We start from the raw sequence: 67,247 nt of genomic DNA on the forward strand, positions 1-67,247 counted from the left end.
CTGGAATCTGACTTTTCCCTCTGTTAGTACAATGTCTGATGAGGGCTGGCTTGCCTGAAGTTTTAATATTTGAGGTAAAGGGAACTTAAAGCAGATTCTGGCTTGTTATGGATTTTCTCAGACAGTGGAGAGATTCAAACCCTAGCCAATACCTGCCAGTCTAAGAACTGAGACAGAGCCACGTAAAAGGATCTGGCCTGCTGTAACTTTAAATATAACTCATGCAGCTTTTTTCTATGACACATCACAATACTCTTTTTTCAAAAATCTTTAAACATTTTATTAACTTTGAAGAAGGAATAAGAACAGCTCCTTCAGAAACTAGAGACACACAAGCATTGATCTATTCATAGAGCTTCTTCTACACAGATGAAGAAGTTTACATCAAATGAACAAAAAATAGTACAGAAGACATAAATACAGAGAGACTGAGAAAAATCTGTCTCTAAAAATCAGGTCAGATGGACTCAAAGACCTCACTGAATGTAGGATAATCACTGGAAAGCCACGTAAAGCTTTCTGCTGGAGCATAAAGGAGCATAAGTCCATGTAGTCAAGAAAACACTCTTTTTCATCCTGATCTTAAATGCTTGCCTCCAGCCTGGGTCCACAGAAAGGTCCTGATCATTTGAACTGGTTGTCAATCAAGGTTCCCTTCATTTTTGCTTTCTTGGCTTCTAGTTCAGCCTGGAAAGGAAGAAAAGTTTATATCCGGATACATGACATTAAATTCTGATTTTCCTGCCTTATTCTAACTTCCCCAACGCTATCCCCTCATGCTCATTTAGTATACAAACTAGAACCGTGTATCTAAAATCATGATGGACTTCTCTGGAGGTCCAGTGGCTAAAACTCCACACTCCCAATGCAGAGGGCCTGGGTTCGGTCCCTGATCAGGGAAAAAACTAGATCCCACATGGCACAACTAAGACTCAGTGCAGCCACATAAATTTTTTTTTAATAAAAAAAATTGTGATGAATAGCAACTGTTTTCCAACCTTTCTGATGTTATGATACACATAGACAATGATAACATCTGTATGGTAAAACGGGGTAAACACACAGGGCTGTGGTCAAAGGCAATCAGTATAAGGATTACACAGCTCCAGGATCCCTGAAGAGCTGGGGGAATCAATATTATGACATACCAGTACCCTGTTCTTAGCAGAACAGGAGGAATAACGCTGTTCTGCTGCTGCTAAGTCGCTTCAGTCGTGTCCGACTCTGTGCGACCCCATAGATGGCAGCCCACCAGGCTCCCCCGTCCCTGGGATTCTCCAGGCAAGAACACTGGAGTGGGTTGCCATTTCCTTCTCCAATGCATGAAGTGAAAAGTGAAAGTGAAGTTGCTCAGTCGTGTCCGACTCTTAGCGACCCCATGGACTGCAGCCTATCAGGCTCCTCCGCCCATGGGATTTTCCAGGCAAGAGTACTGGAGTCGGGTACCATTGCCTTCTCCAAACCCTGTTCTAGAACAGTGCTACTTAAAAGTTACGCAGTCCATGAACTGTTTGTTATCAGTCCACAAAGATACAAACAAAAATTGACAGTAAGCATTTAGAAGCTTTTATAGCAATTTGACTTCCCAAGTAGTGCTACTGGTAAAGAATCTGCCTGCCAATGCCGGAGATCCTTGGGTCATGAAGATCCCCTGGAGGACGGCATGGCAACCTACTCCAGTATTGCTGCCTGGAGAATCTCATGGACAGAGGAGCCTGGCAGGCTAAAGTCCATAAGGTCACAAAAAGAGTCAGACACGACTGAAGTGAATTAGCATGTACACCCGCATAGCAATCTGACAGAATAATAAAATAATTTCATAAAAAGAACTAAGGCAAATTCCTTTTTATGACATTTTATAAATTACCAAACTGCTCTTGACAAATTTTTTAAAAAGAAGATGCACTGGCCCTTTACTTCAGAAAATCAGATAAGCATGGCTCTCTCTAGATCACTATGGCAAGGTCAAATGGCTCTCAAGACCCACTACCTGTGTCACCAAAAATATCCTCTACAGAGGATGTCTTATTTTAAAGAAACATCATACGTAAATTATTATCAGCAAAACAGAAATGTAGGCTCCATCACACAAGGACAGGCGTGCTCAACAAAGAGCCCAGACAGTGGTGGTGGGAGCAGTGCTTTAAGCAGCAGTGAAAAGTCCCAATCCTGGCCCCCCAGTGCAGCCTCACTATACACCTCCCATCCTGGGGGCATGCCCATGCACCCTGATCTTGGACTCCTGACTTTGGACCACAAGTAGCAGATTAAATGATCATTCTGGTTGGGGCTGGCTAACCAGAACTATTATTGGGGGTTGGGATCCTGCTCAATATCACAGAGCAGGGTATGTACGGATAGCCACACCCAGGGTTAGACACCTGGCAGCCAGCTACACCATATCCCCGAAAGACTTCCTAAAGGGTTCCCCCGCCCACCCGAGGGTCTTTCAGATGGAGGAACTGGAACAGTTCAGGCCAGTGCCTGCCCCCTCTGACCCCACACCACTCACCAGCTCCTGCAGGCGTCTCTTGCTCATGCCTTTGCGCTCCAGCTGCTTTTCAATCACCTTGGCATTCTGCGCATACGAGTCAGCAACTTCTCTCTGAGGGAAGAATGAAGCATCCTCAGGCCAGCAGTCTCACCCAAGAGGAGTAACAGAGACCTCTGGAGAAGTTTATACTCCTTGGGTTATGAAATCACTACTGAAGTGGCCGAATTCGGCTCCCGTTCCACTCTTCAGCTTTTCAGTAATCTGGGGGAGTCAGGTTTCAGCTGAAACCATATTTAAATAACAGAGAGCATCTCTGTGTAAACATCGTTATACTGAGTTACCATAAAGGGAATTGCTTCTCCTGCTAAGGACAGATGCCCACGCTGTCAGAGCTGGACTGAAAGGGACCGGAAATCCTTGAGCCTGGTAGTTTTTCAACTGAAGAGGGAGGCACCTCCTAAGGCCTCTCAAAAAACAGTATGAAAAAAATGACTGATTTAGTCCAACTCCCTGCGCCTCATCCTACAGATGTTCCTGAAACAGATTTCCCTGGAATCCAGGGAAACAGGAACTAGCCGCTGTCACAGTGTTCCTTAGTAGCTAGAGCGAGGTCTACGAGGGAAGTTTCTAGCTTTTCTGCTATTCAATGGTCTAGTTTTAGAGTACCCCTTCATCCCCTTCCATCCAATTCCCCTGAGGGCAAAAGCACTTACAGCCTCAATCTCTTCTTCTTCTTCATCAATAGTAGACACAGTCACAGAGCTGAACTTGCCCATGTCTTTAGTCCGCTTGGTCATCATCACCTGGAGGTGCAGGAAGAGGAACCAGTCTAGTTCATCTCTCTGAGCAGTGTGTGCTTGAGTGTGTATGAGTGTGAGTGTGCAAGTGCCCAAGCCTTGGTGTTGGGGGCAGGGGAGGGATTGTTGGGGGAATATCCACCTCTTTGGGACAGGCTGGCCTATCTAAAAGTGCCCATCTTTTAATCTGCACTATCGTTTTCTAATATTTGACATCAAGGGTTTTCAAAATATATTTAAAGATTAACTTTCTGCATTCCATCTCTAATTGCTCACACTGGAAAAAGAAGAAATTTCAAAGGAAGTACATGTGAATAAAAGCCATACAATTTTCAACTTTACTCATAAAGCAGACAGTAGGAAAGAAAAAAGAACACATGATAGATGTTAAAGTTTTGTAACATCTGCTTATACAAAAATGGCATCCTCTTAATAAAGAGAGCATACACAAGGGGCACGCCGTCATGCACCATAATCTAAAGTTTTAGGACTACATCTGTAGCTCCATTAACCCACCTGTCTCCTTCAGCGATAATTACCTTCTTAGGAGGCTCTTGTTTCTGAGTGTATATGTTTGTTTTCCCAAAACCCTGGCCAAACTTGACCACTGCTCCATCCACAATGAAGGTCACAGGAGCATTCTTGGGCTGGGACTGGTAGAAGAGCGGCAGCCCACACCTACAAATAACAGAGTGAATCTCAGGCAGGCCTCAGGATCCAAACCCCCAAAACACTGCTTCGTAAAGTAGGCTCAGACTCTGCAACTATGTGTGTTTGTGGCATCAACTTATGATCAGCTCTTCCCGATGTTTCCCAAAAAACTACTTGATAAGAATCACAGAGGGCGCTTGTTACAACTGCCAATCAGATTCCAAGGTCCCGCCCCCATGAGATCCTGACTGAGCTACTCTGGGGGCTGAGGCCTGCAAATCTCTTTTAGCATCCCATGCAGTTCTGATCATTAGACAAGTATGGCAAACGCTGGCTCCTGCTAGTGATTGCTTTCCAGTCAAAACTACTGCCATTCTTCCTAGAAGTCTGGGGAACTAGTGTGGGGTTCTGTCTTCTTCTATTATAGCAAGGTCAAGAAGCAGCAGAAAGGCTCCACTGTGGCTGGTCCACCAACTAAGTTCTGAGCAATCAGAACTAAGTTCACAGCATATTTTCTGCGGTTGGTCATTTCTACTCTACATTTTCAGCTAAATGAAGTAGACCCACACCCATAAGATATGATTAAATTCATCTAACAAATTTAATGTGGCTGTAAACTAAAACATCTTCTTAGCCAGTTCCCTGCTTTAATTCTCCTAGTCTGAGTTTTCTGAGAGCCAAGTTCAGTTCAGTTCAGTCGCTCAGTCGTGTCTGACTCTGCAACCCCATGAACCGCAGCATGCTAGGCCTCCCTATCCATCACCAACTCCCGGGAGTTCATTCAAACCCATGTCCATTGAGTCGGTGATCCAAGAGTGAATTGTAATTACATCAACAAGATTAAACTTGTTAAAGTTTAATATTCTCGCTACTAACAACCTAAAGCTGGAAATCATATATATCTTTAAATAATACTCTCTACAGTTCTTGGGGCTGTGGTCCTGTAATAGACTTTATAAATACGTTTGGATTAAATTACACTATGTTAGACTGAGCAACTCCATTCCAAGAGAAAATACATGTTCCCACAAGATTTATACTGGAATGTTCATAGCAGCTTTATTTGTAATAGCCAAAGCCATTAACAACTCAAATGACCTTCAATGGGTCAATGGTTAAATGAACTGTGGTACGATGGAAGACTACTCAGTGATAAAGAGGAACAAATTATCATTACACATAACTTGGATGAACCCCCAAAGCATCATGCTATGTGAAAGAAACCAGATCAAAGAGATACACATTGTATGTAGTAGAACACACACTGCAGAGTTTATGTCACATTTTAGAATAGGTAAAACCACAGCAGCAGAAGGTAGGCCAGTGCTGGCCAGGGGAAGGGGGACTGACTGCAAAGGAGCCCTGGAAATGTACTATGTCACAGGAGGGGTGATGTTACATGGCTGTATGCTTTTGTCAATACTCATCAAACTGTCCACTTAAGGCAAATTTTATTATGTATAAGTTACACCTCAATTAAAAAATAATTCTATGTTTCAAAACCCATTTTTTGTGGCCAGTTGGTCAGAGATGTAATTTGGCGAACCGCAGCTCTTCAAGAAGCCTATCTGCATAACTGAAGTCTGAAGGCAGGTTAAGACTATAACGATAAAGATATAACAGAGAATTGTCTCCCAATGATGCTTTTCCTAACACATCACTACCTCGACTTTCTTATGCTCAGGGAAACCCACACCGTTAACACTTACTTTGCACATTTCTTCCTGTACTGTCGTTCAATGCCTTCAGGTCTGCACAGAAAATGGAAGTTAAAAAAGATACGAACAAATCTCATAACCTACCAACCTCACTTGCTCATTTCTTCAAATGTTAAAATGGCTTTTCAAAAGCTTTCCTTTCCTAGATCAGCTGTTGATTTACATATGTATTTATTTTAAAGCACTTCTTCCATCCACAGGCACCGTCCTGACAGAGAAGGCAGTGTGGTAGTAGTTATAGTCACAGAAGCAGTCGAGTTCACAGTAATAATAACACCAACAATAACAACAGTGGTAGTCACCTGTATAGCTTTTATTACGTACCAGGAGCTGTTCTAAAGTATACGTGTATTAAACTCTTTAATCCTTACAACCACCCCATGAGGTAGGTCATGATATCATTCCCATCCTACAGACAAGGGTGAAGAAGCACAAAGCAGTTACACAGTCTGCCAAGGTCACAGAGCTAGGAAGTAGAATAGGTTGAACTCAACCCCTGGGTTGAACTAAGGTGGTCAAGCTCAACAGCGCACACAACATTGCCTTAGATAATCAACTGGGAGGTAAAGACTCTTCCACTCATCCTGTTGCTTCATAGAAACCTGGGACTCATCTTTGTCTTCTCTTTCCCTCATCTCCCACAATCTACTTCATCCACAAATCCTGTGGATTTTAAATCCATAAAAGGTCTTGAACCTACTCTTCTCCACCCTCCTGGCACCATCTCAGCCCAGTCCACTAGTATCTCTTCCCCAGATTATTGTCCCAGCTACCCCCCAGTCTCCTCCCCTCCTCTCCCTGTTTCAACTTTTTAAATAAGCAGTATGTGCAGATGGTATAGAAAAGAGTATAAAGTGAAAGGTAAATATCCTCTCATCTTCCACACACCCAGTTCCCTCCCCCAGCCCCAGAGGCAAATACTGTTACTGGTTTCCTCCCTTCCTCCCAGAGTTGATGACACAGCAAAGTTTTCTCTTCCTTTTTAGACAAATGTAGCCCACCTGTTCACTTACAGTGAAACAGCCTCTCTGTTCACTTAAAATTACATCTTGGTTAAAAAAATATGTGATCCTTCCCAATCAGTTGATAAAGAATTGCCTCATTGTTTATAAGGGCTCCATTCTATCTATTTGTATGAATGAACCAAAATGTCTTACCTGCTGGGTAAATCCTCCAAGTGTATCCACTTCAGATTCTGATAGGTAACAGCCAAATTACTCTGCACAGAAGCTGAACCACTGTATACCCCATCACCAACGTGAGACTTCCCATTTCCCTACAGTCTTACCAACACAGTATGTTATTAAAATATATGACAGCCAATCTGGCATGGGAAAAATTAGATCTCAAAATTTGCATTTCTTTTTTTTAAAGAGTGAAGTTAAGCATCTTTTCATATATTTAATAGACATTTGTATTTTCTTTTTTTGATGAACAGTCAATTTTTGGCCTACTGAGTTGTCATTTTATTCTATTCTTATTGTTTTGTGTTGTGTTTTGACCAAGCTGTGCAGCATGTGGTATTTTATTTTCCCACCAGGGATCAAACCTGCACCCCTACAGTGGAACCACGGAGTCTTAACCACTGGACCACCAGGGAAGTCCATCTCTTTATATTAAGGAAACTTGCAAATGTTAAGGGTTCTTGCAAATATTTCTTCTCCAGCTGGACATCTGTCTTTGACTTTTTCTCCCACGTGGAAATTTTAGATTTTTGTGTGATCAAATCAATCGTGTATATGATACTTAGTTAGGACTTCACCACTCTAAGTTCATATCTAAAATAAAAATTCTGAGCACTTATTCTAGAACCTGCTTCCATTACTATCTCATTCTTAATCGTTCTCCATAGAGAGTCAGGAGTGGCTTCCCAGGACAGCTAGAATAAAACACAAACTCCTCACCATGGCCTTCTAGGCACTGGCTGGGCAGAGAATCCGGCCCAGCCTCATCTCCTACCTTCCTCCCCGCTCACTGTGACCTCTCCACACCAGCCTTCCTCTGCTCTTGGAATAAACAAGTGCTTTCCTATCTCTGATCTTTCACACACACTCCTCTCTACCTGGAATGCACTTCTCACCTGTTACATTCTTATCTTTTTTGGTGTCAGTTCAAATATCACCTAGTTATTACAGCCTTCCCTGAACACCTTTTCGAAGAGGTTCTCATGTGATCCTGGATGAGCCCTTTGTTTCATTCGTATGACTTTCCATAATCATAATTACTTTATTTTTTTGTTGTCCCACTAGACTGTAAGGTCCATGAGATCAGAGATCAGCAGAGACCATGCCTGTCTGTCTCACACTCTATTCCCAGAACTGAGCACAGTACTGCAATAAATACTGACTAAATGAATTCTTAGAAGAATTTAAGTTTAGTGAGGAAAATTATAACCACAGAGGTAAGTTCTTAGATGGAGGAAAGTGAACAGGGTGACGGGAACACAGAGGTGGCAGCACCAAATCTGTCTGAGGCAGTTATGAAAGGCTTCTTGAGCAGTCAGCAGTCCTGATAGAAAAATGGGATTTCAAGCAGAGGGGCAACTCTGTGCAAAAGGCAAAACAGCAGAGCATATTCAGAGAATTACAAATAGTCTAGTGTTCTTAGGACCTAAAAAAAAATCAAGGGGGTACTACTGATAAGACATAAAAAAGATTTTAAGCTTATACTATGAATAACTATACACCAACAAACCAGATAATCTAGATGAAAAGGACAAATTCCAGGAATGATAGAATGACACAAACTACCAAAACTCACTGGAAAAATAAAATCTGACTAGACTATGACAAGTATAAGGAGATTGATTTAGTGATCAAAAAACTTCGCACAAAGAAAAGCCCAGGACCAGTGGCTTCACTGGGGAATTCCTCCAAAAGTTCAAAGAAGAATTAATACCAATGCTTCACAAACGTTTCGGAAGAGGAAGAAACACTTGCCAATTCATCCTGTGAGGCCAGTATTACCTGAACATCAGGCAAAACTATCACAAGAACAACAAAAACAACAAACTAGAGATGAACACTGCTTAAAATTATACAGACAAAATTCCTCAAAAAAAAAAAAAAAAAAAAAGCAAAAACCGAATCAAGCAGCATATAAACAATTACACCACATGGCCAAGCAGAATTTATCCCAGGAATGCAAGATTGGTGCAACATACCAAAAAACCAATCAATGTGATACACTATAATAACAGAATAAAAGAGAAAAAACACATAGATCATCTTAGATGCAAAAAAAGCATTTGACAAAATTCAAAGCCCCTTCGATATGTTAGAAACAGAAGGCAATCTCCTCTACCTTATAAAAGGCATCTATGAAAAATTCCTATCTACTAAGCCACATACATGAACATCATACTCACTGGTAAACAACAAACCTGTCCTCGAAGATCAGTTGACAATTCCAATTACAACAGCATCAAAAAGAATACAATACTTAGGAGTAAACTGAACAAAAGAAGTGCACAACCTGTGCACTGAAAACTACAAAACATCACTGAAAGAAATTAAAGAGCTAAGTAAATGGAATGACGTTCCATGTTCATGGACTAACAGTTGTCAAAATGGCAATACTTTCCAATGAACCTACAACTTCAACATAATCCCTAGCAAAATCCCAGTTGGCTTTTTTGGGGGGCAGAAATTGACAAACTGATCCTAAAATTCACCTGGAATTATAAAGAATCCAGAATAGCCAAAAAACAATCTTGAAGAAGAACACAGTTGGTAGACTCACACTTAATTTCAAAACTTCATACAAAGACACCGTAATCAAGACAGGGTGGTAGTGGATGTGGAAAGTGACAGGTTGCAGAGCACGTGATTAGGCAAACTGCCATATTTTCAGTAACCAGGGCTCCCACATTCAGCTGGCTTAAAAAGGAAGGGTACGATCAGACTGAAATTTCGCCCTGCTAGGAAGGGAGCATGCTCAAGTGGGCCCTTGGAAAGACTGTTCATGATTAGAGCAAGAACTACGTCAACCAAGGGGGAAGTCTACCATGCCTTGTTGGTAAATTATGAGAACTCTGGCCCAACAGAGGCACTTGGCCAGAGACCACTGGCCTGGGCAATATCGGGCACTAAAGGCTGGACCCAAAGCTGGCTCACTCCCAGGATCAGGCTGATTGGATTCCAGGGTTGCCACTGCAGTCTGGGGCCACCCAGTTTTCTGGCCTAGAGGTGAGGGCATCTGCCTTATAGTGCCACAGGAGCCTGTGGCTTAGTTGTGTTGTTAGATTACTATCTGTATTAACTAATACAATACATGTAATAAATATTTTGATAATCCTAAAGATAGTCAGTTAATAATTTTCAAAATCAGAAACCCAAATAAAGGTTAACAGAGAGAGGAAAAGTACAAGAGAACGAATTTGCTTTAGATAGAGCATGTTATGTATAAATCTTCCCCAGTGTTACCTGGGGGGGGCCTTCTTTTGTGAATTTCATATGTTTTGTAATCTGCACCCTCCATTTGTATTTTGTATATAACCATTTTTCTCTTCAACTGCATAATTCTAGCCTGATTTGGCACTGAATGTTGCCTAGCAATAGTTTCTAACTCTTTTCATCAGTGTGGGCTGATAACAGTTCGGTTTCTTAAATACACATAGCTAGATGTCAGCTGGTAGTTTTTTCTGGTTCAACACTAGAATATAAGCTCTGTAAGGGCAGGGTTCTTTGCTTGTTTACTGGATGTAGTGTATTCCCTATAGATAAAATCCAAACTTGTCTACTTTAGCATTTTATTCTGTCCCTACTCCAGGCTCCATGAACCCCTTCTGGTAAGGTAACCTGGGCTCTAGCCACAAGGGACTACTTAAATTTCCCAAGCACACTGTATTCGATGCTTTTAATGCTTCCATAGTCCTTCCGCCTGGAATGTTCCTCATCTACTTGATGAAGTCCTAGTTCAAGGCCAAACACAAATGTCACCACCTTTTGGTGTCTTTCCTGACCACCAGTCAGGCAAGATGACCTGCTCCTGTCTGTTTTCCCAGAGCCTTCTGTTCACACCAGTATTTTATCATATCACAATAGGTAGTCCATTCCCTTGTTGAGCCATAAGCTCTTTAATGGTAAGGACGGTGCCTTACTCATCTTTGCAGATCCAGTCATTAACGCAGTGTGCCCTGGTGTGCTCCAAGAGATTACAAGTTGAATAAACTCATTTTACTTGCAAAACCCCCAAATTACAGCTATCAAATGACAAGAGAATCACATTTCACCATTTCAGCAAAGCACAATAAAAACATGTGCACAATAAAACATGGCTGTATTAACATAAGTTGAGAACCACCACAAATGTCAAAGCATTGGGCCCCAAATACATGACCTGTTTGATACTAGATGGGGTATTTATACTTCTCAGAACTAGACCTCAACACAAGCAGAAAATCCTAGACAGAACATCAACGTCTTACCTCCGAAGATATATAGTCTCCTCGTCTTCGGTGTTACAAAACTTGTGGGCGTGTTTGGCACCATCAATCACACGGGACCGATCCCGGGGCCTCATGGGCAACTTCTCTAACTGACAGTCTAAAGGAATGAAGAAAGATTTGGTCACAAGAGTCACTGAAAAATACCCTGAGGCAATCAAAACTTTTCACGGAGGGGCCTTTGCACTGTAATTTTTACTAAAATTATCACATTTATTGAAGGCTATTATTAAATTTTCCAACAAAAAATGACTTGGTGTTAGGAGACCTGGATTTAGCTCCAGCTGTGTTACTGGTGATCTTCGGCAAACCACTTCCTCTTTGGGAGTCTTTCCCCTTATTTGATTATATTACCTCAAAAGTCCTTCCCAGCACTGCCTTTCAAGTTTTCTATGAGTCTTTCTGTTCCTGGTACATATGCTTAGGAAAGGAGGGGCTTGGACTAGAGAGGTAGAAATGGAGGTGTTAAGTAGTAGTCAGATTCTGGACAGCTTTTCAAGGAAGCACCTGAAGAATGTACTGATGGGCTGAACGCAGAAGTCAAGAAAGATTCTGAGATACTGGGTTAGGGTTAGGGTTTCAAGAAAGACGGACTGATCATCTCTGTAAAATGCTACTGAGAGGGGGATTTAAATGGGCATTGATAATTGAGCATTGAAACAGGTAACACGTTCGTTAGTAACTTTGACAAATAACGTTTACATGGTTAGGTGAAAAGGTGAGGGCGATGCAGAGACAGCCCACAGACGCAATTCTTTTTAGAAATTTTACTGTAAAAAAAAAAGCAAAGAAATGAGGTTATAGCTCGAGGAAAAAGTAGGCTCAATGGGGAGGAGTTCTTTTCGCTTGATAAAAGCTATTACAAAATCCTTGTACCGGGCAGAAAGGTCACAAAGTTTCTAGAGGCAGAGGGGGAGAACAGGGAGTGTATTTTTTCTAAAGGAGGAATTTCCTTTTGAAGGCGGTCTGCATACAGAATTACAAGATGAAGCACAATACAGAAAAGCTCCCTGGAGTGAGGCGGCGATGGGTACGGAGGATTTTAATGGAGGGGAAAATCTTCAAAGAGACGCGGCTCTCAGATCACAGCCAGGGGAAATCCGCCCTCGAGAACCCGAAGTTGAACTCCTTGCAGAATACTCACCCAGCACCAGGACCATCTGGCCGCACAAACAGTAGTAGACATGAAGGGGCTTCTCGCCGTCGTCATATTCTTCCCGGTCCCGAGTGTCAGAGCAGACGACGGACCGAGACACTACTTTAGGCATACTTCAGAGCGGCAGCCAGAAAACGCTAAGCCAAAATTAAGGGTCGCGCAAAAATGACGTCACACACGCGTCGCGGCTCTCTCCAACGGAAAGGTTGGTCACGTGTCAACGGTAGTCACGTGAACTTCCGGGCCATCCCATTAGTCTAAGATACACGGGGGGATCCCTGGTGTCTGCCAGAACCTCCTTTGCCTTGGCCTAAGTTCTGGGGGACTGCTTTACTTGGGACACTCTTAATCATTTAAATTATTCATTTATATTACTATACATATTACATATGTATATACATATATGTAACTAGAAATTAAAAAGGGCTATTTACACTTTATATGCATAATACAGATTTTAAATGTGCCTCTAAATGTGATTTGATTGGCCATCTAAAGGAGCTCAGTTTTGGGTGTTCATTGGAGGGGCTGATGTTGAAGCTGAGACTCCAATACTTTGGCCACCTGATGCAGAGAGCTGACTCATTTGAAAAGACCCTGATGCTGGGAAAGATTGAGGGCAGGAGGAGAAGGGGACGACAGAGGATGAGATGACTGGATGGCATCACCGACTCAATGGACATGGGTTTGGGTGGACTCCGGGAGTTGGTGCTGGACAGGGAGGCCTGGCATGCTGCGGTTCATGGGGTCACAAAGAGTTGGACACGACTGAGCAACTGAACTCAACTGACTGATTCAGGATGAGTACCTAACGAAGTCGAGGAATCTTAGAACTTGAGATCTAGTTCACGTAACATATACTTCGCCATTTCAAAGTGTATAATTCAGTGGGTTTTAGTATATTCACGAAGTTTTGCAACTATCACCACTACCTAATATTTTCATCATTCCCCAAAAGAAATACCTTAGCCGGCACTCTTTCCACCTCTTTCCCAGCCCCTGGCAACTACTAATCTAGCTTTCTGTCTCTCTAGATTTGCCTCTTCTGGAAATTTCTAATGAATGAAATCATACAATATGTGGCTATTGGTATCAGGTTTCTTTCAGTTTTGTTTCCAAAGGTCATCCATGTTGTACCATGAATCAATTAGTTAAAAAAAAAATCACTAAAAAGGAACCTCATTCCTTTTTATGACTGGATAATATTCTGTTGTATGGATATACCACATTGTGTATATTCATTCATCAGTTGGTGGACAATTGGGTTATTTCCACTTTTGTAATCTAATAAGTACAGCAGTGCTACTATGAACAGTGGTGAACAGGTTTTTGTAAGAACATATGTTGCTATACTTTTATGATTTGTGAGGGGATATGTTCTCTCAGATGTTTACTAAAGAGTGGAATTGCTAGGTTATATGATAACCTTACGTTTAACTTTTTGAGGAACTCCTAAGAATGTTACCCAAAGCAGGTTTATAATTTTACATTTACCACCAGCAGTGTATGTGGGGTTATGATTTCTTCATGTCCTCACCAATAATCTTTCTTTTTTATTATTATAGCCATCCTAGTGAGTGTGTGGTGGTATCTTATTGCCATTTTGATTTGCCTTTCTCTGATGGCTAATGATACTGAGCACCTTTGCATATACATTTTTTTTTACATTTAAATATCATATTGGGAGAAATGCCTACTCCAATCATTGCCCATTTTTAATTGGGTTATTTATTACTGTATTGTTGAATCATGAGACCTCATTATATATTTTTGGATACTGTATGCTAATCAGGTGATTTGCAAATAGAGACATCTGAATGATCCCGTTTGCCACAGGTTTAGGGAACATCTTCCCACCCTTCCTTCCTCAACCCAGAAACTCTCCCAGAATGCTCTTTGTGGAGGACCAGAACCTGGGGCCACCCAGAATAAGGACATTTAGACAGCTTACCTTGGATCATTTCAAATGATGACACCAAAATAGTGGATTTTTAACAGAGAACTTACTGAAGAAAGCAGGAGCTGGTGACCAGGAAATTGACAGAGTAGCTGGAGGAAGAGTAGTGTTCTAGATATACAAGATGTAAACCGATGGGAATTTAAAGCCATCTGCTAGCCTTCAAATGAACCTGAGTTAAAGCATAGAAGTATCAAGTCTTTAAGACTCACAGCATTTTCTCCTTAGGTCTTGGTGCAATGTCATCCCTATAAGTCTATGTTATTTAGTATTTCTTTATCTTCTACTGTGTGCAGGCAATGTGCTTAAAAATACATACTGGTTGCATAGTGATCAGTTATAAATAGTCTCCCTCCCTCATGTGGCTTAGTCTAGTTCAGGGATGGGCAAAGGGCTAGAGAGTAAATAATTTAGGCTTTGAAAGCCAACAGGCAAAATCAAGAACATTATGTAGGTATTTATATCACTAGAGAAAACAAATTTTCACAAATGTTTCATCAATGGAATTCAAAATATAATAATTGAGTATAATTTGTCATAATACAGATCTACTAGGGAGAGGAATGACATTCTTTTATGAAGAGGATAATATTTCACTTAATTAGCATTCAAAGTGAGTGTTTCCTATTATCAAAATCAGTTACACTTTTTTTTTTTTTGCCACATCTTGCAGCATGTGGGATCTCAGCTTCCAACCAGGGATGGACCTCATGCCCCCTGCAATGCAAGTGCAGAGTCCTAACTACTGGACCACTGGGGAATTCCCTTTTATTTTTTTAATACATTTTTAAAGGTTTATAAATTGTTTCAATTTGTCAAGATTGCTAAGAATCTCATTTTTAATCTGTAATAAAAACTTACAACTTGATATTTTCAAAAGAATCGACAAATTGCAAGCAACTGTTAATAAAGGTCTTAATAAAAAGTCAGCTACAGATATTTATCTGTTAATGCTTATCTGTAGTAATGAGATTTTATGTATTTCATCTTTGAGAAAAATCTTAACACAGATAAGTACTGCCATATACTAATATCAATCCACAAGCATCTGAGTTTTAATTGAGCATATTCATCTCTTGGGGCTTCCCTGGTGGCTCAGCGGTAAAGAATCCACCTGAAATGCAAGAGATGCAGGTTTGATCTCTGGATTGAGAAGATCCCCTGGAGAAGGAAATGTCAGCCCACTCCAGTATTCTTGCCTGGGAAATCCCATGGACAGAGGAGCTTGCTGGGCTACAGTCCTTGGGGTTGCAAAAGAGTCGAATGCAACTTAGCGACTAAACAACAATTGATCTCTTATATAGCATTTACAGAATTCTATCAGATTCTTCTCTTGACGTTTGTGTTTTAGCATATTGTTACATTGCAGAATGATCACTTCCAATTGATGTTTAAGTGGGAGTTCCTCAATCGCACAGTTAAACTGCTTTTGAAATACAGAAATTTCCTTTGCACTCACATCAAGGTCCATAAAACACCATGGGTTTTATGCTCAGAAAATATATCCACAGAAAATTCATGTGGGAATGCAAATCTAGTCTGTTTTAACTTTTAACAGCACAGGAAGTGATAAGTAACTAGACATTACTTGTGGTTTAAAAAGTGTCAGTTGTCATTGAAATGATTTCACTGCAGCATAAATGTCACATGTAAGAAGCATTTTTGCTTTGTAATTTTAGGTTAAATTTATTAAGTAACATTATTAAGTCTCCAGCAAAAGCTAATTCCATTCAGTATTCAATAATAGTGGTTGAGGGTGGTTCTTCTGGCTCAGAAAAATTTCCCAATTCCAGCCACAAGCTATAAAAATACAAAAACAAACAGATAAAACAACGACGACAAAAAACCCTTACAATCGCTAAGCTGTTGAACTGCTCTTGGTGGGTTAAGTTAGAATATTCAGCCTCTATATCTGACAAAAATTCATGAAACTGACAATATTTAGTCCATGAGAGTGAATGAAGTTCACTGTTGACACGAATGGTTGAGTAACACAAGATAGACTAAAATAGTTTCCTGTGAAGTACCTATTTTTCAGTAAGATAACAAATGACTATAGGATTTAAACAGCTTCCATTTTTGCAAGTTTTGTGCATTTGCACAACTAAGCCTTTTTCTCCTTCGTACATATTCGAAATGCATCTTAGCAGATTCTACTTCAGGTTGTATTGAACTAGTGCTTTCTTGACTTTTTGGAAAATATTCTCATCTGCAGTCATCTGCAAGGCTATCTGTATTCTTGGGCTTCCCTTGTGGCTCAGCTGGTAAACAATCTGCCTGCAATACTGGAGTCCTGGGTTCAATCCCCAGGTTGGGAAGATCCCTTGGAGAAGGGAAAGGCTACCCACTCCAGTATTCTGGCCTAGAGAATTCCATGGACTATATAGTCCATGAGGTCGCAAACAGTTGGACACAACGAGCGACTTTCACAGGCTATCCGTACAGGCCAATTCTTCCATCATTTTAAACTCAGCATTGACCCTCTGAGTAAACAACAATTGAGGAGTATTGTTAAGATCTGTCAACTTATCAAGAGCCAAGGGAAAACACTTGAAACCATTTGCCCTGTTTTTTAAAACTTACTATTGGTGTTGCTTCCAATGTCCTCAACCTCTGAGCCACTGTTCTTGCTGAAAGCCTAAAATAAACTTTCCCTGGACACATTTATTTGGCTTTTGCAATCAAACACAATTTAATTAACTCACCACCAGTAAGTAGATGGTTTTCTTTGCTTGGCTAACAATCGAACCACTCAGAAACTTACTTTGGCAGCAACCTCATTTTCATTTTTCACTTTTGTGAAGAACTCTGCTATGATAAGATATTCTATTTTAAACTTTCTAATTTGCCTAACCATTGCTTTCCTGTGAACTGGGAACATTGTGATGAGTACTTAGTTTGGTAATGTTGAGGTATATTGTATTCTTTTAGCCGTGCTATAGCATCACTGTGTAATAAACAGTGTTTTGACATCTATTATTGATAACCAAGTCATCTATACTCCACCATGCCTTGAAAGCACAACATTTGAAATCCATTTTCTTATTTTCTTGTTTTGACATGCTAGGCATGCAGTTGTAATTTTTTTTTAAATGCTGAAACATAGTGAAAGAAGTGGTTCCCAAAACACTGTTGCATTACAACCATGTCACTGTGATTTGTAGTGGACTGACCAACAGTGGAAAGTGGTGAGGGCACCACACACACTTTCTGTCACAGCTCCTCAACTCTTTCATTGCAGCACAAAAGCAACCATAGTGAAACTTTATTTATGGACATTGACATTTGAACTTCATATCATCTTTATGTGTCATGAAATATGATTAAATACTATCCTCTGTCCATGGGATTTTTCAGGCATTGCTAACACATGCATGCATGCTCAGTCGCTCAGTCATGTCTGACTTTTTGTGACCCCATGGACTTTAGCCCACCAGGCTCCTCTGTCCATGGGATTTTTCAGGCAAGAATACTGGAGTGGGCTGCCATTTCCTCCTGTAGAGGATCTTCCCAATTCAGGGATCGAACCTGTGTCTCCTGCATTGCAGGCAGATTCTTTACCCCTGAGCCATCAGGGAAGCCCACATCACTGACAAACTTGTCTTTAAATTGAAAAGGACTTCTAGTTTCTTGACTCCTGTTCTTGGGAGGGAAGAGGGGATGCTTGCCTGTGAAGAAGGTATTTCTTCAAGATATCAAGGTGGTAAGGAGGGTGGAAGGAAGGCTTGGCCGGCTCTGCTGTAGTTAGTACATTCCAGTCCCATAACCGTCTATGCTAGAGAACGATCTGTGTGCTGCTTGCTATGACAACCCTGCTTCTGATGAGGAATGTCGGGGCACAGTATTCCTGCAATGCAATTCCACTGTGCAGTCAGGCAATGCTCTCCCCATACCCTGGTGCCCTGGGGCTCCCAGAGAGTTGCTCCTTAGCTATACAGCAAAGGAGTTTGAGAAAACAGACAAGCCCATGACACACTCACATGCATCTCTAGCCTTCAATGAGTTTCAGACATTTATACCCAGTCCGTTATATCCAGAAACCTCCCAGAACTCACCTCCTGTCCAGTATACTATATACCATTTCTCAGTGGGATGTTTTCAGTACATCTCTCTCAGGCTCAAATACCTATAAAAGCTGCCTCGCAAGCCTGAATTCCTCATCCTCATATTTGAGGGCATTTAATCAACTTCTGTCATCCTCACTTTTCCAAGTCAGGGTCTTGTCAATCTGCATTAGCCTCTCTAATCTGCCCACTATCCCCAGATCCTGGTTAAGCTCCATGTCCACGTTTGTGCTGTTTAGGAACTACCTGTGTTCTTCCCTCCCTAGCCCTGCTTTCATCTTTTCTGAAGCAACATTGAAATAAACCCATTTCAGGAAGCTTGCTCTAACCCCACCAGATTGATGATTCCCCTGCTGTACAGATTCTTCAGCATCTGTGGAGTCACTTGTTTCTGCTCTGCAATTTGCTGCTGCTCTGGAGGCAGAATTCTAAGATGCCACCCCCTTCCTCAAGATTTCTGGTCACTTCTTTGAGCTATTCAGTCAAATAGTAATCTGAGTTCTGCTATCAGGCAATTTTGCAGATGTAATTAAGGTGCCAAATGAGATGATTTTAAGATCAGGAGACTACCTGGGGTGGGCTTAACCTAATCAGATAAGGCCTTAAAGTGAGCTGGGCTCTTCCTAAAGAAAGAGATTCAAATTGTGAGAGGAAAAGAAATACATTTTTAAAAAGTGTAACAGGGATTTGATGGGAGAGAAATTCTCTGCTGCTGGATCTGAAGATGGAGTAGGCCACATGGCAAGGAGTGTAGGTAACGTCTAGGAACTGAGACTGGTCCCTGGCTGGCAGCCAGTAAGGAAATGGGGCCTTCAGTCCTGCAACCACAGGAACTGAAGTTGGCTAACAGCTTGTGGCAATTTGTTAAACATCAATAGAAAACTAATGCACTTGCTTTCATAAATCTTGCTTTTGTTGATTCCGTATGTGTGTATTAGTAGACAGCAAGCTCCTAGATGAGAGGAAAAGGAAGTTTTTACATTTATTTTTGTATCCCCTTCCCACCACAGCCATAATGTGACGGTATATTAGGGAGATTTGCTTTAACTGATATATTAGAATTAATGGGATATATAAATCCTTGGCCATGAGAGTACCTCTTATAAAGCAGCAGCTAGAATCATTACCATTGTCAACTGCCTCCTGTCTCCTATTTTAGAAACAAATTCCTGCACATCTGATATCTTCTGGACATCTTCAGGTAGATGTCTCACTAGTCCCATGAACTCAGCGAGTCCCCACATTTTCTCTCCCCAAACTGCCCTTCCCCTCTTTTCCCTAATTTAGGTAATGGTACTTCAAACTCCCAGTTATCTTGGGGGTTAGAACTTGAGCCATTGTTTAGCTACACTGCACTTGGAGGCTTGTGGGGATCTTAATTCTGGGACCAGGGGTTGACCAGTGTCCCCTGCATTGGAAGCACAGAGCCCTAACCCATGAACCACCAGGGAAGTCCCCAGAACTTGAGCCTCCGTAGACTCCTTCCTCTCTCTTGTCCCCATGTTCTGTTGGCAAGTCCTGTCCGTTTTTATTGTCACTGCCTGGTTCACTACCTCTCACCTGGAATACTTCAAGAGTCTTCTAATTGCTGTCCTGGGACCCGTCTCCAATGAGTACAGCTCTGATCATGTTGCCTTTCTGCTCGAGCAACTTCCAAGGAAGCCATCAGCTTGGCATTCAAAACTCTCCCTGAGTGAACCTAAACCCACTTTTCTCATATTTCCAAAAAATTCTTAAATGAGTATTTTGCCTACCTTCTATGTTATTTGGAGTTGACCTTTTTAAAAAAACATTCTTTAAAACTGTTATTGCTTTTGCAGGTCCACATACTAACTGTGACTCTTCCCTGCAACCTACAGCTTTTTCACGTGCATCTTACCGTTCCTTTTACTTCAGACTCACTGCTCTTCCAATTCTCTGCAATCGGATATTCTCATACCCTTGGACTCTTCTGAACATATAGTAGCCACTTGGCTTGTTGAACTGTCAAGGGGAAATGTGGTTCCAGAGCCAAATTGTGAGTGCCCAAAGCTAAAGCCTCATTCTGCTTGCCTCCAGCTCTCATTCCCTCCCCCAGGACACACACCACCATTTCATTCTGCTTTGGGGGTGATCATCGGCCTAAATGTTGGGGCCCGCACATTCATCCCATAGAGAAGGGACCCTCGACCTCACCGTCGAGGTCGATTTACTCTTTGGATGTTTAGTGATTTTGACCAGTCACACAGATTCCTCCCCAGTTTCCCGTGTCCGTAGGAGGTGTACCCCCTAGATTTCCGGCTTTATGAGAACTGGTTTCGCCTTCATCCACTCTGTCCTCATTGAGATTGAGACTTCATCCTTCTCCCCCTCAGCCACTGTGCGCACTTTAATAAATGATCTGATCTCAAAAAAAAAAAAAAAAAAAAAGAAGGAAAAGGAAAAGCAGAAAAAAAGCTTCCCATGGTTCGTCTTAGAATTGGCAAGTGAAGGTGGACCGATTCCACCACCCGATCCTATTGAGTTCCCGGCAATTACATGAGGCCCGCAGCTTGCTTCTCACCCTCGCTCCCCCCGTCCCTCAGGGGTTTAGTGACCTAAGCAACTTCCCCCCCCACCCCTGTCCCGTCTTGGTACGGTCTGTCCGGCGTTTGGCGTTCCACCCCCGTCGTTTCCTTCCAGGTTGGTTCAGCCCAGGTCTACTCTGGGGTGGTGCTAAGCCGGCGCCAGATCGACCCTCGACTGAGGAGAGGCAGTGCGGTTCCTCTAGGCGCTTCTCCGTTGGTTCCTCAGGCTTCCTCAGCCTCCTCACCACCCGCGGGGACCCGAGAGCTCGGTGTATGCCCCACCCCTGACCCCGCTAGAGACATGTCTACCCCGGCTCGGCGGCGTCTCATGAGGGACTTCAAGAGGTAACCCGCCCGGGACTCTAGGGGCCGGGGGCTGCCGCCGGGGTACAGGGCGGGGCCGGCAGCGGGCCGGGCGGGCGGCGCGTTCAGGATAGCGGGAGGTTCCTGTGGTGTTTCCCTGTAGGTTACAGGAGGATCCTCCAGCCGGAGTCAGCGGGGCTCCGTCCGAGAACAACATCATGGTTTGGAACGCGGTCATTTTTGGGTGAGTCTGCGTTCCGGATGGTGGTGAGGGCCGGGGGACCCGTGTGCCCGTTGGGACTCCCCCCCCCCCCCCCGGTGCGGAGGCGGGGACTGAGAGGGACGGTTTGGGGCTCGTTGGGCCTAGGCGCCTCCCCGGAGCCTGTGCCTCGATTAGCTCGGTTCGCGCTGCCAGGGGAACCGTTTGGGGTTCGGAGGGGGGCGGGGCGGGGAGCGGTGGCGCTTCGGCCTGCCTGGGGTTTCTGAGCCCCAAAGCTCTATTGGTCGTGGCTTTGCAACCCGGGAAGCGGTGGTTTACCAGAGGTGGGGCGAACAGATGAACCGGGGAGAGAGGAGCCCCTGATGCGGGAACTGACTTGTTTCTCTCTGTGTTGTAGGCCTGAAGGGACCCCGTTTGAGGATGGTAAGAGAGTTTCTTTACCCACCTTTTGGGACCCTGATCTTCTGGGGAAAGGGTTTCCCAGTCAACCTGGAAGTGCCTCCTACTTAATAACCCGCTTCTCCCTAGCCTCTGCCTGCTAAAGATTTGAGAGGAGTCCAGTCTGTGGCAGGTTGTTTTGGCTATTGTCCGCTTGACTAGAACTGCTCCTTTTTTCCTGCTGCTTAAAAAAATCTGAGTAAGGCAGTCACTTTTTAAAAGGAGCATGACACCACTGATGTTAAGGGTTTGTGAGGTTTGGGTTGTGATCTTGCTAAATTCAGGACCACCACCCCCTCCATCAGGATACTGAGTTAGGATCAACCCAACCACTTGCTGATCAACTTGGAGACCCCAGGGACTGTCTGGTTCAGAATTCTGTCACAAGGGTGGGAACTGTGTTCAGCAGGTGCCTCATGTGTGGTGTTGGATGTTGAATGGATGCAGGAATCCCTTGCACACAACTGTCTGGTTTCTATAATCTGACATTGAGTGCTTTTCAGCCTCACTGCTTTAAGGTGGTCTTTAATGGCACCTTCAATAGCCAGTTCGTTGTTTCTTATTTTTAAATGAGTTTTCAGCATGTGCTTTTATCAAGACTTTATGATCAGTAATCTCAAGGCAGTTTCATAATTGAGGGGAGCCTTAATGTACTCTCTTACCAGTGTCCAACCTACTTCAAGATACTACACGTACTTATAGGTACATGATTTTTAGGTTTAGGTTTGACTTTTAAAAACACACTAAGTTGCTTTTTAAGGACTTTTTAAAGCTTCTTGTTTTGATATAATTATAGATTTGTGTGGAATTGTAATAAATAATAATACAGAGAGACCTTGTGTACCTTTCACCTGTTCCCCCCTCTCCCTTGGTAACATCTTGAATGACTATGCACAACCAGGAAATTGACATTGATATAGTTTTATCCGCACTCAAGTGTGTGTGTATGTGTATGTATAGTTAATTGTTTTTGAAAGCTTAATGCATTTAAAAAGATGATTAAAAGTATTTGAACTACTGATTGACATCTTTAATATTTGAGGTATTTTTAAACAGAAAAGGGTCTTTCTCTTATTTATTTTCTTCTCAATGCCTTATATTCCTTTGGTCATATAGCCTTTGAGAGAAATCTGTACACATATGCACACACATATGCATACACCTCCATTTGAAGGTGGCAACAAAAGCATTTCTACAAACTACTCAGTACAAGCAAAGTTGCCAAGTCAGATTGCCTTTGGATGTTACCAACCACAGCATGTTGTGAGGTAAATGAATACAAAGCAATTCTAGGATTCATCTCAAACACTCAGATTTCCCTAGCAGATTGTAAACAGTAATCTAGATGCTTTGTTTCTTCTCTGCGTTCACCTCCTGGGTAAATGTCACTGTTCTTCAGTGCTTTGATAAAAAGAAATGACAGCAAGGGAGTCTGATCCTGAAGGCATACTACTATGGTGCGTGAGGTAAATCATTTGAACTGATCCTGATCCATAGCAGAAGCTAGCTAGGCTTAGTTTTCCTCCATTAGATCGGTTGCTGGTTGTTCATATTTAAGCTTTATGTGCAGATTAGCTGTGTATTTGCTTTAGCTCCAGCAGCTTTATTTTCATTGGCTTCTTTTTTCCTCCTGATTTTATTCAGACTGCTTTATGCTGGGCACAACTTTATTAATAGTACATCGCTTTGCTAGGGGTTGGCAACTTAAATATTTCAAGGGTGCTTCTCTCGCTTTAAGTGGTATGAATTGGAAAAGTACTTATGGAATCCATTATCTACCTGGACCTTCCCCCTTGACATTACTGGTTCTATTTTTGATGATGTGTCTCTCCACCCTGACATTACTGAAAGGAATTACTCAGGCTGAATGACAGTACCCTTTTCTGATTCATTCTTTTGAGCAGTCTGCTATCCATGAATGCTTCCTCAGGTGTCTCAAACACTAACCAAGGTTACAAGAATTTTTTTGACCATTTAAAAATACCTCTTATTTATAGCTAGGAAATTTACTGGAAAGGCCCGATTAGGAACAAGTGGCATAGTTGATTTTGCTGTTGCTAATGTATGATATAAATCAACAGCTTCAGAACTACTTTTGCTAATTCCTTGTAACCATCTGGAGCAGATGTTTCCAGAACAGTTGCTGCTGCTATCACTTCAGTTGTGTCCGACTCTGTGTAACCCCATAGACGGCAGCCTACCAGGCTCCCCCGTCCCTGGGATTCTCCAGGCAGGAACACTAGAGTGGGTTGCCATTTCCTTCTCCAATGCATGAAAGTGAACACTGAAAGTGAACTCGCTCAGTCGTGTCCTACCCTCAGCGACCCCATGGACTGCAGCCTTCCAGGCTCCTCCGTCCATGGGATTTTCCAGGCAAGAGTACTGGAGTGGGGTGCCATTGCCTTCTCCGTCCAGAACAGCTAGGTCCTAGTTAAATAGCTAAACTTTTAAAAATAGGAACTCTTCAAGGTATTTTGATTTAACTTCACACACTTGAAGTAAAAGGGCTATGTTCCCAAGGGCTTACACTACCAAACAAAACATTGGGTGTAAATTCATCCTTATAAAATATCTTGGCATGTATGCTGAATATGAAGGTTAAGAAACAATATATTCTCCACCATGTCATCTGAAAATTGTTAATAGAAAAGGTAAGATACTAGTATTTGATTTTTACAGTGGATGTATTCTTAAGAATTTGGTGTCTTTTTTTAAATGAATCACTTAAAAGTCCACAAGGGGTGTTCTTAAGGTACATAAATCCTGTAATGAAGGTTGGTTATTATCTTAAAAGTCAGACTTTTTCAATCATCAAAAAAATTTAAGTATATGTGCTTTGCTTCCTCCTCAGGGGTCACAAACTGGTGGCTAAATGGCAAAAAACACCTACAGAGGTGCTTTCTTTGGCCAGTACAGTATTTTCAAAAGTTGAATTTGTGACTGTTTTTAGGCAGAACATACACTAACCAAATCACTCCCTATTGCTCTACACTAGCCTTTTAACACATTTATATAATTGTCCAGGTCTGTTGTGGCCTCCTCAGGAAGATAAAAAAATCAGTACAGATTGTGTACAACAATGGTGAGGCTTAAGTTTTCAATTATTTTAAAGCCTAGCCTCCTAAATATTCAGAGGATAAGCTTAGGCTCAATTGCATAACATTAATTCTAGGATTTTAAATATCCTTAATGTTCATTTTGGATCTCAGAAATTGCATAGAAAGTTGTACTGAAGAGGTTCTTATTGTTTAATGCAGCTAAAAGTATGAAGAAAGAAAGAAAGAAAAAGTAGCTCAGTCGTGTCTGACTCTTTGCAACCCCATGGACTGTAGCTCACCAGGCTCCTCCATCCATGGGATTCTCCAGGCAGGAATACTGGAGTGGGTTGCCATTTCCTTCTCCAGGGGGTCTTCCTGACCCAGAGATCAAACCTGGGTCTCCCACGTTGCAGGTAGACGCTTTAACCTCTGTGCCACCAGGGAAGCCCTAAAAGTATGAAACATCCCTTTAAATGTGTACTTTGAGTAAGATGTGGGTAGGTCCTACTAATTTATATTCATATTGAAATAAACAGGTGGTTTCACTTCTCAAGATATCAAGTAAGCTGTTCTAAAAGACTTGATTAACTTCTTGGGTAGCTAGGTAACCACCTTGTTGACCTTCTCAGCAAGCAGTAGGCAGAAAGCTCAAGTCAAGGGTTTTGCGAACCACCAGCGTACGTTCTCAAGCGTTTCACTGACAGTGTTTGATGTAGGTCAGAAAGAAAGTACTGTCTAGTATTTGAATTCATTAATTGTATTTTTCTTACTGATAATAGTTTGGATTTTGGGGTTTTGCCTACTTCAACTGGGTCTAGAGATGTGAAACTGTAGAATTATTGTAACTAAAGTATTTATGAAGCACTTGTTTTATATCACTGTTCATCTTTCTCTCTTTTAAACCTCTCAACAATGTTATGTAGTGGGTATTATTATTAACCCATGGGTTAATAATACAGATGAGGAACTTGAGGTATAGTCAAGTTAAACAGCTTCCCCCAAGGTTTCATAACGAGCAAGTCGCAAAGCAAGGCTTTGAACCCAGACCTGACTGCAAAGCTTCTGCTTTGCCCCACTATTTATAATTATGCTTGCCTTCTGTGTGGCTTTACGACCTTTAAGTACCATATTTAATTATCATTTTAATTTAAAGTACCTGGGAGCTCTGCATACTATTAAATCTGCCCAATTTTAGAGCAATTTCTTGATGATAAATCTCCAAGCTATAATTTAAGTGTATATCAACACTGAGCCAAATGTGTTTATACTTGAGATACATAAGGAAGCTCAAAGTTTTGAACTAACACTCATTCCCACTTTTTCTTGCATATTGTAATATTAGTAGAACTGAAAAAGAACGAACTATGCTTTCTCCCTCAAAAATAGGAAGAGTTATGACCAGCTGGTGATAAAGGTGAGGTGTGTTCTGATGGACTATAGCATGTTTATCCATTTCCAAATACTATAGTTTGTCCTTCGGAGAAGGCAATGGCACCCCACTCTAGTACTCCTGCCTGGAAAATCCCATGAATGGAGGAGCCTGGAAGGCTGTAGTCCATGGGGTCGCTGAGGGTCGGACACAACAGAGCGACTTCACTTTCACTTTTCACTTTCATGCATTGGAGAAGGAAATGGCAACCCCCTCCAGTGTTCTTGCCTGGAGAATCCCAGGGATGGGAGAGCCTGGTGGGCTGCCGTCTATGGGGTCACACAGAGTCGGACACGACTGAAGTGACTTAGCAGCAGCAGCAGCAGCATACTGTTCGTCCTTAGTTATAATTCATAGTAGCTTTAGATCTGACTTTAAATTTTAGGGAGTAAAAATAGTTTGAGGAGTAAGTCTCCGTATGTTGCATTTTACATTACTCTGAAACTTTGGGACGCATGTTCATACCAAGGGCATCTTTGTTAGCAAATTGTTTACTGTCGGTTTGCTGGTAGAAAACACACATTTTGGTATTGTTATATGTAACATCTAGGAGTAAAATGACTGTGATCTTTTTTCTTAAGTGGAAAGGTGGAATGGAAGCAAGGAAGAAATAAATTGCTAACTCTGAAGGAACCAGTAACACATTATAATCTTATCTGAAATGTGGTCTATTGTATTAGAATAAGTAATGTATTAAATGGACCAGAGTAATATAGTGGAACATGCATCACCTTACGCCAGATAGTAACTGATTCCTTAAGATTACTTGAAGAAATTTCAGTCAGGAAAAAACAGTTGCCCAGTTGTTTTCTTGGAATTTATTAAAACCAGTTAAAAATAACATCTTGAAGGAAATATCTCCCCAAATCACAACTTCCAACAATTCTTTTTTTTTTTTTTAGCTGTGCCTCATGGCATGTAGGATCTTAGTTCCCCAGCCAGGGAATGAACCCACATCCCCTGCTCCCCTGCAGTGGAAGCGTGGAGTCTTAACCACTGGACCACCAGGGAAGTCCCCCAACAATTCTTGAATTAGATCCAGCTTGTCCATTTCTTATAAGTTTCTAACCTAGTATGTTTTAGGGCCTCCCATGACCTTAGTTGACACATATTCAAGAAAAATAATTTGTTTCAATGGTAGCGTAAACAAACATCATTAGAAAGAAATTTACTGGAGACATGAATGCAATCTAATGTGATTTTTAAATTATTTCTGCCATTAATTCCCTCCATTAGTGTGAATTATTGAGTTGGTTTTATAGTTAAGTACCTTGTGAGTCATACTTAAGGGTTTTTAAGAGAGACTGTGAAGTTTTTTCTGGCTTACATTCAATTATGTTTTCATTATAGAGTTGCTATTACATGAAAAGGAGCCAGGGAACACTTTTATACTTATTCCCTGCTGTTTTAAAAATAATTTGATTGTTGATTTGTATTTCTAGCATTGGTTTTTGAACGTTTGTGCTCATTCTTTCTAGTCCATTTAAAAATCACTGGAGAGTTTAAGATTGCAGCTGATGAAAATTGGACTTTATTAAGGTCTTTCAGTCTTCTAAAGGAGGAAGGCCAAATTTTGGCTGTAGTTGCTTGTCATTTTAAGGATGTCTTCAAAATGTACAGGGGCTAAAGTTATCCTGCAGGCAGTAATTTTGAGTTTAAGATAGCTGTATTTAAGTTTGGGGGAGAATAACGGAAAAAAGAAAAATGAATCACCTTTGAGTGGTGGTTCTCACACTGTTCATTTTTAGGGCAGTTCCTAGAGCTGTACCTCTTACCTGGTCTCTTTCCTACTCTATATCTTTGCATTATATCATATAATACTTGAAAAACAAGTCATGTAGCATTAAAAACAAAGTACTACTGAACAAAATGATAAATGTTTTCTTAACCCTTGCTTTTCTAATTACAGGAACCTTTAAGCTTACAATAGAATTCACTGAGGAATATCCAAATAAGCCACCAACGGTTAGATTTGTCTCTAAGATGTTCCATCCAAATGGCAAGTATCACTTTTTAATAGAGTATTCTCAACTGCTGTACTGTTTATTTGGGGAAGTATTCCACATTTCCTATTTATTTGTCTGTAGTACCTGAGTATTTGTGTAGGCATCTTGCTGTTTTCTGAAAGCTGGTCTTGTTCATGGTGGCCTATTGCTGTCTTGGTTTAGGTCCTAGAAGGGACACTGCCTTTGTCTGGAATCTGAGAGCCTTCTGGTTTTGATGATTTTATAATTTACTTAATAAAAATAAAGGTGTCCTTGAGGTTTCCTTTTAATGTAAGGCCAGATTTGGGTAGTTTTGTGTTGTAATTATATTCACTAGCATTTAAAACAACCGTTTTCAGCTTTGAATGCATATCAGAATTAGCATGAAACATTTAAAAGCTATGGATGCCCTGGCCTCACTCCAGACCTGCTGAATATCAGATTCTGTGGTTGAGGTTCAGGTATACAGTATAGTACAAAAGTACCCAGAGAAGGCAATGGTTCCCCACTCCAGTACTCTTGCCTGGAAAATCCCCATGGACAGAGGAGCCTGGTAGGCTGCAGTCCATGGGGTCGCTAAGAGTCGGACATGACTGAGCGACTTCACTTTCACTTTTCACTTTCACGCATTGGAGAAGGAAATGGCAACCCACTCTAGTGTTCTTGCCTGGAGAATCCCAGGGATGGGGCAGCCTGGTGGGCTGCCGTCTATGGGGTCGCACAGAGTCGGACACGACTGAAGCGACTTAGCAGCAGCAGCAGCAGCAGCAAAGTACCACAGGTGATTCTAACTTAGTACTTCACTTTTTTTCCCTTCCTAGTAGCAAGCCTAGAACAACTTGCCTTTTATTCAGGTTAATATTCCAGGGCATCAGATATTTTTATCTTCATGCCAAAACGAAACTTTGTGAACTCTGAGCTGTCTTTTGTTTTTTCAGAGAAGAGGTAGTGTTTAGAAATTTGGTGGAATGAATTTCCCATAAGTCTGTGGATGACTAGGAACCCTGTTTAAAAAATGTGTGGTTTCCTGGATAACAGGACAGTCTTTTCAGAATAACAAGCATTAAGTATCTTCCAGTTTTACACAAATTATATTTGACATTCTCTGATCATCCCAGTTGTTTCACTAGTAGTGATTATGACACTTCTTTTAGAAATATAACTGAGAAGCAGCTTAGGAATCTTTTTAAACCTCAAAAGCAAAGTATTCTTGACTCTATTTGTCTTGACTATGATGTTAAAACCTTAATGGTTTTGTTATGTTTAACATAACCTACTTCTATGCTCTTAGTCTATGCAGATGGTAGCATATGTCTGGACATACTTCAGAACCGTTGGAGTCCAACCTATGATGTGTCTTCCATTTTAACATCCATACAGGTGAATTTTCCTTAATGTGACTATCCTTTGATACATTTATATTAGCAATTGTTTTTTGAAAGTCATAAGTTAAGTAAAAAGTAGGTCATTAAGACCTAAGCCACCAGAAAACATATTTGCCTAGCTATAGCAGACTAATGTAACTGAAGATTATTATGCTGAGAGCAAATTTAGCTGCTACCTAGGATAATTCAAGTGATTATATCTAGGCACTGAGGAACTGACTTGTTACAAATTGTCTCTATAGTCTCTACTGGATGAACCCAATCCCAATAGTCCAGCAAATAGCCAGGCTGCTCAGCTGTACCAGGAGAACAAGCGAGAGTATGAAAAACGTGTTTCTGCGATAGTAGAACAGAGCTGGCGTGACTGTTGACCTGGGTGGAAGAAAAGAAGCAGCAGTCATAAGGAAAATATGTATTGATGTGTTTGTCATCTTCTTGTTCTTCAGTGTCATTACATTTACTTTATTAAAAGCAAAATAGCTGTTGTGCCGTTTCCATCGTCTCTTGCCAAGCGTTTCCTATCCCTTCTACCCTCTCCTTAAACATCAGAGAACACCCTCTATGAGATCAAATGTACTGTACCTGGGTTACGTGCAAAAATTACTAATGCTTACTTTCCCTTCTCTTTTATTTCCAGTTTTAGGGCAGTTTTGTGTTACTCTACTTTACACTAAGCTTTTAAAATTGTTTTACAAGTGGTGCTTATGCATAGCTTGATGACCGGAATGTCATTTTTAACAAAATGATTGCTGAAGCCTTCACCCTGGCTGGTCCTTCCCTTGTGTTAGATTTAGAAGTGAAGTTTTGGAATATGGCATGTAGAAAACAGGGAAACAAATCCTTGTAAACATCCACTTTGAAAGAGCAGTGGAAGCTTAAAAGGCATACTAAGATTTAATCAATGTGAATTATTTTTTACTGTAGGAAGGAGAATGTTAAAGATTTGGCCAAAGGAGTGCCACAGTCATGTAACTCACACATTCTCTCCTTGCAAGATATTCACTGGACACACCCAAGCTAAGTTTTGGAATACTGCAGTCTTCTGGATTTTCACTTTCTAAAGAGGTGTGGGAGCAGAGGAATGGAAACAATCATTAGTTTTTAATTAAGCTAGGAAGGCTGGAGAAACTTTAATCTTTTTAAAGGAGCTGTTCTGCCCTATGTAAACAAATTTATAATCCCACATTGTTTTTCTTTTAATTAAACCAAGGAAGGGAACATATCTGTGGCAAACTATTTTCCACTCAAATCCTCAGTTAATGCTGCATGCTTTAGTTTCTCCTTCCCCTTTCAGTATTATAAGAACATTAAAATCAATGTTTGCAGTCTTTTCTTTGAATATTTATACTTTTAGACAGACAGTACCTTTAAGTAGCAGTGTGGGACAAGGCTTGTAAATGTTTGGTCTGATATTCCATTGACACCTTTTGTGCATTTATCACTCTTTTAAATCTAACTTTGCATAAGTAACCCATGTAAAAAATGTACATTTTTCAAAACTTGTAAATAAAAATAACCTTAAAATTTTGTAGTCAAAGTATAATTATGTTTTAGCTGAGTATGAATATAGATCCTGGGAGAGGGAAAAGAGAAGATATTGCTGGAGAGGACCTTTATTCTTTTCAGTCTTAAGTATTTTATGCTTTTTAAAACATTCTAACAGAATGTGAAACTATTCAAACAAAGCTATTTCAGCATATATTAAAGGCAGTTAAGGGAATGAAACTGTTAAGTGGGGAGAATTAACCTGGAGATTTACCTTCATCCTTAGAAACCAAGGTCTAACATTGATCCTGACATTCTACCTCTTAAAAAAAAGCCTTAGCTTAAAAAAAAATACTATAAAATGGTATTTTAAGTCTCGAGTAAAGTTTGGGAATACAGGTATCCTCAGTGTTAACCTTGTTTAAACAAAACTTTCTTCCGAGGAGCAACCTAGTTCATTTTATAGAGACAAGGACAATGACTCTGGAAATTCACTTAACTTGGTGGGAGGGGCGGTGATAAATGAAATTTAAGTCCTTCTGGTGTTATTTAAAGGAGCTTCAAAGTGAGGGAGCTCATCCTACACTGAACACACAAACTGGTTAGATTCACCTGGGAACAACATCCTTAGTAAGTTCATTTCTGCTTCTAAGTAGAATGACATTAAATCAGTCTTTATTTGGCAGATTAGTTTTACATAAATTTCTTAATCCTACTGTGGCTGGGTTGTTTTTCTTTTGGCTGTGCCACATGGCTTATGGGAGCTTAGATCTCTAACCAGGGACTGAACATGGGCCATGGCAGTGAAAGCGCCAAGTCTTAATCACTGGACCACCAGGGAATTCCTATGGTTGGGTATCTTGAATATTGACAGTTACTCATACTTGAAAAAATTAAGGTGAGATTGGGAATATGCACGTTTTATTATTTTTTTCTTTCGTATACCTCCTGAGAAACTATTCCCAGTATCTTTCATGGGATAATCCTTTTAAAATCTTACAACAGCGTCAACAAACTGACTTCCCCAAAGCATCATATCCATGGTCAAAGGCACCACAAATCATTCATTTCAAAGTTTAATGCAGATTTGCCTTTTTTCTTTACAGTTTTTTTTAAACAAACGCCACAGGCTAACAACACCATACACTAATTTATAACAATCATAAATTTAAAACATATGTGAGGTCACCTTTCAAATGGCAGATTGAACTTGAATCTTCAATTCTGCACCTGCTGGTATGGCAAAGGGGGTGTGATGAAAAACTAGAGTTGTAATTAAGAGTCCTTTATTTAGGACCCATCTCCAGCTTCAAGAGTTACTCATAGCACAGTGAATAATGTACTGTATACTATTTTTAAAAGAATCCCAACAGAATGCATGAAATTTCCATTTATTTTGTAATCAAAGGGGAGGGAAAAAAATCTAAAAAGTAGATCTGTGAGCCTTAATGCTATAAATATATATGTAACTGAAAGCAGAGTTAGTTCCTCAGTATAATTTATTCAAACAAAACTTAAAGCTGCTCATGTACCTGTGCAGGTTTTATATCAAGGTTACAGTACTGGGTTAAAATGACTGCTGTCTCATGTCTCAAAGGGAAAATATAAGAACCAACAAAAAGGGGACAAAATAGAACAGCAAAGTTGTCAGCAGCCCATTCTTGCCAACGCCATTTCTCAACATATTCTCAAGCAGAGTTAGATGACTTCACTCTAGTTCCACATCAATACCAAGGCTGATCCTAAGAAGTTAGGAAATCTGGACCCTCAAACTGAGAACCAAATATATACTTGGCCCCATTGTTTCAGAGCTTAACTAACTACATTAATATTCTATTCGTTTTAACTTACACAAATAAACCAGATTTATATAACATTACCCTACTCCTCTGGCCCCTGAATCATTTTGGGAAGAGGAGAGAAATGTAAAGAGAGAAAGGAGTTTTTACACTCAATCTCCAAAGCCACCCTTACCCAAGAGAGGTGAAGGTGGGCTTTTCTAGTACACTAATTGAACCATAGCTTCTCAAAGTTGGCATGAGACTAGTAGGTAAAAAACATAATCCTAAAAAGTCTATACACATTTTAGGTCAGTTCCCTTTGCCACTGTTAAAAGATTAAGGGCCAAAATAAAATGCACACCTCATTCCTCATCCTACTAACATTATGAAAGGCCAGACACTGTAGGGCAAAAGTTAGTGGAAAGCAAACATCATACACTGTGTTAATCACTGTAGGTGACTGAAAGCCATAGAGATCCGGGCATAAAAGAAAATCACCTTCTATGTTTTACATATTGATTTAAGTACAACGGACAGCTTCTTAATGCAAAATATACGTAAGAAGGGAAAGGAAGTTGTTCATTGTGGGCCAATGTCAAGTTTGGTGCTAAATGTTTTAAGACACTGTAAGCAACCTAACTGTTCTAAATATGAAGTCACTGGAGGTGTTTATCAATATTCACCTCTGAATATTAACACTTGATTTACCTGAGATACAAAAACAAAATCATGTAAAAGGAAACAGCCTAAGATTTGGCTGCAGCCAGCATGTTGGTCCCCAGGGAAAACATGATGGGTCGCTGACTGGCTGTTCCTATCTGCTAAGTCATCATGTTCATCCATATGTATTCTAGTGTTGAAATGTTTTGTGCAAACACCACTTCTCTTCTCCAAAGACTCAAAGTGTTGCTACCAGGCTGCTTCCCAGAAATGAGCACACCACCACGTTGATCAACTTTGGCTCCTTTTTATTCAGGAAGCATACGCTAATTCTTTTTATACATTTTTTTTTACATTCCAGAAATAAGCGAAAATAGCAGTTTTAAATATGTTACAAAGTTGGCTTTGGGGGCTAAATAAGCTTTTCGAGAGAGGACCAGCCAACTGACCTTTTCATCAAAGCACCAATGTATCTTCAGTCTTTTACCAAGCTCTACCATAGCTGTGGCCACCTTGGATGTGTTGTACATCCAAGCCACATGAAAGCTGTAATGGAGAGTTGCTGCGAGTCTCTCTGCAAGGCACCAAGAACAGACAGTTCCAGCTTCCTTTCTTCAGACTGAATCAAAATTTTGGAAACTTTTCAATTCATCTCTCAAGTAGTGCTCTCCCAGCGTGAAGACTAGAATTTGTTAAAACTCCTATCACAAGATACAGTAAATCACTTCCAATATTCTGGAAACCACATGGAAGAGTTATAAATAAATGGACACTAAAATTACTTTAAGAAAGTTTTACATCATTTAGTTGGTAAGGACATTTACACATACAGCACAATTTACTGTTAAACATTCTATAACTGGCTTCACATAAAGATGAAAATAGATAATACAAAATGATCTGACATTTTCAGTTAAGTTGGAATTAAGACTCTAGGCAACCCACTCCAGTACTCTTGCCTGGAGAATCTCATGGACAGAGGAGCCTGGTGGGCTGCAGTCCATGGGGTCGCAAAGAGTCAGACACGACTGAGCGACTTCACTTTCACTTTTCACTTTCGTGCACTGGAGAAGGAAATGGCAACCCACTCCAGCATTCTTGCCTGGAGAATCCCAGGGACGGAGGAGCCTGGTGGGCTGCCGTCTATAGGGTCTCACAGAGTCAGACATGACTGACGCGACTTAGCAGTTTTATTGTAGTCAACATCAATTTTACATATTGTTGCAGATTGCTGTGCTATGCCCTTTAAAATGGGAATTTCTTTCTTGGGGTGAAATTCCATTTGGATATGTGTTCTTGCTTTGTACAAACCACTAAAATCTGAGGGACACAGCAATATCAAAGACATAAACAGTAACTGCACAATATTATCTGCTGGATTAAGCTAATACAAGTGGACAGTATTCTTCAAGTTGCAATATCTAGTAAAGCACTATATGAAATGAACAAGGTGAAACATCGTAAGAATGAATATACTCTGCAACCAGTACATGTAGCATCACTTCTTTAATTCATAAATCTGCCTCAGGCATCTGCACAATAAATTAGCAAGATCTCAATTTGCTTGCGGCATCACCAGCTCATAATGCCCCACTTGGCCTTCCTGTTTGAGCTGGTCGAGTAAGTCCTCCTTTCGTCTTTTTCTTCCTACCACCAGGTACCTGTCGTGGCCCACCCCATGAGACTTACTCTTAAGACCATACTTCTGGGCGATCTGATGTATTTGCTTCCGCTCATCATTAGTCAGCTCTGTAGAGAAAGTTAAATCCGTGTGGCTCTCGGAGCGGGCATAGTTTCTGATGATCTGTTCAATATCTCTCTTGGCAATTTTATTTACCCTCTCTACATCAAGACCAAGCCCTTCCCGCTTATGCTGCTCTTTGACAGAGATTGGCTCCCGAATGCCCTCACCAGATTTACCTAAACCACCACCCGTCCAACCCATCTTTCTCAGCAGCTGATTTCCAATGTTATCTTCTTTGATTTGTTGTTTATAAGCCTCCTCTGCTGAGCGGCCCTGAATTTCATTTCTGGAAATCACATCTTCAATAGCTCCTTTCTTCAAGTTGTTAATGACAGTCGGTTGGGTCTTTTTGAGGGTTTTCACAGCTTCCCCCGCAGCTTCATATTTGACAGTTTTCTTCACTCCAACTGCTTCTGCAATTACTTCACTCTCGAGAATCACCTTGCATTTCCATCGGAGGCCTGTCATTCTTTCATAGACGTATTCAACTGTCATTCGGTTAAACTGAGCTGTGTCATTCAGCGTGCACACAGGATTGGAAGAATTCTCATAAACTACAAGATCCTTTATGTCTTTCTTCTTTCCAGATCCCCTGGGTGAAGAGCCTGTTTGGCACTGTGAACTTTTGACAGATGGATAAGTGGGCTGTGTTTTTTGAAGGATTTTCAAAGCCTCATCAGCAGCTGCATGTTTACTTGTTTTTTTGGTTCCATAACCTTCAGCTAAGCAGTGATCTTGCAAAAACACTCGACAACGCCATGTACGATTTGGCATCATCTCATATTTGTATTCAACAGACATTTTGTTGTATGAGGCAGAATTGTTAAGGATACCAATTGCATCATTTGCATTTTCTGTAAGGATAAAATTGGTCCAGTGTTTGGCGGAAGCATTAAAAATCGGCTGCCCAGAAGCATCTTTAGCCAGCACCACCAGCTCTTCTGGTGGTTTCAGAGCTGGAGGAAAGTCATATGAAGGCATGCCAATCTGACATACCACAAGGTCCTCTCCAATTGTGTGCTTGAATTTCCGTCGGATAACCCTAACTTCAATATGTTTCTGCAAGAGTTTTACAGCTAGCTCAGTAGCTCGATCCCTGGACCCATTCTTGCTGCCAGCATAGCCTGTAGTTAAGTAGATGTTCTGGCATCTAACTTCACAGGCATAACCATCTGTTAGAAGTTTTTTATTTTTGGGGATGTCAGCAGGAGGGATTTCTTTTAAAGGAGCGTATATATATTCAGGATTTGTCTTACATGCCTGAATACAACGAGTTAACATATAGGTGTAATTAATTTTATCAGATCCAGAGGTCATCTCTGGATTAGAAAGGTTCTTCCAGATAGTTGCTGTTAATTTTTCAATAAAATACTGCTTCTCAGCTACCACTGACTCAGGAAATGTCTGTGATGGTGAAGGCTCAGGAGGTGACTGAGAGTCTGCCTGCTGTGATGTGCTGCTGGGGGCAGGGTTCCCACTGTCAAAATACATGTTGGCTGTGACAGGCTTGTCTTTTGTGAAAATAAATCCTGATGAATCACAATACTGAGAGTTCCCATCTTGTATACTGAAAGAATCTTGAGTATAATCTTGGTAGATGTCTCTTGGCATGTTGGCAAAATGTGTTTGTTCATTTCTCTCTTTTGTTTGAGGGCCATAAGGATCTTCCTGTCTTTCATCTTTTGAACTACTAGCTACAAAATGTACAGGCTCAAAACGAGGTCTCACATGGAATTTGGAACCGGCTTGCTTTTTAGGAGGATTTTGACCTATAGAATGAGTGAAATTTACAATTCATTAAAAAGGGATATTTCAAAAGAACCAAGCAGGAAAACAGTACCAACCACTTTTTTTTTGCAAGCTGAACTGCTGGTAAAAGTTATGTCCCATCACAAAAACTTCAGGTCATTTAGGTGAAGGGACCCAAATATCAATGTAAGATTCCAACATAAGGAGAGATGCTCCCTGTCCTTCCACGTGTAAGGGAGGAGACTTGACAGAAAACATGCCATTGACTCAACTATGCAGGTCACCACCATGCACGACGGGTAGATGCTTCTGCATCTAATGAGTTAAAGCACAGGTGAAGTGTACTGAGTAAGAGGATGTTCCACTATGATCTCATACCACCTGTGCTGAAAAGCTCCCTTCTTAAGGACTGCAAATGGAACAGATGGCTCTAATGCAACAGAGATGATGACCAGAGGCGTTTACAAAGCCTCTCTTTTGTATCAGAAGTGACCGACTCTGTGATGATGCTTTACATAGTTGCGACTAAAAAAAAAATAAAAAATATTTGTCAAAAGATCCCAAAGATTTTCAAATTCAAAATTTTAGTTTGCTATATTTTATTTCTACAACAAACTTCAGCTGGAAACTAATGATTTATAGAGGACATCAAATTTAAAGCTATGGAAGAACTCTGCTGAGACTATACCAGACACTAGAGCTTTCTCCCTATAATACAGTTTAGTAGAAAATTGGTCTACCACAGACCCATTCAGGAGGATTTAGTTACTTAGATGCTTAAGGGAGGTTCCATGGCATGGAAGCATTATCCTTCAAGGACAGCATTATAGCATGAATTCAGTATTCTTAGCTTTCAGTTCTATTTAGCATCCTCAAAAAAAAAAAATGTACAAACTGAAAGTTAAAACTTTTACAGTGTGTAAGATCTGATGTTACCAATGTTATTTAAAATCATATACCACACTCATATCTTTAAAAAAGAAGCCACACTGTTTCTTCAAATCCCACCTTCCAGAAACAGTATACTCACCATCACATGTTGAGAGGTGACGTTTTTGACCTTTGGAGGCCTTGGACAGCATCAGATCATATGAAGGCATCTCTCCAATATCAATACCTTCAGCCATTTGGAGAATTTTTTCCATCAAGCGTGGGCTGTACCTATTTAAATGAATATAATCTACAGTTAAAACAGACAAGAATGCAGTTTTTGAAAAAGTTTCTAGATGACCCATCCTATAATTGCTCCCACAGGACTTTACTAACAGAATGTCTTGGCTATAAAACTGAAGAATCTGCCCTAAAATAGTTATGTATCAAATGAGCAATTATGTTACTGTCATTAGAAGACATACAAACACAAATATTAAGAAATTTAGGTGAAGACCATATCTTTAATTTGATTTAAAAGTATCCATATAAACTCGTAATTTATTTTTCTCTACATATATACATTTATGATGTATATCATGTATACATATATACATATGGTGTATATCATGTATACATATATGATAACAATAATGTAAAAGTACTCAGAATGTTAATAAGAGATGGATTGTTAACATCCAAATTGTGGTTTCTATCATTTCCCACCAAATGGAATCAGAGTTCTGAAAGAAGTGGCTGGATCCAAGTCTGGGCCAAGAAATGTAGAATCTGGGAGATATTTTCATGCCTGGAAACAAGGACGCTGTCAAAGACCTCAGGGGTTGTTGTCAAATGGACTCAGAAGTGAGCCAACTTGAATATCAAGAATAACCACAGTGGATTGAAACACATCAAGCACGTTAAAAATCCATTAGCTCACAGTAATACTTACAAACTCATTATTGGTCACCTTTGGAGGACGGTGGGGAATCAAGTCATTATTCCCAAAACAAGTAACATTAAAAGAAGAAAGCAAGCATTTATCCAGCATTTCCCTGTACAAATTGTACCTCAGAAAAAACTAAAGAGTTGATGAAGAAAATCTCCTTTACAGAAGCATTCCAGCTAATAAATGAAGGAATGAAAGATTCCTACCATTTTGCAACCCATAATGCAACAATAAATGATCATCAATGGCCGCTAAGTTTAGCAAGGAGAGATAAGAATGCCTTCCTAAATGAACAATGCAAAGAAATAGAGGAAAACAATAAGATGGGAGAGAGAGATCTTTTCAAGAAAATTAGAGATACCAAGGGAACATTTCATGCAAAGATAGGCTCAATAAAGGACAGAAATGGTATGGACCTAACAGAAGCAGAAGATATTAAGAACAGGCGGCAAGAATACATAGAAGAACTGTACAGAAAAGATCTTAATGACCCAGATAACCACAATGGTGTGATCACTCATTTAGAGCCAGACATCCTGGAGTGAAAAGTCAAGTGGGCCTCAGGAAGCATCACTATGAACAAAGCTAGTGGAGGTGATGGAATTCCAGTTGAGCTACTTCAAATCCTAAAAGATGATGCTGTGAAAGTGCTGCAACTCAATATGCCAGCAAATTTGGAAAACTCAGCAGTGGTCACAGGACTGGAAAAGGTCAGTTTTCATTCCAATCCCAAAGAAAGGCAATACCAAAAAATGCTCAAACTACTGCACAATTGCACTCATCTCACACACTAGCAAAGTAATACTCAAAATTCTCCAAGCTAGGCTTCAACAGTATGAGAACTTCCAGATGTTCAAGCTGGATTTAGAAAAGGCAGAGGAACCAGAGATCAAATTGTCAACATCTGTTGGATCACAGAAAAAGAATTCCAGAAAAACACCTACTTCTGCTTCATTGACTACACTAAAGCCTTTGACTGTGTGGATCACAACAAACTGTGGAAAATTCTTAAAGTGATGGGGATACCAGACCACCTTACCTGCCTCCTGCAAAACCTGTACACAGGTCAAAAAGCAACAATGGATTAGTTCAAAATTGGTAAAGGAGTAAGTCAAAGCTGTATACTGTCAGCCTGCTTATTTAACTTATATGCCAAGTACATTCTGTGAAACGCCGGGCTGGATGAAGCATGAGGTGGAATCAAGATTACTGGGAGAAATATCAATAACCTCAGATATGCAGATGATACCACCCTTATGGCAGAAATGAAGAAGAACTAAAGAGCTTCTGATGAAGGTGAAAGAAGAGAATGAAAAAGCTGGCTTAAAACAACATTCAAAAAACGAAGATCATGGCATCCAATCCCATCACTTCATGGCAAACTATGGGGAAACAGTGACAGATTTTATTTTCTTGGGCTCCAAAATCACTGCAGATGGTAACTGCAGCTATGAAATTAAAAGACACTTGCTCCTTGGAAGAAAAGCTATGACCAACATAGACAGCGTATTAGAAAGCAGAGACATTACTTTGCCGACAAAGGTCTGTCTAGTCAAAGCTATGCTTTTGCCAGTAGTCATGTATGGATGTGACAGTTGGACCATAAAGAAGGCTGAGCACCAAAGAATTGATGCTTTTGAATTGTGGTGTTGGAAAAGACTCTTGAGAGGCCCTTGGACTAAAAGGAGATCCAACCAGTCAATCCTAAAGGAAATCAGTCCTGAATATTCATTGGAAGGACTGCTGCTGAAGCTGAAACTCCAATACTTTGGCCACCTGATGTGAAGAGCTGACTCATTGGAAAAGACCCTGATGCTGGGAAAGACTGAAGGCAGGAGGAGAAGGGGACGACAGAGGATGAAATGGTTGGCATCACTGACTCAATGGACATGAGTTTGAACAAGCTCCAGGAGATGGTGAAGGACAGAGAAGCCTGGCATGCTGCAGTTAATGGGGTCACAAAGAGTCAGACACAACTGAGCAACTGAGCAATAATAAAAGCTTATCAGGTGAAAAGCTGATGGGGAAGAACCTAGAAACAGACCCATACAGACATGTTCAACTGTTGATAAAACTAAAAGCAATCCAATGGTGGCAGGAGAGTCTTTTTATCAAATGGTGCTGGACAAAGTAGGCATCCAACCTAAACAAACCACTTCAACCTAAACCTCACATCATATACAAAAGTTAACTCAAAATGCATCATAAACTTAAATGTGAAACTAAAAAGTTTTTACAAAAAATACAGAAGAAAATCTTCAAGATCTCCAGCTAGGCAAAGAATTCTTATACTTAACACCAAAAGTATGATCCATAAAAGAAAAAGTTTATAAAATGGACTTCATTAAAATTAAAAAATTTTGCTCTCAAAAGATCCTGTGAAGAGGATGAAAAGACAAGCTACAGAGAGCAAGAAAATATTTACAAACCATATACTTGACAAAAGACTAGTATCTAGTATAAAGACCTCAAGACCTCTCAAATTCAACAGTAAAATATATACATATATATATAATGTGTATATATGAACAAAAGATATGAATAGAACATTTCACCAGAGAGGATATACAGATTGCAAATAAGCAGATAAAAAGAAATGTTCAACATCATCAGCCACCAAGGAAATGCAACTTAAACCATAATGAGATATTATTCCATATCTATCAGAGTGGCTAAAGTGAAAAATGGTGATAACACTAAATGCTGACAAGGATGCAGAAAAACTGGATCACTTGTACACTACTTGTGGGAATATAAAATGATATGGCCACTCTGGAACACAACTTGGAAGTTTTTTATAAAATTAAACATGCAATCACCTCATGACCTTGCAACTCCACTTTTGGGCATTTATCTCAGAGAAATAAAAGCATACGTGCACACAAACAACTGTACACAGATGTTCATAACAGTTTTATTTGTAACAGCCCCAAACTACAACCAGCCCAGATGTCTTTACCACACACCATGGAACACTGCTCAGCAAAAAAATGAATAAACTATTGATACACGCAGTATTGGGTATGAGTGGGAGGGAAATGGATGTGGTTGTAAAAGGGCAATGTGAGGGATCCTTGTGGTACTGGAACTGTTCAATATCTTGATGATGGTAGTGGACACGCAAACCTACACCTGTGATAAACTGTATAGAATCACACACACAAGTATTAGTAAAACTGGAGGAATCTGTGTAGACTGCAGATTGTAACAATGTCATTATCTGGATTATGATATATTAACTTTGTAAAATGTTGTCATTGCGGGAATTGGGTAAAGAGCACAGGGCATCATATTATTTTCTACAATTACAGGTGAATCAATAATTATGTCAATAAAATTTTCAATTGAAAAAAGTTGTTGGAGAACTTTATCATCTTAATCTCACTGAAAATGGGACAATCAGACATGTGTCCCTGATGTGATATGACAGGGCAAAGATCTAAAAAATGTTCTTGACCACCAAATAATTGCACCCAAACCTAATCAAGCCCCTAACTCCTAGAAACATGTTAAGCACCACCACAAGAATACAGCCAGCCAAATCCATAATGAAGGAAACACTATGTGACAGTCCATTTCTTCATCAAATAAACAGCATAAAAATAAAAGGAGAGGGAATGGTTATAGGTTAAAAGTGACAGATCAGTCAGATATGTGTGGACCTTGTTTCGACCGTGGGTCAAACAAACCATTCTGTGACAAATGGAGAAAACATTATTGGATCATTTTGAGAAATTATCATTAATTTTTCTGAGTATGAATAATGGTATTATGACTCTATTTTTTAAAATTATCCGGTACAGATACATACTAAAATATTTGCAAGAGAAATAATGTCAAGGTTTTCTTTAATATATTCTGGACTACCTCACACAAAATACTAGGGGCAAGACGAAATGAGAAGGGTAGCATGACAGACTGTTGACAATTGCTGAAGTTGAATGATGCATGCATGAGTGTCCACTAACCTCTTCTACTTTTTGTGTTTGATTTTCCTTACTAAAAAGCTTTAAAACATACAATACAATATTGTAAAGTAATTAGCCTCCAATTAAAATAAATTTATATTAAAAAATAAAAAGGACTCCTTATGAAGTACATTTGCCCTTGACAGAATATCAATTTCCTGCAGAGAAAACTATGGGCTCAAGTGAGTTTTGGTTATCATGGGATCTACTCACTCTTCTCACCTTCAGAGCCTTTCTAAGCCTAAGACCAAAAAAGACTTTTGGTGGTATGTGAGAAGAAAGTTCTTCTTTGGGCAGGGGCAGGGGGCATGCTGTGCAGCTTGCGGGATCTTAGTTCCCCAACCAGGGACCACTGGACCACCAGGGAATTCCCCAGGAAAGTTCTGAAAATGAGAAACTAGCACTCCTCTACATGAGTAGGCTCTGAACTTCAAAGAGGATAATTTTCCATTTTCAACACAATAGGTCCCGCACCCATCAGATGTCTTTCCTTGCAAAACAGAGAAGTGACATGGTGGCTGTCTCTGACAGATGACCTGGAAGCTAGCCCAGTTGTAACCCACACTTCCCACTGATAACTGCTGCTGCTAACACCAGTATTTAAATGCTGTAATTTTACTTTTATTTAGTCTTATCTAAACATCAAAAAGCATAGCCTAAAATGTCATACATTATATATATCACTTTCATTAAGATTTGGGAGTGGGGACTTCTCTGGTGGTAGATAAGATCCTCCTGCCAATGCAGGGAACACAGGTTTGATCCCTAGCCAGGAAGTTCCTACATGCCATGGAACAACTAAGCTGGTGCACCACAACTACTGAGCTCACATGCTGAACTATAGAAGCCCGCATGCCCTAGAGCCTCTGCTCTGCAACAAGAGAAGCCACCACAATGAGAAGCCCACACACCACAACCAGAGAGTAGCCCCTGCTGGGCGCAGCTAGAATAAGCCAGCACACAACAACAAAGACCCAGTGCAGCCAAAAATAAAATAATTTAAAAAGAGATTTGTGAGCACAATTTCTAAGGTATGAGATGAAAACAAAAGATTATGAAAATGAGATGAAGTCTACAAATCTTAAACTAGTGTTGCCAATTTTGCTACCAAAACTGGTACTACAACCAGACCACTCACCTTGAATTCCCGTTAAAATTCTCCAGATGTTATAGACTGATTCCAAACATAGTATCCAAGTGTAATGGCATGTATGCCATTCAGTGTGCATGAATGATGCATTTGGGGCCCACTCCATTCACATTCACTTTTTCTCTCTGGTTTCTTCCAGCATTAGTAATGATTATACCTACTTACTCTTCCCTATTCATTACATCTGCCACAAAATTTAACATCACCCATAGGCTATAAAAATAAACCTTTGTGTTGGTTGCCAATATAGTCATCTTCTCAGCCCTTTATTAGGAAGTCATAATACTGAAGAATCCCAACCAGCTGGAACAGTAATGGAACAGACTGTGTAGTGCCTGCTGCTGCTGCTAAGTCACTTCAGTCGTGTCCGACTCTGTGCGACCCCATAAATGGCAGCCCACCAGGCTCCCCCGTCCCTGGGATTATCCAGGCAAGAACACTGGAGAGGGCTGCCATTTCCTTCTCCAATGCATGAAAGTGAAAAGTGAAAGTGAAGTCGCTCAGTCATGTGCGACCCTCTGCAACCCCATGGACTGACTGCAGCCTACCCAGCTCCTCCGTCCATGGGATTTTCCAGGCAGGAGTACTGGAGTGGGGTGCCATTGCCTTCTCTGGTGTAGTACCTAACACTTGACTATTCAAAGAACAAATACTAATCTTTACATTAATCTTTAATTAATCTTTACTATGAAGACCACTAGGATTTCAGTCCTATTTCAAAAAATTCTCCAAAGAGTACCTACCCAGGGATAAAGAAGTGGTTCCACAAATCTGAAATAAGCCAAGGCAGTAAATAAAGCTTTCATCACTCAGTTTTCCATAGTGCATTTTTTTTAGCGGATTTAAAAAGTAACACCTTTACTCCAGAAATTTTAGAGAATCCCTAAAGAAAACGCCTACAAACCCAACTGCTGATAATTTCATTAACATTTAGGGGTTTACTTTTTATTCCTTTTTCTATGCTTCCCATACCACCTTCTCCCCACCCCTGCAAAAAAAAAATCACTATCAGATCATCTATGTTGATTTGTAATCTGCTGGGTTTTTGATGTTTTTATTATGTCATAAGCTTTTTCTCCATGTCATTAGCACATGACTTTTAATGGCTATACAGTATTTTATCTCATGGAGGGATCATGATGTAAAGTACCATTAAGGCAAGTCCAACAATTTTAAGATGTATGCATACTATGCATTTACAACCCATTTGGTTGTAAATGCTTAAAAAAGAAAACCAAAAAGCCCCAGCTGGTCTTTAAGGTTTTCCAAGGTTATCATGTATCAAGCTTTTTGGAAATCACAACTGTGCCACCATACCTAGCATACAAAAAGATGATTTCTAATGGACAAAGACATCTGACTTCATGAATCTCACATTCTTGAAAAAAGACACGTGCTTATAGGTGTATACTTATGATATACAATGGCACCTGAAATTTAATAAATATTCAGTAATAGACGCTTTCTTTCAAATTAAAAAAAAATTATTAAACTGCTCTACTAGGTCCAAATTTAAAAGGTGAGGTTTGAAAACTAAGCAAAGGTTAGGATTTCCAAGTATAAAATTACTTATGCAAACCTATTCAAAAGACTCCTACATAGTGAATAACATACAACTAAGATTACTGATACAGCTTTTAAAAGCTCCCACTCATATTTCATCAGCTGGTGATTGATGCACTCTACCTACTATGTGCAAAGTTAGTTTCACAACATGAGCCCAGTCAGCATCTTCCTTCCAAACGTCAGTCTCACATCAACAACAAGAGACAAATAATCAAGGTGGCAAACTGGATTCATTTTAGGATATATTTTCTCTATTGATTAATATCTCACCAAAAGTCAATAGATCAGGATTCTGTTTCTTTCTTTTTTTTTTTTTTATTTTGTTTCTAATACTATTGATGAAGAATGACTAGAAAGCTGAATGCTCCAGTTAACCAAACATTCTGCTTTATTAAACATACATGCACTATCAACAATTTTAAGTAAAAATTGCACAGGTCCCTTGGCATTCATATGAACAATTATGTCTGTGCTGTAGATGAGGTTGATAAGACTGCACTAAATTTTCATTAGCCACAAGATATATGTTAGAAATGGCCTACAGAAAAAAAAAATCTTGACACGTTGTTTATTTTTATGAAACAGACAAGAAAAGGTGAAGAGAAATAATTTCGGCTCTTTGGGCTTCTCGATTGCCTAGACTGAGGGGAAAAAAATGATCAAAAAGCAGATTAGAAAACATTGTTTTATTTATCCTATAAGACAATGGTTCTCATAGTGTAGTCCCTGGATGAGCATCATCCATTACCTGGGAACTTGTTAGAAACAGAAATTCTAGGGTCCCACATCCATTACCTGGGAACTTGTTAGAAACAGAAATTCTGGGGTCCCATCTCACAGAAACCCTGGCAGTAGAGCCCAGCAATCTGTGTTTTAAGAAGCCTAAGATTTTGATGCTGCTTAAGTCTGAGAAACATGTTACAGATGGTCAAGAAGATATTAAAACTTGTTCCCTGAGAATCGCCACTATCACCAAAAGGGCTTGAAACATGATTTGCTCCCCTGCTCATGTGAGCTCCTCCTGGCTTGGTCTTATGATCAAGGATTTTTAAAAGCTATCCCTGACCTAGGAGTTCTTTCAGTCCCAGCTAAATTAGAACACAGAAGGTCCTGCAAGTGGGAAACAAAATGCAAAGAGTTCTCTTCTGGCTACTGCTTATAATCTGTTCTAAAAGTCAGGGGATGGGCCTTCAACGACAAAGTAATGATTTCAGTTTAGAGTGGGCTGTGTCACCATGCATTCTGCAGTCCCCCTGGGAGAAAAGAAGAGTCTTCTGTCACAGAAAAATAGACCAGAAAACAAGAGCTCTGCCAACACCGACGTTAACAAGTACTGGAATACAGATTTTACTCAGATGACAGCTGACATAAAGCCTGCCTCAAGTGGAAGATTACACTTCATCCCTAGCTTCCAAGATTCTTTATTGCCCCTTCCCTTTCTCCTATATCTAAGTTAACAGATAGAATGTAAACATTACTCTTCAGTTAAGCTATTGGGTAACATTATAGCAACTCTTGTAAGTTTGTTTCTTAAAGGATTCAGATTTCCCATGGCTTCTGTGATATTAAGGACATCTATGATTATAGGATAAAGGTACCATTCCAATTGCCAGAACAATATTGTTAAGTGCGGGTCAGTTAGACTTATCTGACTTGATTAATTACTGAGGCTTCCCCAGTCATAACCAGTTCCTCCAGTGAAATAGTCATTATCTCTGGAGGCAGAAAGTACACTAATCTAGAGAAGACAGAAAAAATATCTTTGTGTTATGGAAGCAAAACAAGTATCACACTGGATGCTATCTATGTTCAATAATTAAGCATTAACCACAGACAATATTATTTATCTGTATCTGTTACAATCATTCCTGGAACTGAACTGGTTGAATTTGATCTGATCATTTTTCATAATTTCTCATCCTTCCTAAAAAATTTACCCTGAAGCAAGTGTCAAAAAAAAACCAAACCTCTCAGTCTATCAAAGGAATGATTAGTCTAGTATAGGGCCGATTTGAAGGTTCTGAAGGACAGTGGTCCAAGTAGTCTGTTTTAAAAAAATGCGTTGGAACCATACTGCAGTCTCCATTGAATGCAAAGAGCTTTCAAAGAGGCCTGTTCAGAACAGGCACTAGGTTCTAAGAAAGGGGAGCGGGGCGCGGCGCGGGGGGGGGGGGGGGGGGGCGGGGTACAAACACACACCTAAAACCTCACGCAGAGGCCAAATGTTAATCCTATTGATCACATTTAAGGTGAAATAAGGGCAATCCGCTTTTACAGTAGGTATAACCATTTCTTTGTTTGCGTCCAGACACATTATGCGCAAATCTACAAGCAAGGCGGACCCTGCGGCTGAGAGACCCCATACAAACCGCCTCCCCAGGAGAAAACAGTAAAGCCCAGCTAGGCGGCTGCTATTTAATCTAACGAGAATGGAAAGAGAGAACGCTCAAGAGACTAGGATTAGAACCGCAGAGCCCCTCTCCCCTCCCCCCATAGACCCCGGAACCCCGACTGTCGAATATTCTCTGCGGATACCGCATCCCTGGAAGGTCCTACGCAGGTCCGAGGTTCTGCTATTCGTCATTTCCCACGCCCTCCAAAACACCATCACAATGACCACCTCTCGGCAATCCTCTCCCAGGCGCTGCTTCATCTCCATCCCTGGTCCTGGAGAGGCTTCTCCCGCGATCCCCGCACCTCTCTAGCTGTTATGTCATCTGCAGCCACCTCGTTCAGTCAACCGCCCCCCGCCCCGCCCGCCCCGGGCCAACAGTGGAGTCCTCCAGCACCTCCAAATCTCCAGTCTCTAAGCACTCATCCATACTCGCCCCCTCCTTCCCTATCCCGACCCTCTTCACTGATCCCCACCCCACCCGGGTCCCCAGCCCGACCCTCACACCTTACTCACCTGCAGCCCAAGAAAACGTGGTTGGTCCAGGCAGCGGAGAGCGCGAGGAGCTGGTCTAGGGCAGCCCCGGGATAACTGTGCAGGTGCCTACAGATGAAACTGCGCCGCAGAGCCCACTGCCAGTCACTTTCGTGGCTATAGCGCCACTGCTCCAGCACTGGCTCGGGCGGGGGCGGCGGGAGGGGCGGCGGCGGCGGCGGCGGGAGGGGGGGTAGCGGCGGCGGCGACAGGAAGTCGCCCCCCAACAGCAGACGTCCGCCAGCCATCTTCTCCGCCCCCAAGCAGGGACCCCAGGGATGAAGCCGACTCCCGATCAGGAGCAAGCGGGAACGAGGGGTTGGTGGGAGGAACCGGGTGAGGAGGGGCGCGCAGGGGGCGCGAAGACCAACTCTCAGGGGGACTGGAGTGTGTACGTGAGGGGCGACCGTTTAAAAGGGAAAGGCGACCACAAGCTCCTGTCCCGGCAACCCGGGTACACGCCCGCTGCACTCCTGCAACTCGTGGAGGAGCACGAGGGCACCCGGCAGAGTCACACGCGCGCCGGGGAGACCGAGCCAGGCCCAGCACTCCGCACCTCCGGCGACTCTCAGATTCACGCACTGCGCTGGAAAAAAAAAAAAAAAAAGACACCTGCACGCTCTGCTCCCCCTTCTCTGAGTTCTAGTCTACCTACCCGCGTGCCGCCCTGAGGTTGTGAGACCAGTGCGCGTGCGCCGCGGCTGTTCCCTAACTTCAAAATCCCGTCGCTGAGTCTCGCGCGACGTACGTTTTTTTCCCCTCTTATGAGGACTAGGGGCCTTTGACGTACTGTGGTCACAGGCGTGGGGCGGAGCTCCAGGAAGGGGATTTTTGAAAGATTTTTCTGAGGTTTGGGAACACGGTTCCGTTAACTCCCTAGAAGGCTCTCTCAGGTGACTGTTGGCAGGTCGCCTGACGCTTTCCCCTGGATTTCTGACAGTGGGAGGGACTTGGGTTTGAAATGGATATCACACTTTTTTTTTTCTTAATGTAAGCTCTCTGAGGCGCCCTTTCTTCAGAGGATAGCTTGAAAAGCAATCTGTGCGTCGTGCACCATTAGTTTTGTTTTATTGTGAAGTAATAGTAAAAACAAAATACTTAAGAAAAAAATCATCCAAACCCACTTATCGTCCATACTCTATCCCAATTGCTGATAAATATAAGCATCGTGTTCACACAGTTGATCACGGTTTCAAATAATCCTGTATTAACTGTATCAATTTAAAACGTTCAGAATATTACAAAATACAAAAGGGGCCCCCAAACTAAAAGCTGCACAGCACCAAATGGCTTACTCTGTAGGCAAACGTTTTCACTAGACCCGTGGTCTGCTCCAGCCCCTCTGTCCATCTGTGCTATGGAAGTAGTTAATGAGTGTCAGCGGAAATTTATATATCTATTTTATATAAGGTTGGGATTGGTATCTTTCATGTAAACAATTTTATGTATTTATTAATTTGGCTGCACTGGGTCTTCCTTGGGGCATCCAGGCTATGTCTAATTGTGGTATCTTAGTTCGAGGACTAGGAATCAAACCGGGCTTCGCTGCATTGGAATGCAGATTCTTAACCACTGGACCACCAGGAAAGCCCCCGGTCGGTAGGAATTTACACAGCACTTACTGTATGCTCAGTATAGTCAATACAAAGGGAAAAGAAACTGGGTTTTCTCTATTGTCCTGGAACTAATTATCGCGTTGGTGGGGAGAAATAGTCCTGCCTAGAACTCAGTGTTCCATAGCAGGATGACTGTTGGATGAAGTGACTTTTACCCGTTGTCCCCTTTTAACTGTTTTAGGATGTATTTATCATTTTTTTTTGCAAAATAATTAATTTATTTTCAATAAAGATACCAGATTTAACATGTACTGATAAGATGTTTAATGACTTTTGTTCTAAGGTCACCTTATTGAGCGATACATCATGAAATCAATAGTTGTACATCTAGGAAATTTACCAATGGAGCTCTCTTCCACTGGTGTGTATATTTTAATCTGTCTCATGTGGGAATCTCTTCCATTTTGGCGATTGGCTAGAACAGCAATCTGTATCATGAATGTACGAATTGGCTTCTTATGATTATCAGTTAAGGGAACGTGAATCCAGCCACTTGGTTTCACCAATTCAAGTTGCCGAATTTCTTGAAGGTTGTGAAAATTATTTCCTACTCTGACTGAGATCTTGCTTGGAGTGTAGCTTTCATCAGATTTGTAATCCGCATAAATACATAATGTCTTCACTGCTGTTTTTCTTCTGAATTGTATGTTCACTAAATGAGGCTGGGATCCATCTGATTGCCAGTAAGTTTCTAGATTTTCATCTTGTAACTGATCCACTCCAAATCCTGGTTTACAAGACGAGAGTGACCAAACAGCTTGTGACTCAATTTCCCGTACTGTTCCAGTCCTTTCCAACTGCTTAGGGTCAGCACCAGGAGGTGTCTTGTTTGGTGTGGTCATTTAAAAAATATTAGCTTGCAGACTCCACTTGCCGCCACTCAGTTTTTCTGGATCCGCCGCAGCTCCGCACCACTCCCCAGGATGTATTTATCGTTATGTGACATATTTATATGTAGGGCTGTTTTGGACTGACAAGAGCAGAAGATCACAGCATTTTTCACTTTAATAATGATTTATTTTCATGCCTGTCTCTCCCATTACACAGAGAGTGCTGTCTTTGACTCTGTGGTAGCTACTCAAGTTTATTGAAGTAATGATGGTCTTTGAACCATGAAATCAAAGAACCTGATACTAGAAAGGAAGCTTTGAGATCATAAATTCAAATCATTACTGTATGAGAAAAATAAGGCCAGAGAGGTGGAGTGATAACTGAAATCTGTAGAAGTGGGTTCTGGCAAAGCTGTGATCAGAATCTAGGTCACCTGACTTCTCATCCAGTGCTCCCCACTCATTTGCCATTATATTACCCTGTTGTTGTTGTTTTTTTATTCTTCACAGTGTGTACCACCTTTTGAACTTCAAAAAAATGTTTGACTCATGAGAGCAAGGAACTCATCTGTCTTGCTTTTAGCACCTACGTTTGGCTCCTGTAGGAACTCCATAGATATTTGTTGAATTAAATGAATGATTAAATTTGTGAAACTCATTTTCTTAGGGCCTATATTTTAAGCTGATTTTAAGATAGATTAATTTCCACCTAAGCTGCCAACTTTTATCAGTATCAGCATTACAATCAATACACATCTTTATTAGAAAAGGAATTGAGAAAAGAAAAATGCCTTCCTCTCAGATTGGATGAAAATTCTTCCATCATATAGGAACAAATAATTCCAACCTGACTTTTGAATTTGGATTACAGAGTGAAAGGCGATGAAATTGTTGTTAGAGGCCATTTGCTCTGGAACAGCCATAGCTGGAGTGCATTTATAAATCCTGCTATGGAATAAGCAGTTTCATCTCTAGGAAGCAAAACAAAAATTCCCATGATTCTCCAGGACCTTTTTTCCTTGGTAATCCTTCTGATCAAAAACTTCTTCAGCCAACCTAGCTCAGTCCATTCCCTTCTCACACATCGCAGATGTTTTCTCACTGAGCAGGAATTGAAACCCCTAAACAGAAGTAAATTATCTGAATAATGGTTGAAGAGAAATGGAGGAGGGAAGTCTGATAATGGCAAACACTGCCATCCTAAAACAATCCAGAAACCTCATGTAATCACCTGTCCTCCTCCCCTTCATCATCTTTCTCTGCTCTACCACAGGCTCCTGCCACTGTTTTTACATGAAACATAAACACACACACACTCATATACACATAGTCTGTCAGCTCTGAGCTTCTTTCCCCTCCCTTCCCTGTGGGGGAGCCAGTGAGTGAAAAAAAAGAGGGAAACCCAGAACCTGGCTCAGCACCACCCTCATAAATTATCCCAGAAATCAGATCACCAAAAGTTCTTGACCAGAGTATTCTGCACTGTAATATCCTCTTGAGGAATGGCTACTAATGGACTAAAAGCAATAGCTAGGAGCTGGCCAAAGCCTGGTAATTGGAGCACCCAAATTGTTAAGGACAGTAACGAGCCATTGAAAAAATAGGAAGCCATAAGTCCACAGTGAGACCAAGTAGATAAATAATGAGGGAAAGGGGAGGGCCTTTGCTTACGATAGCATACCACGTGCTGACTGGTAAATATGAAGGGAATGCTGGAGTCAGAAAATCATGATTGGTTCAGGCAAAAATTACCAGTAGATGCTAAATCTAGGGGGAATTTTTTGATGAGGAGGATTTTGCATGGACTTACAGTTTTCTCCTCACAGATTGTTTATTAGTAGCAAAGAAGAGGATGCAAATAATTATATAATGGAGAAATTGGGCAACACCTTGACCCAAAATGACAACAATCTTTTTTTTTAATGGCACTTCAAAAATATCAGTATCATGAAAGACAAAGAAAGGCTGTTTCAGATGAAAGGACACTAAAGTAACAGGACACAGTGCATGATTCTAGAGCCAATCTTATATGGCAGGAAAAATTGGTGTAAAGTATACTATTTAATGGGCTTCCCAAGCGGCTCAGTGGGTAAAGAATCCATCTGCAATGCAGGAGTCACAGGATCCTCAGGTTCCATCCCTGGGTAGGGAAGATCCTCTGAAGGAGGGCATGGCAACCCACTTCGGTATTCTTGCCTGAAGAATCTCATGGACAGAGAAGCCTGGCAAGTTACATTACATGAGGTCACAGAGTTGGACATAACTGAAGTGACTTAGCATGCACACATACTATTCAATAGGTTAAAGTAGTATAACAAGGTTAAATTTACTGAAGTTGGTAACTGTGGCTATGTAAGAGAATATCCTTATTGCTAGGAAATACCCATTGAAATATTTAGGAGTAAAGGCCATGATACCTGTAAATTATCTTCAAATGGTTCAGAAAAAAATGTTATGTATCTTTCTCTATCTATTTGGTTCCAGGGGAGGGGGAGGGGGAAAACCTCAATGTAAATGATAAAGCAAATGGGGCAAAATATTATCAGTTGGTACATCTGGGTCAAGAGCATGTGAGTGTACTTTGCACTATTATTGTTATTTAATCTCAAAATTAAATTTTTTCAAAAGTGCAATAGCTCCCTAAATTGGTGAAGAATCGCCATCTGCTAAGTCGCTTCAGTCGTATCTGACTCTGTGTGACCCCGTGGATGGCAGCCCACCAGGCTCCCCCATCCCTGGGATTCTCCAGGCAAGAATACTGGAGTGGGTTGCCCTTTCCTTCTCCAGAAGAATCGCCATCTAGCTACCTCTTAATCGCTCTTTATTGTGTGTCTGGCACTTTCCTGGGCCCACTGGGGAGCTATAAATGATGTTCCTACCCTAAAGGAAGCTTAACATCTCTTGAAGAATGAAGTCTCTCAAATGAGAAGCAGAGAAGATTAAACAATTTCAGCCAGGAGGTTTTTGAAAAGGAAGAAGAGATCAAAACAGGTGGATGGGGTCAAGAAAGGCTTCAAGGAGAAGATAGACATGAACCTCAATGGCAGGATTTTTTTAACTTTTAATTTTGTATTGGGGTATAGCCGATTAACAATGTTGTGATAGTTTCAGATGAACATCAAGGGGACTCAGCTGAGTGGGGGCTTTTCAAACACAAAAGGACACTGCTTAACTTCAGTTGCTTACAACTGGAGCCAAGGTTGCTTAGCCATTTTGAAGTTATTAGAAGCCTGGTTCTGTCCCTAGAAGCAGTTGGCCTTCTCACTGCTTAGCAAGTCCCTAGGAACTGGCTCTCAGCACCCCAGCAGACCCTTGCCCCCATCTATGCTCTAGGAAAATGATATACAAATTTTAGTTAACCAAGCCCATTTCCCCACCAACTTGTATTAAAATATCAGCCATTTGCCTTCATTTCTGATTTCTTTTTACCAGCCAGTCACTTCGAAGGTTTTGTGATGCGTTCATCTATGCACGCTCAGTCGTGTCTGACTCTGCGACCCCATGGACTGTAGCCTACCAGTCTTCTCTGTCCATGGAATTTTCAAGGCAAGAATACTAGAATGGCTTGCCATTTCCTACTCCAGGGGATCTTTCCAATCCAGGGATTGAACCTGTGTCTCCTGTATTGACAGGCAAATTCTTTACCACTAGCGCCACCTGTGATGTGTTAACAAGCACCAAAATGCATTAGAAGTGGGATTGACAAACGGTGGCCCACAGGCCAAATCCAGTCACACTCTCTGTGTTTATATGACCCTCCCATGGACGGAGCAGCCTGGTAGCTACAGTCCATGGGGTCTCGAAGAGCTGGACACGACTGAGCAACTTCCCTTTCACTTTTCACTTTCATGCTTTGGAGAAGGAAATGGCAACCCACTCCAGTGTTCTTGCCTGGAGAATCCCAGGGACGGGGGAGCCTGGTGGGCTGCCATCTATGGGGTCGCACAGAGTCAGACACGACTGAAGTGACTTAGCAGCAGCAGCAGCAGAGCAGTAAAATAGTTTCTGACACCACGTGGCCTGCGAAGCCTAAAATATTTGCCTGCTGGCCCTTTACAGGAAAAGTTTGCTGACCCATGGCCCAGAGCAATGGTTCCCAATTTGGGGCAATTTTGCCCTCCAGGGGACGTTTGGCATTAACTGGAGACAGTTTTGTCAGAACTGGGGATGGGGTAGTATAGTGTGCTACTGACATCTAGTGGGTAGGGATGCTACAATGCACGCGTCGGCCTCCACAACAAAGAATTATCTGGTCTCAAAAGACAATAGTGCTGAGGGTGAGAAACCATGGATTGGAAGAACCTAAGATATTTCTAGTAAAGGGGAAACTCCGTCCTTAATAGGGATTTCCTTTAGTGAACACCCACCTCCTTAGTTTACAGTAGCTCACGAAACCATTGTAATCATCCCTGCAAGGGAGTTGCAGATATTCTTTTACAGGGAGGTTTTGACCACAACTTGCCCCCAAACACACACAGCTAGCAAGTGTCTGGCTCCAGAACCGGTATTTTTCCACACCTCCAGGATGCCGGGGGCTCAGTGATGTCACGGGCGATTGTTGTCCTGCTCAGCTGCTCTCTAGTGTGCGAGTTGCACAGATGCAGGCCAGTGTCGTTTTCCCTGGTACCCCTTCCCTTCAGAGGTCTCCAAGGGCTCGGTGGGGAGAGGGTACCGACCCCCTTCCGGTCTCCAGCATCTGGCTATTCGGGAAATGAAGGCAAGGAAAGGAAATTCCACCACGATTGTGGCCCGAATTATGAAAACTGACCACTGTCCCTCTTGCCCACTTGAATGCTGGGAGGGACAAGGAAGCTTCCCTCTCTAGTAGACCCTATTTATAGAAGGCTTTTGGAGTCATGCCCATGAATTTTCAGGATGTTCACATCACAGTAATAAGAGAAGGCATGCAGCATAGTCCTTTTCCTTCTGGAATTAAAACTCAATCGACTCTTATTCTATAGGATCTGGCACTCCACTTTCTCCATCTATTATCCTAGATGAGCCCAACGGATCAGTGAAATCCATGCTAATGAAGGAAAAGTAAAGGACTTCCCCCACCCAGCAAGCCCATGGAAATTTCAAACCCAGATGGGGGGTGTGGGCACAGCAGCCCGCCCAGGAAGGTTGCAAACAGGGTAACGGTGCCTCCCTGAGCCCCTCAAATCACCCTCTTGAAACGAAGCCACCCACTCCTCCTAAGGCATCACCTAATAATCACACAGCCACTGAGCATTTCTTTGAATTTTATTGAAAATTGACATGGACATTATAAAGGTATCAAGCTAAACAGTGCTGGTTTGGGGATGTTTCTCCTGGCAAATGAAAGCCCCAGAGGGGCAGTGACTGGTCACATCTCTGAGCAAAAAGAACAAAGGAGAAGAAAGGAAGAATGAACACAGATTTTGGAAAACATGCAAAGAGGCTCTCTCAAGAGACACGGGACAGTGGAATGGCAATGGTCGTAGGGCTATATGGGGATGAGCACACTCATATGGTATTTCGACCCAAGTTAAACCAATGAATTTGGGGCAGATTTATCAACATCAAAGCTCTCCCTCCAGGTCCCACATTGAGCAGAAACCTCTCTCAAAACCCCAACTGGCCTTGGAAGGCTGAATGGAGTAATTTTGCTCTCACTAAGCTTAAACTCCCCCATCTCTCCTTTCCTTTCTCCACCTGAATGTTAGTAGATCCACTTGCCCCACTTGCTGAGGGGGTCTGCAGAAGGTCTGTGAATGCTGAAGATATGAATGTTGCTTGACTTTCTCGTCCATATTCAGAAATGTTTAATAGTGGCTGTAGACAATCAACCCATTGAACCGGAGAAATGGTGTTTACAAGGAAAAACAGAAAACTCAAATGAAAAACTTGTGAACAGTACTTCCACACCCACAGCTGAGGTCTCCTGCCTCAGTCACTTACACTTGGGTGAGTCATCCTGCAGTTGTCTCTCTGAGGTTACATTGGGTCCATTCTCCAGCTCGGACGGATCTTTTCCTGCCTTGTTAGGTTAGGACAAGACACTTCCATTTAAAATACCATGTAAGTTGGGAGAGAGCTTCTTGCCTGGACACATGAACACTTGTTGAGAGAGTGTGTGTGTGTGTGTGTGTGTGTATGCACGTGTGCACACAATTTGGAGGGAGAGGAAATTGGTTGGTTTCTGGTTTGAGACAATATGGAAACCCTAACTCTTCTATAATGGTAGTCTTCTCCTTTAGACTTAGTGCAGCTGCTGAAGACAAGATTAAAAAAAGCTGGAGAGGGAAAGAGAAAGAAAACATGAAATTAGCCAAAGAAAAAGGACATTCAAAGTAAGACAGGGTCAGGGAGGTGGGCAGTGTGACGTAGCACAGATTATACATGGAGAAGACAGGTGAGAAATGGGGTCACTGATGGGCCATCACCACTGGAAAATCTGCTGAGAAGGTTTTAAGAACACCACACACCAGTTTCAAGCTTCTTGTTTTAATAAAAAAAAAAAGCACATATTGACAGCCACATGTGAATGCCAAATGATTAAAACAAACAAACAAAAAAAAACATAAACGAAACCAAAAGTGATCTATCCTGCATCCAGGAAAAGCAAACTTCTTGGCTTAAGAGAAATGAGGCGTGTGTGTGTGTGTGTGTGTGTGTGTGTGTACATGTGGGGATTTTTCAGGAAAACCATTTCAGTCTAGGGTAGGGGAGGGGCAGGACACAGACCGTTTCTAATGACTGGTTTTGTTTCACCAGAAGTAAACAGAGTATTAGGGTAATTTTTTTTCTAATAGTAACAATTATACTCAGTAAAAAACTTTTTTCACTGAAGAAGGAAAAAAAAATCTTTCTGTTTACAGTGAGACAAGCTACCCGATAAAATAAGCATTTTCATTATTTTACATAGCCTTGGTTGACTTTATAAAGGTCTCATGTTCACGCACAAGTTAGATTTTTGTTTACCAAACTTCCTTGATGACAAGGGTCATCTCTGGCACCTGTTAAACTTCCGCACTCACATGCCTCATTCCAGACTCCCAGGAAAGCTGAGCAGCTAACAGGTGTCTATGACTCTTATCGTCAGCAGAAGCACTCAGTTCAGGGGCAGGACTAGAGTCCTCTGCTTTGCCCATCCCTGCCCACCCCATCTGCAAATATTTTTCTATGGGATAAAAACCTCAAAGGTGGCTCTAATACTATTCATTTTCTCCTGAACATCAAAAGACTTGTCTCCAGGAATGAACATGAACAGATTGAATCCATTTGTGAAAAGGATCGGGTCTCAGAACACACTGAATTTAGCCTGACTTTTGCCACGAAACAGCCTTGGGACCTCTGGCAAAGTCCCTTCACTTCTCTGCATCTCGATTTCCTCTTACAAAAAGTGGGTCTTATCTGTCTTCTGGGCCCAAATGTCTCCTTTCATACAAAATTCCTGCCCAGTCTCTGAAGGTCTCCAAAGGCTGGGTGGCTCTAATACCTTTTGAAGTTTTCAGAACCACTCAAACCTCAAGTAGTTAATCTGTAAATAAATGTAAATGAGGGGACCTCCTATTTGTGATGCAAATAATTACTGTGTATGGCGGGGGGAGGGGGGGATGGAGACCGTTAGTTGTTTAAGTTTAGGATCCTTGGGAAGCAGCTCTGAAACTGGTCAAAGCTGCAAATAAGAATACCTTCCCATGGAAACTTGACAGCCTTAACTTAGCATCTCCCTGAGCCAAGCTGAGGATCCAAGCTTTTTTTTTTGGCTTTTAAATCTCCAAGCGTAGGGTCTCCTAAAATACTCCACTGTGTGACTTGGATTTTCTCAAGAAACTAGCTTCTGCTTTGGCAGCATCACCTTCATACTTGCTTCTGACCACTCACCAATCAGTGACTCACCAAACAATACACCTCAAAATTGCCCTCTTGCTTTGCCAACAAGAAAATAGATAAAGTGTGTGCATTCGTTTGCTTTCCGTTTCTACTTTTTGCTTCCTGTTATTATCTATTATTGAAAAGAGAACACCCCCTTCCCATTCTCAATACTTCAAAAAGGCCTGAAAATCTGGCATAGCCTTGTTCGATTGTGTGTTTTCAAAGCAAGTGACCAAAAAATAAAAATCTCAAAAATAAAAAAGGTCATGGTCAATGCCAGTGGGACTGAGGCAGAAATAGAAAGAAGAGGTGGGGCTTGAAGTGGAAGAACATGGCAGGGGCCGGGGACCCGGCTGCCTGGCACCCCAAAAGAAAGCTGTCAGTTACAATAGGAACCTTGGCTTAAAAGGCTAAGTGGAGTCCAGTCCAGCTGTAGCAGGGAATACTATTCAGTACACAGCCATGGATTACTGCAAAGGAAGGGCAGAGAAACGGCGTGTTAGCCATGGATCATTGCCAGTCACCACTAGCTCTCACTTTCTCACTGGTCTAACACCAAAGTCCAGTGTGCCTCATGGCCCTGACAAGGGAGGGCTCTCAACTTCAAAGGGGTTCCCAAAGCCACTATCAGAGAGGCCCCATTATACAAATCCGGGCTAGAAGTTTTCAAATATCAAATCCTTAGAGGCAAAGTTAGGGACCTTCCAAGGCACAGCATCTCTTTTCTCTTCTCCAACTGACAGTCTCACCTCCTCTTCTTATTAAGAGACACATGCAAAATACAAATTGAAACTCATCATCATCAAATTCACAAAATAAATAGACTGGAAGATTCCTCAAAGCCGAACTAAAAACACTGATTCTTGACCCACTCAGTCTGGCAGTTTATGACACAGGATGCTTACACCTGCTACTGACCCTGCCTTGTTGGGATGGTGTAGCATTCTCAGGGAAATTACAGAGGAGATGCAAGACACCTCATAACAATTCCATAAGACACTCTGCTGGTACTAATATTCAGGTTTATTCTCCCTCCTGCATCTGTAGGGTACTCAGAATTACAGAGAGGGACATTTATGCTATTTTCTTCAGCAGTTGTGTTGTCTGGGAAGGGCTGGGTGCAAATAAACTCATTCCAGGTTCTTAACAGAGTTTGAGTGCAGTCACTTTTAAGTGAATCAAAACTGGAAAGGGCTGGGCTGACCAAAGGATCTCCTGGAACCCTCTGAGGAGAGGCTGTGGTTCCTACAGTCCGGGGCTTAGTGGTGGTTGGGGAAGCCAAGTGACTGCAGACTAAGGGGGAAAACCCTGCTGACTGGTGCTCACCCAGCCAGGCTGGATGCAAATACCTCGGGGAACAAACAGCATTTGGAGTTGGAACAGGGAAGCTGGTGGTCCCGTGGAGCAGGCAGAACCCCTGCACATGTTACAGTCAAAGACGGGGCGGGAGTGGCCGGCTGGGGGCGCTGGGAGGGGCACTGGGATGCAGGATGCAGCTTTAAACCACGTGACTGCTGGCTTCTTGCCCAGAGGCCAGACTGGGTCCTCAGAGTCTCGGGCTTCTATAAACCTTGGCAGGAAGAAAGGGGAGGGCCAGGTTGTGTGCCCCGCAGACGTGTTAAGGGGGAATTAGAGAAAGGGAGGCCCAGCTCTGTTGCGCAGGAAAAGGGCGTCTACAGGAAACCCAAACTGAAAATGAAAAGAGAAGTTGGGTTAATGAATGGATGGATTAATGTAAAAAACAAAACAAAGGTTAGAAGAAAACTGTCATGATGACTGATGGATAAATTAGAATATAGCTATGTTAGATGGTCTTAAGGTCTTATTGTATTGGCTTCTGGGAACACGCTTTCTCTCTCATTCACCCCCACGCACCTCTGAGTAGCGATTGTCATGGCATCGGCTAGTAAAATAACCAAGAGCCACAAGAATTCTTTCTCTCTCTTCTTAATGATTAGGTCCCGACTAGTGCTCTCGACCCAGACACCTTGTACAGGAAAACCTTCAGCAAATTTCCAAGTGGCTCAGGCCACAGCACAGAGTGCCAGGCTCTCAACCAGTGATGGCCTCACTCCACAGCAAATGCTGAGGGGGTAGAGGTTTCACCTTAGAAGAGCCCCGGACCACTAACTGGTCCCCCAGGGCAAGATCTGTTTGAGAAGTATCTGGGGGTGGTGACTGGCCTCTGCACCAGGGTCTACGCACAGTCACCTGGAAACCTGAACAATGGAAATCCATTATTGGTTTGTGTTCACTCTGCACTTTGAACTTTCTCCCATTCAAACTTCACCCTTGTGACATAAGTGGGGACAAGTTGTATTGGTCCCCATCTGACTTATGAGGAGGCTGAGAAACACTGCGAGCCCAACTGACTTGCCCAAGGTCACAAAGAGTCACAACCTACAGGGGTAGAGCCTGAATCCCTGGGTTGCTTGATTATGACTCTCCTTCACACCATAGTGTCCCTGAGAACTCCTTGCCTGTAGACCCAAGCCCCTGGTTTTATTTTTTTTTTAACCTGAACACATTTCTTTCATTAAAGATATTGGGGAGGGATAGTTAAAAGCATAAGCTGAGTCTATCTGTACAGTCGCTTCCTCAGAGTGAATACACATACACACACACACATACACACACACATACACACACACACACACGCATGAGGATGGCAATTTATACCAGAACCAGTTTTGCGTTCTCATTCCAGTTCTGCCAATAACTCCCTATGTCAGCCTCGGTAAGTCCCTTAACCCTATGCCTCCATTTGTTCATCTTGTGAACTGAAGATCAGCACCTTCCTCCTCTGCCTCACAGGACTGTCATAATGTGAAAATAAGAGAGCGTGCGGAAAAACACTTTGAATAGTATTAAAAGGTCCTAAGAAAGCTCAGCTTTCTTGTTCTTCCTTGTCTATTTCCCAGGGGAAAAGAAACCTATAGAACACTGCAAGGGCTGGGTGGCCTGAGAAGGCTGAAATATTTTGCTAGGCGAACTGTCCATACATCATACTCTGTGCCCCTGCCAGAATACCTACAACTGTGTATGGGCCACAGACGAAGCATTTTGTTCCAGCTGCAGACAGTTACAGACGGCAATCTCTATTTGGTTTGGAACTGCTCTTGTGGTCTGCTGGGAAGAAGCATGCCAGAAAAAGCCAACCTGCTTAGGGTCAGGGTTGGCTGTTCCCACTGTTTGCCAATTGACTCTTGCTCGTTAAGTGTGGCTTTAATTATAGTTTTGAAAGGATTCATTTTAGTAATGGCCACTACCACTGATTTGCTCAGGGAAAGCTGAACCACTGTGTCAAACCACGTTAATCTGGGTTTCACGAACTGAAAGCTAACTGAGCAGGATGCACCTTTCCTATTTTCCTCCTTGAAAATAGGGGAACCGAGGAAATACACATGAACTGAGCATCAGCCACTCTGCTGGGCACTAGGACAGCAGCCATGGACATACACTCCAGAACTGTGTCTTTCTAGGTTTCATTCAAGTCAATGCACAGGGTTCCAAGTCTTGCCTTTAAGCCAGACAAGAAATCATTTCATTGTTCTTTAAGGGTTGTTTCCTTTGGCCCAATTTCATAGGCCTTATGTTTCAGAAGCCTCTATGGACTTCCCCTTCGGGATTTGCTTGAAAGTAGGATGTTCTGCCTGGAGAAGGCAATGGCATCCCACTCCAGTACTCTTGCCTGGAAAATCCCATTGACGGAGGAGCCTGGTGGGCTGCAGTTCATGGGGTCACTAAGAGTCGGACACGGCTGAGCAACTTCCCTTTCACTTTTCACTTTCATGCATTGGAGAAGGAAATGGCAACCCACTCCAGTGTTCTTGCTTGGAGAATCCCAGGGACGGGGGAGCCTAGTGGGCTGCCGTCTATGGGGTCGTACAGAGTCAGACATGACTGAAGTGACTTAGCAGCAGCAGCAGCAGGATGTTTTGCCAGCTGCCCAAAGTCCCCGGTGCAGTAGCTGCAGCAATTATTTTGGTGACTAACAGCAGGTTCTCCATTTAAATCATAAACTCCTGGTGAGTGTGGAGAAGTCTTCTCAATATTTTATATTCCCCGATCCAAACAAACCAAATATAAAAGGCATTTATGAGACAACCAGGGTATTCTGAACCCTGGCTAGAAATTTTATGTGAATGAATTGTTAAATTTGGAGGTGTGATAATGGTGGCATTATGGTTATTTTTTTTTTTTTTTGAGTCATTAGCTCTTAGAGATCCATACTGAAGTAGTGACAGATGAAATGAGATGTGTTTTGCTTTACAATAATCCAGCCAATTTGGGGGCAATAAATGAGACAGGACTGGCTTATGTTGACAGTAGTTTGGGGGCTGGGGGGTGGGTACATGGGGCTCCATTGTATTATCCTCTCTCTTCTTTTGTTCCTGTTTGAAAGTTTCTATGGTAAAGTTTTAAATGGTAATACACCTAATTATGTTAGATTGAAAATATCTGTGCTCCTTCCCACTCACTACCTAAGTCTAGTAAAATAGATTTGGAAGCTTAATCACTGCTGTAATCAACCTATAAACTATGTGATGCCAGGGACTGCTTATTTACTCCTGTTGACAAACACCTAGCCCTCAGGAATGCATCTTACTAAGGTTACCTGCTTATCTCCTTATCAGAGGTGTTCATGAAGTTGGTACTTGTAGATAGAGCATAAGGAATTCTCTATAATATCTAACTCTTCACTTTCTTTCCCTTTTATTATGGTTTTGGGAGATTACATAGCCAAATGAAATTAGAAAATTTGAACCCCTCAGATAAGAAACAGCCTCCAGAGGGAAACAGAGAAGCAAGTTTCCATTGACTTGAAACCTTCCCAAACCTGGGGCTCAAAGCTGACCGTGACATTGCAGGACAGGGCTTGTGAACCCAACAGTTCCCCTCATCACTACAGTTTAGTTAATTCTGAAAGTAATGCTGAAGTCTCCTTAAGAAAAAAAAAGTGGCTAAAATGGAAACCTCAAATACCTATCACAGGTTCCACCTAGGCTAGGTAGAAAAGTCTGAAAACACCCCACTTTTAATCAGGAAGGCAAATATTGCACATGTACACTTGGAATCACACTAGACTATTTCTTAATATTATAAGTCACAAGAGAAAACCGGCTAGAACAATGAGGCAGCTTCTTTGATATTAGATATGTGTGTTGGGCAGCGGGTGAGACTTGGGGATATGTGTTCTAGAAGCCACTGCCAGTTCTATTTAGAGTTAATAAAGCTTACCAGGGCCCTGGGTATCATGCAGCATGCAGCAAACAGCAGAGTTAACTGTAAAACAGTAAGAGCTGATGAAGATGGAGTGAGCTTGGGGAGAAATCAAATATTATGAATTGATGCAAATAATGAAGAGTTAGAGGTCAAAGGAGATTAGGAGGAGTGGGGAGGGGAAGGTGGGAGGGTGGGCTGGTAGGGATCCCCTGAAACACCAGTACTTTTGCTTAACTTCTTTAAGGGCAGCCAAAGGAAATTCTCAGTAGGTGACTCTATTAGATCCAACCACCATCTCTCCAGAAGAAATGCTTCTACCCCCACTTTTGCCCTTCACCGCCACCCCCCATCATCACCATGGGACCAGAGTGACACCGGGCTAAAGATGGGTCTTCCAGAGGTTAGGCAACTGTTTGGGGAATTACATAAGAAGCCCAGACCAACAGACACATGTATCTGAAAGTATAGAAGACAGCAGGCTGTTTTGTCAGGCTCTCTTGTTAATAGGATGTGCCTGGTGTGAGTGAGGTTTTCACTCATCTCAAAATTGGAAAAGGGTGCCATCACCAGCTCCAAATATTCCTGGAAGACTGGAGAGACATGTCTCCTTATGTGGGGTCTTCGGCCTAGGGGTGGGGGTGGTGGTCAGTCAATTGGAGGCAACTAGGAGAAAGCCTGGTCTGGGAAGAACTTCCGCTGAACAGCTCAATGGGGACTATTTATATAGTCGAGTGTCAGTGGAGTCCCAACAAATGAATCTCCTAATTCTGGCCAGCAGGCTGTGAAACTGCCCCAGGGATCCTGTTAACAAACACCTCGGGACTGTGAAGGCAGCAGGTTAGAGCTGGAAGACTAATTTATTTAGACTTTTCTGATCTTAAAAATAGGAATCCATTCCTGCTGCTACAACTAACACACCACTACAGGTCAGTTAATATAGAGTGTGTCCAAAGAGGCTTTGTTTGGGGTAGTTGAATTTTATCATGTAATACCAAAAAAAAAAAATGAGATCGTCAGTGACTTTGACATACAGTGTTGTGACTCCATGACAAAAATCTCTGAACTAAATGGTGAAAATGCCCAAATGACACTTTTGAAAAAAGAATAATCAGATGGCAAAACTTAGTGCCTTCAAAGTTAAGATATTTTACTGTTGCATTTTATTCTTGGTGAAATGTGGTACTGCTTTATTCCTAAGTGATGAGCCAGGGGAAACAAGAAAGGAAGATGTTTCCTCCTTCCAGCCAGTAACTAGTAATGGAGTCCAGCAAAAAGTGGCTAAGAACAGAAGGCCCTGACGATGGCCATGTTGTAGATCCTCAGACCACTTTAGTTTGGCTCTTCCAGTCACACTGCCCAAACAACTAGAGTGCAAGAGACCACTAGATGTTTTCCTGCTGTTGTACAGGTCCCATCGGAAATGTTTTTCTCTTCTCTGGTTCTCGGATGAGGAATGGGTAACCCCAGCAAGTGAGGCCAGGGCTGGGGTCAACGTTCTTGACCCAATGGTAACCAGGAGCCCATACGTCCTGTGTCGCCAAACCCCAGGGGAGACAGACGGACCGTAGAGTCATTCCCCAGTGGAGGGTGGGGCCTGCAGAGGATATTAGCATCTGAGGATTCCCTGCCAAGTTCCCAGCACCCCAGGCTGGGGATAACTAAGCACCCAAGAGGGAGGGACAGGAAGAGGTGAAAAACCAGGACTGGGCTGCAGCCTTCAGCAGCAATGCTTAAACTCTGTTGGCCACAGCCTTTAGAACTGAGGGGGGTGAGGGGGGCTCCAGGGCTGAACCACCTCAGGCATAGGATGAGCGAGCTGGCCTGGGAGCCCTTCCAGCTCCCACCTCCCGGGGGGAGAGGAGGCCCAGCGGCCTGTGCTGCCCTCTCTCTGTCCTCCTTTTTATTCATCTCCTTCTTGTAACTTTGCAGATTCTCATCGTTTCCACCTTTCTTCTTTCTACTCTCTCACTTGCCTTTTGCTTTTCCTCTCCTTTCCCTCCCTCTTCTCCTGCCTTGAGCTGGCAGGACTTCACCAAGTGGGCAGAGCAGAGGGGCTGGTCCTCTGAAGCCACACACAGCCCTCGCCTCCTCTCAGCTCCTCAGATGTAGGGAATCTGTGGGGCCTGTGGGGACACTGAGACCAGGTCCAGGGGCCCAAAGGAGCCTATCAGCCCACAGCTAGCCTCTGTCACCAGCCTGAGGGGATGAGCAGGAGCAGAAAGAGGCCCTCACCCCAGAGCAGCCTGCCACTTACTTTTTCTTCTCTTTGTCTCTTTTCAGAGTCTGTGAGCCTCCAGCCTGGGAGCCCTGGGACTGGAGCAGCTCGGCCGCCGTCTTCCTCTGTTTGAAAGCGTTCACTTCATCATCCAGGGATTTCTTCTTATCCTCCAGCTTCTTCTTCTCGTCCTGGTGTAGTTTCTTCAGACGGTCAAACTTCTCATGCAGCTGGCAGGGAAGCACAGGGGGTTTGGGAAGAGCAGAGCTCAGCTGAGCAGAGCACGGTGAGGGGGAGGTGGGGGGATGGAGTGGGGGTGAGGTGGGGATGGGCGGGCTAGTGACCATAAAGGACCCTGGGATCCAAGGAGACATTTCTGCCAGGGACAGCTATAATGTCACCAAAGGGCATCATGTTCTGAATGGTTCTCTTCTGCCATTTTATCTCCACATTTCTGCTCTTGAATATGGTCAGGGAACCATGCATTCTGTCTAATCAAGCATTTTATTTAAAGGAGTCCCCATAGTTACTACATATGAAAAATAATAATATCAGTTATAATGTAGAACATGTATTGAGTACTTATTGTAGGCTAGGCACTGGCTTTTCTAAGCACTTTATATGTATTAACTCATTTAATCATCACAACAACCCTATGAGGCAGGTTCTGTTATTATCTGCATTTTATGAGGAAACAGAAGGTATGAGAAGTTAAGGAATTTGCCCAAGGTCAACTCATTCTTTAGATGATCATATAATGAGATCTCTCAATAGGAAAGGGGCCCCTGCCTTTTCTTAGCCTCTCCAACCAGGGAGGCTCATTGGAGATTGCAGAGAAAACTTCGACAGTGCTGAAGCTGGTCAAAGAAAACACTTGTCTGTGGTTGTGGAAGAAAAAAAAAGAACTTTAGAAAATGAAATGAATGTGGAAACCTCAGCTTTGATCAAGGGGAGGCTCAACAGTCCTGATTAGAGTCAGAAACCCAAAGGAGAAGAGCAACAATGTTCTAGTATGTTACTGTGATAAATGGATCAGGGGAATT

The 67,247-nt window shown here is 41.9% G+C and overlaps 5 protein-coding genes across 9 annotated transcripts in view; 1 reads left to right on the plus strand and 4 right to left on the minus strand.

Annotated features, from left to right (window-relative positions):
- Window positions 1–253: 253 nt before the first annotated feature.
- STEEP1 (STING1 ER exit protein 1) lies at window positions 254–12,446 on the minus strand. Its single transcript, XM_040265145.1, has 7 exons — window positions 12,251–12,446; window positions 11,089–11,206; window positions 5,652–5,693; window positions 3,831–3,969; window positions 3,208–3,297; window positions 2,513–2,605; window positions 254–687 (listed from the first exon to the last, which is right to left on the minus strand). The coding sequence occupies exons 1-7, from the start codon at window positions 12,372–12,374 to the stop codon at window positions 625–627; spliced, it is 669 nt and encodes a 222-aa protein (XP_040121079.1). The 5' UTR covers window positions 12,375–12,446; the 3' UTR covers window positions 254–624.
- Window positions 12,447–20,920: 8,474 nt separating this feature from the next.
- UBE2A (ubiquitin conjugating enzyme E2 A) lies at window positions 20,921–31,151 on the plus strand. The gene is made up of 6 exons (XM_040265147.1): window positions 20,921–21,174; window positions 21,296–21,376; window positions 21,750–21,775; window positions 28,167–28,256; window positions 29,534–29,622; window positions 29,870–31,151. Exons 1-6 carry the CDS (start codon window positions 21,131–21,133, stop codon window positions 29,996–29,998), a joined length of 459 nt encoding a protein of 152 aa, XP_040121081.1. The 5' UTR covers window positions 20,921–21,130; the 3' UTR covers window positions 29,999–31,151.
- A 2,689-nt stretch (window positions 31,152–33,840) lies between these two features.
- On the minus strand, window positions 33,841–49,162 carry NKRF (NFKB repressing factor). Its single transcript, XM_040265146.1, has 3 exons — window positions 48,458–49,162; window positions 38,077–38,207; window positions 33,841–37,066 (listed from the first exon to the last, which is right to left on the minus strand). The coding sequence occupies exons 1-3, from the start codon at window positions 48,721–48,723 to the stop codon at window positions 35,109–35,111; spliced, it is 2,355 nt and encodes a 784-aa protein (XP_040121080.1). The 5' UTR covers window positions 48,724–49,162; the 3' UTR covers window positions 33,841–35,108.
- Window positions 49,163–50,338: 1,176 nt separating this feature from the next.
- LOC120881448 (anaphase-promoting complex subunit 10-like) lies at window positions 50,339–51,004 on the minus strand. The gene has a single exon (XM_040265148.1). The coding sequence runs from the start codon at window positions 50,931–50,933 to the stop codon at window positions 50,376–50,378; it is 558 nt and encodes a 185-aa protein (XP_040121082.1). The 5' UTR covers window positions 50,934–51,004; the 3' UTR covers window positions 50,339–50,375.
- Window positions 51,005–56,147: 5,143 nt separating this feature from the next.
- SEPTIN6 (septin 6) overlaps window positions 56,148–67,247 on the minus strand; it is a 76,535-nt gene continuing 65,435 nt past the window's right edge. Inside the window, exons 9-11 of one of the 5 annotated variants that reach the window (XM_040265153.1) lie at window positions 66,244–66,434; window positions 64,005–64,049; window positions 57,374–60,452 (exon numbers count right to left, since the gene is read on the minus strand). In XM_040265153.1, coding sequence (XP_040121087.1) covers window positions 64,046–64,049; window positions 66,244–66,434 — 195 coding nt within the window. In that variant the 3' untranslated portion in view covers window positions 57,374–60,452; window positions 64,005–64,045. Of the gene's footprint in view, window positions 57,179–57,369; window positions 60,453–64,004; window positions 64,050–66,243; window positions 66,435–67,247 lie in introns of those variants that run through there. The other 4 variants (XM_040265152.1, XM_040265150.1, XM_040265149.1 and 1 more) reach the window with 4 other exon arrangements.

This window comes from Oryx dammah, unplaced genomic scaffold (assembly GCF_014754425.2).
Source record: "Oryx dammah isolate SB20612 unplaced genomic scaffold, SCBI_Odam_1.1 HiC_scaffold_23, whole genome shotgun sequence".
Taxonomy (NCBI): domain Eukaryota; kingdom Metazoa; phylum Chordata; class Mammalia; order Artiodactyla; family Bovidae; genus Oryx; species Oryx dammah.

Excerpts from the sequence above, each read along its gene's own strand:
- STEEP1 (XM_040265145.1), bottom strand. The coding sequence starts at position 12,374 with ATGCCTAAAGTAGTGTCTCGGTCCGTCGTCTGCTCTGACACTCGGGAC. Across the intron at positions 3,298-3,830 it reads AACAAGAGCCTCCTAAGAAG|GTGATGATGACCAAGCGGAC; the intron begins GTAATTATCGCT and ends CTGCACCTCCAG. Across the intron at positions 2,606-3,207 it reads AAGAAGAAGAGATTGAGGCT|AGAGAAGTTGCTGACTCGTA; the intron begins GTAAGTGCTTTT and ends TTCTTCCCTCAG.
- UBE2A (XM_040265147.1), top strand. The coding sequence starts at position 21,131 with ATGTCTACCCCGGCTCGGCGGCGTCTCATGAGGGACTTCAAGAG. Across the intron at positions 28,257-29,533 it reads TAAGATGTTCCATCCAAATG|TCTATGCAGATGGTAGCATA; the intron begins GCAAGTATCACT and ends CTATGCTCTTAG. Across the intron at positions 29,623-29,869 it reads CCATTTTAACATCCATACAG|TCTCTACTGGATGAACCCAA; the intron begins GTGAATTTTCCT and ends TTGTCTCTATAG.
- NKRF (XM_040265146.1), bottom strand. The coding sequence starts at position 48,723 with ATGGCTGGCGGACGTCTGCTGTTGGGGGGCGACTTCCTGTCGCCGCCG. Across the intron at positions 38,208-48,457 it reads CACGTTTTCTTGGGCTGCAG|GTACAGCCCACGCTTGATGG; the intron begins GTGAGTAAGGTG and ends TCATTTAAATAG. Across the intron at positions 37,067-38,076 it reads TCACCTCTCAACATGTGATG|GTCAAAATCCTCCTAAAAAG; the intron begins GTGAGTATACTG and ends CTCATTCTATAG.
- LOC120881448 (XM_040265148.1), bottom strand. The coding sequence starts at position 50,933 with ATGACCACACCAAACAAGACACCTCCTGGTGCTGACCCTAAGCAGTTG.